General features: G+C 38.0%; 1 long non-coding RNA gene across 1 annotated transcript; it reads left to right on the top strand.

Annotated features, from left to right (window-relative positions):
* The first annotated feature begins 21815 nt into the window (after positions 1-21815).
* Positions 21816-53066, top strand: LOC131382120 (uncharacterized). Its single transcript, XR_009211309.1, has 3 exons — positions 21816-22243; positions 48286-48408; positions 53038-53066. It is a non-coding gene; the product is annotated as an uncharacterized LOC131382120 (long non-coding RNA).
* The last annotated feature ends 19023 nt before the right edge of the window (positions 53067-72089 follow it).

Here is a 72089-nt window from a genome sequence, read left to right as displayed (position 1 = left end):
AGCCTAGATTGTAGTTTTCTATGACTGAGTGGGCCTGTATTCCACTTCTACTTTGAGGCCAACTGCCACTTAACTGTGATACAAATCTGTGATTCTGATATTGTTATAAGTGAGGCCCACAGCTTTTTGACAGTATGTTTTAATTTTTTTTTTTTTTTTTTTTTTGAGGCAGAGTATCACTCTGTTACCCAGGCTGGAGTGCAGTGGTGCAATCTCGGCTCACTGCAACCTCAGCCTCCCAGGTTCGAGCAATTCTTCTGCCTCAGCCTCCCAAGCAGCTGGGACTACAGGCACACACCGCCACACTCGGCTAAATTTTTTGTATTTCAGTAGAGACGGGGTTTCACCATGTTGCCCAGGCTGGTCGCAAACTCCTGAGCTCAGGCAATCCGCCCGCCTTGGCCTCCCAAAGTGCTGGGATAACAGGCATGAGCCACGGCGCCTGGCCTGTTTTAAATTTTTTAAGTAAGCAAGACAGAGAGGAAGAGAGAGAACCTTACTGTATTATCCAAGGGCAGTGATGATCATGTGGTTATGAAGTGATCTCAGTGTGCTTGTCCTTGCATCTAGCAAATACTATACATGCTCTATTTCTCCACTAAACTCATGACTAAATGGGGACTGTCAAATAAGTGAGGATATTGGGACAGTACCTGTCACCTACCACAGGACACACTCAGGTCAAAAACTGCATTCGAAGAAACATGTCCAGCCTCTAGCCATTTATTTCAGTCTTTTTGTTCTAATTGATATTTTCTTATATACCATATAAGAAATCAATTTCAAAAGGAAGAAAGAGATCAATAAGAAACATGTATTCTCAAAAGCTTACCTAAATTTTCATTTACTAGCTGATTTACACCAGAACACTTCAAGTATTCCACCAACTTGAACACCAAGTTCTATCAAGTTTAGTAAAAGTATTTGAAGGATTATTTTTGAAGGCTATTCATTTAGCTGCACTATTCACAAAAGAAACAAACATAATTATTACAACAAGCAACTTTTATATATTCCAAACCAGCTTAGTTTGGTTTACTATAAGCCAACATCTTTGACTTGTTATTGCTTTTATATTTCATTCCAATAGTTTAAAAAATACATAAAATAATCATTTACATTTTAACATGCCAAAAGTTTATATTCTGAAAGTACTTGGCCAGGCACAGTGGCTCATGCCTGTAATCCCAGCAGTTTGGAAGGCCAATGTGGAAGGCCAGATCCCTGGTGCTTGAGCCCAGGAGTTCAAGACCAGCCTGGGTAACGTGGCAAAACTCCATCTCTACCCCAAAAAACAAAACAAAACAAAACAAACAAAAAAAACAGAAATTAGCCAGGTGTGGTGGTGCTTGCCTGTAGTTCCAGCTACTTGGGAGGCTGAAGTGGGAGGACCACTTGAGCCTGGGAGGTTGAGGTTGCAGTGAGCAAACATGGCACCACTGCGCCTGGGCAATAGAGTAGACCTTATCTCAAAAAAAAAAAAAAAAAAAAGAAAACTAAAGAAATTTGAAAAATGCATTTGAATATTAATCTATCGTTTTGTGCATAGTTATGTGAATTACATTCACTTACGTAAATTAAGTATATAGATTCATTGCCTTTAATCACACACAGGAAAATATTAACATGTATAGAGTAGCTTTTACAGAGCAGTGGAAGTATGACAGATTAATCATATCAGAAAAATTAATCACTGGAGAAATTAAAGAGTTTTTTTTTCTCTTTTCCTTCCTCTTCTGGACCTAAAGAATATCCATTTCTATATCTCCTTTGTTCTGCCCCCATCCTGTGGCCACAGTCCTCTTATAAACCCAGAACTTCTTGGCATCTTCCTCCCCATGTGAAAAAGGATTCTATGGGCTGGTAATGATCCCAAAGTGATTTTGCAAAGACGAAGTTGGGCTCAGTAGTGGTAGATCCTGGATCAGCACCTCACATTCCTCTCAGTAGTGTATGCCCTGACTTAGATGGGGTAATACTACAATTAATAAAACCTTTGGTCCTTTTGCATTTTCTATCCCTTTGTATCAAATCAGATAAAAAAATAAGAAATATATAATACAATCAAGAACACTTAAGAACATTTTCAAGCTATACGTATAACAGATCTTAATGGCCCCATTGGTTAGTGATCAGTCACTTTGATGTAAGCAAAGGAAAAGAAGGAAAAGAGAAAACAATCTGTAATTGTGAACGTATAGATAAAAATAAGTCTGAGTCTCACTTTTACCATTTTCTCTCCCCTTTAATGACTCCATCATTTTTGCATTAAAATATATATAACATAAAATTTAATATTTTAACTATTTTTAAATGTACACTTCAGTGGCATTAAGTACATTCACATTGTTGTGCAACCATCCTACCATTCATCTCTAGAACTTTTTTATCTTGCAAAACATGAACTCTGTACCCCTTAAACAATAACTCCATCTTTTTGTTTTAATTTTCTTAATGGCCAACATGTGTCAGTCAGCCAAACTTTTTAGCATTTGCTGTCTACTTATCTAGTAAGGAGGGAAATTGGAGATGATGTGTCTGCCCCCAGGGAGTTGACATGTTACAACGGAAAGTTGGACAAAAACACTATCTCATAAAGCCAGTCATTGAGCACACACCTGACACTTAGGCAGGTGCTACATTAAGTGAGTTTCAAAGTAGAATAGCTGATAGTTTAGTTTCAAATTTCCCAGTCGCAATTCAAAATACATAGCCCTAATTCAGAGGAATATGCTGTTTTTAAAAACGATGAATCCTTTCAATAAGAAGGAACGGTGCTGCTATTTTAACCACACTTCTCAGTATGTTATTTTTGAGGGTTAATTGGTCTTTATTTTACAAATCCTCTGGGGTAGTTTTAGGTCAACTGAGACAGGCATTGACAATTCCTGAAAATCCCAAAGCATCTCCACATGTTTCTTAAACTATTGTTGGCTGCTGTGAGCAGAAGCGAGGCTAAGTGGGAATCCCTGTATTCTTGGGCCGATATATAGGCCACAAGTCATTCTGATTTCTAAATCTGTCATATCAGAATGTGACAAATAGCACTTCAAAATTTCCAGGCCCAGCCTAAGAGGTTAAAATACAATTTGCCCTTATTAATAAACATTGCATTTTGTCTGGAAATTGTCTGTACCACTCAAAAACAAACAAACACCTCTTATTCACCTTTCTGTCTCAGGAGGTCAGCATTGAAAAGCTACCGTTTAATTTCTCTTTTTTAAATGGGAACCAGGTGTTGTATGCGTGTGTGTGTGTGTTTTTTTTAAATTACTGTTATTACATGGCACCAAACAGAAATGGACATGCTGATATATTCCAAGTTGACTATTTGTGTTCTCTTTGCTAGTGATCATTAATTTCATTTGGACAGTTATTCATGTAAGCAATTTGCCACTATGATGACTGAGAAAAAATACTGAAGCAATAGGTTTTTAAAATGTTAATACGTGGAAAGAGAGATAAATCTCTTGCAAAACATATTTCTTCAAGTTTTATATTTAGTCTCTGGTGATATAAACCATAAAATTGTGCTAGCTAGTCCAAACTGTTTTTATTGAACTCTTGGTTTGGGAAAACAAGGATTGAATCTCTTAAAAGCTCATTTGGAATATAAATATTTGAGCTCTAGCTATAGTACATCTATAAAGATATCTAGAATTCAGGAAGATGACACCAATGGAAAAGCAAATTTCTTTGGTTCAATTTTCTCATGGAAAATGACATACGTGCTGCTTTAAATAGCTGCTGCTGCTTCATGAAATTCTTCAGGAAAGGATCTATTTGAAAGGTTTTTGTTCAGCACGCTGTACTTCTGCTGGTGTCTCGAGACTGTTACTGAATTTATATGGAAATGAAAGATGGAGACAGCAATGCAAACCTAGTGTTTTACAAACTCACCTTTGTCTGGCCTCACATAAAGCTGTGCAATTGACCTCATTAGATCTGTCACTTGCTGGTTTATTTCCGGGCCTCTCTCTAGCTTAAAATAACATCAGAACTATCCCCAGACACATTTCTAATAGAAAATATATCACTGGAACAGGATAATCTGGACCCCATGGCATAAAGCAATAGTGCAGAGGAGTTATGGTCACCTAAGAGGACCAAAGGGACATCTTCTGATTGGGTTGAACTTACTTAGACATTGCTACCTTTCAACTTCTTCATCTAGTCTAGCTCTCAGGATTTTTGTTAACTGCAATTATCCTGCCTTTGAAAAAATTATGTGTCTCTGCTGGACAAAACATACTGTATTCTTAATGTTGAGAAATGGCTTGGAAAAGAGATCCAGTCCAACATCTTATATTATAAATGAAGAAACTGAGACCTAACATGTTTAATGACATATGAGCCAAAAACTAGCCCTAGTATGCTGATTATCTGTCTATTGTCTTTTCTTATAAGTCATTTACACAATTATGGCATTTATTTGGTATGTCTCCATGGAAAAGTAATTCTTCTAAAATATAATAGGGACTAGAAAATCTTTCTATACATAAGGGTATAAACTATATCCCGAAAGGGTTCTTGTTTTCTTTAATTATTTTAAACTATCTTTTACTATCTGTAAACATTAACTTCTCCTCAACAAGCAAATCTAGAAAAATAAATTTTCCTATCACATTTTGTCAAACTGAATCATACATTAATTGAAAGCTTAAAGAATTATTGTAATCACTTCCTATTTTCCTTTAATGATTTTCAAATTTTGAGACGGAGCCAAATACCTTTCTGAGTAAAAAAAAAAAAAAATAGAGCAATTTACACAAGTGATATATATTTGGCAAGATTTGCAGGTAAAATGGGTTTTCAAAATGTACGTGTTTGAGTAGATTCTCTTATGGGATATATTTAAAGACATCACACTTAAAAGGAAGCTTGAAGCAATATCATGTTCATAAAATCTAACTGCTCTCTTACCTAATGTACAAGACCTGAATTCATGTTTAAAATGCTTCTCTCATAGCTGCTTTCAGAGTTGGCTAAAATTTTACAATAAATTTTTGTAATGATACAATCATAAGATTTAAAGAATCATCAAAGGGCCTAATTTTTTCTTCTTTATATAATTTCTGTACTCCAAAGGTAGTTTTTCACTTAAAAGATAGCACTATCTATAAAAGCAAGCTATGGCCCTGGTATGATTAATTCTTTTCATTTATCCAGTCATTTTAGAGTCAGTGATTCAGTAGGGAGGAGATGACACACTCAGCAGGTGTAATTCAGAAGAGTGCAATAAAGGGACTATTCACTAAGATGCAGGCAGAGTTAAGGGTAACTAGCAAGGAATGGTGCCTTCCATTGGCCAAACTCAAGCAGAAGCAATGGAGAGCAAGAGAAGCCTGCTGTGAAGTCCATAGAAGTCTGCTTCGGTTTACAAGTGCACAAAGCAAGGCAGAGGGGTGCAGAAGGGGAGGATGAAGAGTGGATCTGAAAGAGGCAAAGCGTGAATATCCAGCACATTGTTCCATTTGGAGTCATTAATTTCTGTGCATTCCCTTAGCACTTTATATATCTGCATAGCATTTATCACATCTTACAATATTTCATTATTTACATACTTATGTCTCTCAGTCATCTATGAGCATCTCACCCTGAAACTAAGGAGAAAGTTACATGCAATTTTAACAATTTCAAGGCTGTCATTTGGGCAAAGAAGGAAAAAACACAGCCTACCCAAACCTGACTGCTGGCATCAAAGGAGAAAAATAAAGAGAGGGAGATGGAGTTGCTTTTCTTCCTTTCTTGGGATCAGGGTATGGTTTGCTGGTATAATTCCCACAACAAGAACAGTAAGATAAGAGGAGACAAGGTATGGGGTGTGGAGAGGCAAGCTCACCTCCTTGCATCAGAGCTTAGATAAAGGTTTCCTACCTCATGGCCACTTCCCTGGGAGGCTCATTTGACAGAGATTGTGTGGTCACACCACAGTAGCACAAATCCATTCTCTTACATCTGTTGGCTCAGGTCTATGTTTAACAGATTGTTCTTTTTTTCACAGGTTTATTTATTCACAAACTTATTCCACAGAATTTTCTTTTTCCACTGAGTCTTTCATAGTATGGGTGTCCCATAGAGCAGAGGAAACAGTGACAAAAGAAATGAGTCTAAATGCTTTCTTGAAAACTTGAAAGTATTTTAAAATCACTTCAGGCTCCTTAACTGCTAAGTAGATGCAAAGATCTGTTACACATTGGAGAAATTACAGTCTCGGCTTCCTCTTGAAAAAGCATCATTTGTCTTGTACAGCAGAACTCCAGGGACATAGTGATATGGTATTTGTTCGTTAACTACTGTCCAAGTCCTCCTAACTAGGTTGTAGCAGATGACCTTCTCATCACGTAAGCTGACCAGACCTTCTACATGAATGAAATCTGATTGCTGAATAGTAATCAAAGCTTTCTAAAGGAATTAAACACATTTAATTTTATCAAACATGTAACATTTGCTATCACAATATATTGCTTGATTGGAAAGTTAAAGGTAAGCATTAATATACATTAGTTTGCACAATTTTTCCTCCTCCCTCTCATACATTTAACACAACTCTGGCTTTAATGTTTATTTAGATTTCATATTGGAATTTTCTTGGATCTTTCTTTGTCCCTTCTAGGGTAATTTTATGGAGCTATATTCTTTTTCTCATTGTACTCAGAACCCTAAAGTGAATAAACAGGAATGTTGATTCAATTTTTTTTATTCTTCGTTTTATAATTATAGTTATGAAACATCACGGTTATCTGGAAGTTTAACACTTGAAACCCAACTCAAATGTAAGCTAAAATAAACAACACCATGATCAACAATAACAAAAAATTTTCTGTATGTCTCTGCAATAGCCTGATATAAAGCAAATAAACAAAAAGCTTACATGCCTAACTCCATAAGTCTTCAAAGGGAGCTATGAATAGTATTTCTGAATTTCTCTAACAAATAGGCTATCTGATTTCTTAGCACACAATATATTTATGAAAACAGTATAATGTAGCCATCAAGAATTGAGACTCTAGAGTCAGACCCACCTTTCATGTAATTCAGCTAAAAGTTACTTTTCTCTGTGTATTTTTCAATCACTAAGCCGTGGGGTAATTTTTTATACAGCAATAGATCACTAATACAGATTTTGGTAATGAAAGTGTGGTGCTGTTTTAAAAGACACCTAAAATGTAAAAGTGGCTTTGGAACCAGACAGTGAGTGGGCTTCGGGTAAAGTATTAGTTAACACTTAACATGCCTTGAACATATCGTGGAGAATTTTGTACTTTGAGGATACAGCAGGTGTGGGCTTGTAGGAAAGCAACAAAAGTCTTACTGGAAACTGATTAGAAAGCAATAAATGATAAATACAGCCATCTATGACACAGAGATTCTCTGAAGATTAAATGACTTAATGCATGAAAACATGCAGCATAATGCCTAGTACATAGTAATCCGCTCAATAAATAATGTAAAATATGGTGCCTCCCGCATGTTCTCATTCATAGGCGGGAATTGAACAATAAGAACACTTGGACACAGGGTGGGGAACATCACACACCAGGGCCTGTCATGGGGTGGGGGGATGGGGGAAGGATAGCATTAGGAGAAATACCTAATGTAAATGACATGTTAATGGGTGCAGCAAACCAACTTGGCACACGTATACATATGTAACAAACCTGCACATTGTGCACATGTACTCTAGAGCTTAAAGTATTAAAAAAAAATGGTGCCTCATGCCTGTAGTCTCAGCACTTTTGGAGGCCGAAGTAGGGGGATTGCTTGAGCCCAGGAGTTTGAGACCAGCCTGGGCAACATAGTGAGACTTTTTTTCTACAAAAAACCAAAACCATTACCCAGGCATGGTGATGTGCCCCTGTAACCCCAGCTACTCAGGAGGCTAAGACCGGAGGACTGCTTGAGCCTGGGAGTTTGAGGTTGCAGTGGGCCATGATCACGACACTGTACTCTACCCTGGGCAACAGAGCAAGACCCTGTCTCAAAAATAAATAAATAAAATTTTTAAAAATATTGAATATAAAAAAAATTCATTGATAGAATCTGGCAATAGAAAAAATAGCTGACAATATTGAATAGTTGCACTAAGATTATAAAACTAGACATGAAAACAAAAAACAAGGTATTTGAGGTGCGTTTAGTTAGAAGAAAACATCTCAGCAGCCCATACATGAATACAGTCATCCTAGGAATCAGTAGGGGATTGGTTCCAGGAACCTCATAGATATCAAATCCTCATATGTTCAAGTCCTGCAGCCAGCCCTGTGGAACCTGTGGATACAAAATGTCAGCCCTCCTTATCTGTGGGTTTCACATCCTATGGATACTATATTTTCAATCTGTAGTTAAATTTGAGAATGCAGAATCTGCCGATATAGAGGGCTGACGGTAATTGTATTTCTGCTCTGTACAATAATGACTTTTTATAATTACTCTTATAATCTAACACATAAAAAACAGAATTTCATCAACATTTTCTGAAAATTAATAACTTACGATTTTTCTGTTTCTCTTAACATACCTCTACTTCTCTGGTTACCTAAAAACTTCAGTCTTCTCTTTTCCTTGCCTTCCAACCTCTAACCTAATTAAATACCATATCTTGTTGGTTCTTCCAAATGTCTGCTCTACATACCACTTCATTCATATATATATATATATATATGAATATGTGTATACACATTTTAAGCACCTCTGTCCAGGCTCTGGTCACACTGTGCATAGCCTACTTTAATAGTCACACAACTCACACCCTGCATATAACTGAAATCCCTCTGTCTGTGATTGCCAGCACCAGCCCCTGTACACCCAGACAACAGGACTGGAAGCTGAGAACCCTTCTTGAGTTCTCATCTTCACTTCTCACATTTAACTGGCAATATAGTTCTGCTCAAGGCTGCAAGTTAGGATGAAAAAAAGACGAGAGTCAAAGTACACTTCATGAGAGTACTAACACTTAGAAAATGGACAATTAACACAAAGCATTATAGAAGTTCTAAAGTAAACACGCAGCCCCAAAAGGCAAGAAAACAGAGTTTCAAGGAGGCAATGCTAAATAATGGTGAGTGCAAAAATAAAAAGTTTAGGTGGACAAACGCTAGCAGAAATTAAGCATCTTATTTTTATTTATTTATTTATTTATTTATTTATTTATTTTGAGATGGAGTCTTGCCCTGTCACCCAGGCTGGAGTGCATTGGCACGATCTCGGTTCACTGCAACCTCTGCCTCCTGGATTTAAGCAATTCTCCTGCCTCAGCCTCCTGAGTAGCTGGGATTACAGGCACACACCACCATGCCCGGCTAACTTTTTCTATCTTTAGTAGATACAGGGTTTCACCATGCTGGCCAGGCTGGTCTCGAACTCTTGACCTTGTAATCTGCCTGTCTTGGCTTCCCAAAGTGCTGAGATTATGGGAGTGAGTCACTGTGCCCTGCCTGAAACTGAGCATCTTCTATATGTAAGGTGCTATGTTAGCTAATTCATTTATTCAACAGATGGTACTGAGGACTATGTCCACAGTACTGTGTGAGGTACTGGCTATGTCACAGGACATATGACAGTGAAAAATAAATATGCTGCCCCACTCACAGATTTACAATCTAAAATGATCTTATTTGATTTTCATAAAAGCCCTAGGGTTGGTATTATACGCTTATATTTCAGATGAAAACATGGAGGTTCCGCTGTGTAATGTAGTTTATCAAAGATGACACAGCTATAAAATTATGGGGTGGGTATTAGAGCCCAGGTTAGATTGACTGTAAAGTCATGTTCTTTCTACAATATGATCCTACCTTCATAAGATGAACATTTAAAAATGGTCATTGGAATTGGCATCCAGACATAAAAACCTTCCATTTCTATAGGGTGGTAGAAGCAGACTACTATACTTCATTCCCCTAAAAGGCCTGGTAATTCAGACATTGGAAAGAGTCTCATATGCATGGGCCAAAAATTTTCCCCAGGCTTGAAAAAAAAAGATAATACCATCGTCTGTTGTAATAAAGAGTTTAAGAGCCAAGATGGCTGAATAGGAACAGCTCCAGTCTACAGCTCCCAGCATGAGCGATGCAGAAGATGAATGATTTCTGCATTTCCAACTGAGGTACCGGGTGCATCTCACTGGGGATTGTTGGACACTGGGTGCAGGACAGTGGGTGCAGTGCACCAAGAGTGAGCCACAGCAGGGCGAGGCATCGCCTCACCCAGGAAGCTCAAGGGGTTGGGGAATTCCTTTCCAAGCTACGGAAATGGGTGACAGACGGCACCTGGAAAATTGGGTCACTCCCACCCTAATACTGTGCTTTTCCAACGGTCTTAGCAAACGGCACACCAGGAAATTATATCCCGCACCTGGCTCTGAGGGTCCTATGCCCACAGAGCCTCACTCATTGCTAGCACAGCAGTTGGAGATCGAACTGCAAGGTGGCAGCGAGGCTGGGGGAGGGGCGCCCGTCATTGCTGAGGCTTCAGTAGGTAAACAAAGTGGCCCGGAAGCTCGAACTGGGTGGAGCCCACTGCAGCTCAAGGGGGCCTGCCTGCCTCTGTAGACTTGACCTCCGGGGGCAGGGCATAGCCAAACAAAAGGGAGCAGAAACCTCTGAAGACTTAAATGTCCCTGTCTGACAGCTTTGAAGAGAGTAGTGGTTCTCCCAGCATGCAGCTGGAGATCTGAGAATGGACAGACTGCCTCCTCAAGTGGGTCCCTGACCCCCGAGTAGCCTAACTGGGAGGCACCCCCCAGTAGGGGCAGACTGACAGATCACACAGCCGGGTACTCCTCTGAGACAAAACTTCCAGAGGAATGATCAGGCAGCAACATTTGCTGTTCACCAATATCCACTGTTCTGCAGCCTCTGCTGCTGATATCCAGGCAAACAGGGTCTGGAGTGGACCTCCGGCAAGCTCCAACAGACCTGCAGCTGAGGGTCTTGACTGTTAGAAGGAAAACTAACAAACAGGACATCCACACCAAAACCCCATCAGTACGTCACCATCATCAAAGACCAAAGGTAGGTAAAACCACAAAGATGGGGCAAAAACAGAGCAGAAAAACTGAAAATTCTAAAAATCAGTGTGCCTGTCCTCCTCCAAAGGAATGCAGCTCCTCACCAGCCACGGAACAAAGCTGGATGGAGAATGACTTTGACGAGTTGAGAGAAGAAGGCTTCAGACGATCAAACTACTCCAAGCTAAAGGAGGAAGTTAGAACCCATTGCAAAGAAGTTAAAAACCTTGAAAAAAGATTAGATGAATGGCTAACTAGAATAGCCAGTGCAGAGAAGTCCTTAAAGGACCTGATGGAGCTGAAAACCACGGCAAGAGAACTATGTGACGAATGCAAAAGCCTCAGTAGCCGATGCGATCAACTGGAAGAAAGGGTATCAGTGATGGAAGATCAAATGAATGAAATGAAGTGAGAAGAGAAGTTTAGAGAAAAAAGAATAAAAAGAAACGAACAAAGCCTCCAAGAAATATGGGACTATGTGAAAAGACCAAATCTACCTCTGATAGGTGTACCTGAAAGTGACGGGGAGAATGGAACCAAGTTGGAAAACACTCTGCAAGATATTATCCAGGACAACTTCCCCAATCTAGCAAGGCAGGCCAACATTCAAATTCAGGAAATACAGAGAACGTCACAAAGATACTCCTCGAGAAGAGCAACTCCAAGGCACATAATTGTCAGATTCACCAAAGTTGAAATGAAGGAAAAAATGTTAACGGCGGCCAGAGAGAAATGCTGGGTTACCCACAAAGGGAAGCCCATCAGACTAACAGCTGATCTCTCGGCAGAAACTCTACAAGCCAGAAGAGAGTGGGGGCCAATACTCAACATTCTTAAAGAAAAGAATTTTCAACCCAGAATTTCATATCCAGCCAAACTAAGCTTCATAGGTGAAGGAGAAATAAAATCCTTTACAGACAAGCAAATGCCGAGAGATTTTGTCACCGCCAGGCCTGCCCTACAAGAGCTCCTGAAGGAAGCACTAACCATGGAAAGGAAAAACCCATACCAGCCACTGCAAAAACATGCCAAAATGTAAAGACCATCAAGGCTAGGAAGAAACTGCATCAGCTAACGAGCAAAATAAACAGCTAACATCATAATGACAAGATCAAATTCACACATAACAATATTAACCTTAAATGTAAATGGGCTAAATGCTCCAATTAAAAGACACAGACTGGCAAATTGGATAAAGATTCAGGACTCATCAGTGTGCTGTATTCAGGAAATGCATCTTATGTGCAGAGACACACATAGGCTCAAAATAAAGGGATGGAGGAAGATCTACCAAGCAAATGGATAACAAAAAAAGGCAGGGGCTGCAATCCTAGTCTCTGATAAAACAGAATTTAAACCAACAAAGATCAAAGAGACAAAGAAGGTCATTACATAATGGTAAAGGGATCAATTCAACAAGAAGAGCTAACTATCCTGAATATATATGCACCCAATAGAGGAGCACCCAGATTCACAAAGCAAGGCCTTAGAGACGTACAAAGAGACTTAGACTCCCACACAATAATAATGGGAGACTTTAACACCCCTCTGTCCACATTAAAGACAGATCAACGAGACAGAAAGTTAAGAAGGATATCCAGGAATTGAACTCGGCTCTGCACCAAGCAGACCTAATAGATATCTACAGAAGTCTCCACCCCAAATCAACAGAATATACATTCTTTTCAGCACCACAGCACACCTATTCCAAAATTGACCACATAGTTGGAAGTAAGGCACTCCTCAACAAATGTAAAAGAATAGAAATTATAACAAACTGTCTCTCAGACCACAGTGCAATCAAACTAGAACTCAGGATTAAGAAACTCACTCAAAAACTGCTCAACTACATGGAAACTAAACAACCTGCTCCTGAATGACTACTGGGTACATAATAAAATGAAGGCAGAAATAAAGATGTTCTTTGAAACCAACGAGAACAAAGATACAACATACCAGAATCTCTGGGACATATTAAAAGCAGTGTATAGAGGGTAATTTATAGCACTAAATGCCCACAAGAGAAAGCAGGAAAGATCTAAAATTGACACCTTAACATCACAATTAAAAGAACTGGAGAAGCAAGTGCAAACACATTCAAAAGCTAGCAGAAGGCAAGAAATAACTAAGATCAGAGCAGAACTGAAGGAGATAGAGACACAAAAAACCCTTCAAAAAATCAATGAATCCAGGCACTGGTTTTTTGAAAATATCAACAAAATTGATAGACTGCTAGCAAGACTAATAAAGAAGAAAAGAGAGAAGAATCAAATAGACGCAATAAAAAATAATAATGGGGATATCACTACTGATCCCACAGAAATACAAACTACCATCAGAGAATACTATAAACATCTCTACACAAATAAAGTAGAAAATCTGGAAGCAATGGATAAATTCCATGACACATACACTCTCCCAAGACTAAACCAGGAAGAAGTTGAATCTCTGAATAGACCAATAACAGACTCTGAAATTGAGGCAATAATTAATAGCTTCCAACCAAAAAAAGTCCAGGACCAGCTGGATTCACAGCCGAATTCTACCAGAGGTACAAGGAGGAGCTGGTACGATTCCTTCTGAAACTATTCCAATCAATAGAAAAAGAAGGATTCTTCCCTAACTGATTTTATGAGGCCAGCATCATCCTGATACCAAAGCCTGTCAGAGACACAACAAAAAAAGAGAATTTTAGACCAATATCCCTGATGAACATCGATGCAAAAATCCTCAATAAAATATTGGCAAACCGAATCCAGCAGCACATCAAAAAGCTTATCCACCATGATCAAGTGGGCTTCATCCCTGGGATGCAAGGCTGGTTCAACATATGCAAATCAATGAACATAATCCAGCATATAAACAGAACCAATGACAAAAACCACATGATTATCTCAATAGATGCAGAAAAGGCCTTTGACAAAATTCAACAGCACTTCATGCTAACAACTCTCAATAAATTAGGTATTGATGGGACTTATCTCAAAATAACAAGAGCTATCTATGACAAACCCACAACCAATATCATACTGAATGGGCAAAATCTGGAAGCATTCCCTTTGAAAACTGGCACAAGACCGGGATGCCCTCTCTCACCACTCCTATTCAACATAGTGTTGTAAGTTCTGGCCAGGGCAATCAGGCAGGAGAAGGAAAGAAAGGGTATTCAACTAGGAAAAGAAGAAGTCAAATTGTCCCTGTTTGCAGATGACATGATTGTATATCTAGAAAACCTCATTGTCTCAGCCCAAAATCTCCTTAAACTGATTGGCAACTTCAGCAAAGTCTCAGGATACAAAATCAATGTGCAAAAATCACAAGCATTCTTATACACAAATAACAAAAAATAGAGAGCCAAATCATGAGTGAACTCCCATTCACAATTGCTTCAAAGAGAATAACATTCCTAGGAATCCAACTTATAAGGGATATGAAGGAGCTCTTCAAGGAGAACTACAAACCACTGCTCAATGACATAAAAGAGGATACAAACAAATGGAAGAACATTCCATGCTCATGGGTAGGAAGAATCAATATTGTGAAAATGGCCATACTGCCCAAGGTAATTTATAGATTCAATGCCATCCCCATCAAGCTACAAATGACTTTCTTCACAGAATTGGAAAAAACTACTTTAAAGTTCATATGGAACCAAAAAAAGAGCCCACATGGCCAAGTCAATCCTAAGCCAAAAGAACAAAGCTGGAGGCATCACTCTACCTGACTTCAAACTGTACTACAAGGCTACAGTAACCAAAACAGCATGGTACTGGTACCAAAATGGAGACATAGACCAAAGGAACAGAACAGAGCCCTCAGAAATAATGCCACACATCTACAACTGTCTGATCTTTGACAAACCTGACAAAAACAAGAAATGGGGAAAGGATTCCCTATTTAATAAATGGTGCTGGGGAAAATGGCTAGCCATATGTAGAAAGCTGAAACTGGATCCCTTCCTTACACCTTATACTAAAATTAATTCAAGATGGATTAAAGATTTAAATATTAGACCTAAAACCATAAAAACCCTAGAAGAAAACCTAGGCAATACCATTCAGGACATAGGCATGGGCAAGGACTTCATGTCTAAAACACCAAAAGCAATGGCAACAAAAGCCAAAATTGACAAATGGGATCTAATTAAACTAAAGAGCTTCTGCATAGCAAAAGAAACTACCATCAGGGTGAACAGGCAACCTACAGAACGGGAGAAAATTTTTGCAATCTACCCATCTGACAAAGGGCTAATATCCAGAATCTACAAAGAACATAAACAAATTTACAAGAAAAAAACAAACAACCCCATCAACAAGTGGGCGAAGGATACGAACAGACACTTCTCAAAAGAAGACATTTATGCAGCCGAAAGACACATGAAAAAATGCTCATCATCACTGGCCGTCAGAAAAATGCAAATGAAAACCACAATGAGATACCATCTCACAACAGTTAGAATGGCCATCATTAAAAAGTCAGGAAACAACAGGTGCTGGAAGGATGTGGAGAAATAGGAACACTTTTACACTGTTGGTGGTACCATAAACTAATTCAACCATTGTGGAAGTCAGTGTGGCGATTCCTCAGGGATCTAGAACTAAAAATACCATCTGACCCAGCCATCCCATTACTGGGTATATACCCAAAGGATTATAAATCATGCTGCTATAAAGACACATGCACACGTATGTTTATAGAGGCAATATTCACAATAGCAAAGACTTGGAACCAACCCAAATATCCAACCATGATAGACTGGATTAAGAAAATGTGGCACATATACACCATGGAATACTATGCAGCCATAAAAAATGATGAGTTCATGTCCTTTGTAGGGACATGGATGAAGCTGGAAACCATCATTCTCAGCAAACTATCGCAAGGACCAAAAACCAAACAACCGCATGTTCTCACTCATAGGTGGGAATTGAACAATGAGAACACATGGACACAGGAAGGGGAACATCACACACAGGGGCCTGTTGTGGGGTGGGGGGAGGGGGGAGGGATAGCATTAGGAGATATACCTAATGTTAAATGACGAGTTAATGGGTGCAGCACACCAACGTGGCACATGGATACATATGTAACAAACCTGAACATTGTGCACATGTACCCTAAAACTTAAAGTATAATAAAAAAAAATAAGAAATCCTGAAAGTGCCAAGAAGACAGTGGAAAGTGTCTGGCTCATGTTAATTAAAGAATCAACAGAGAAAAAAAATTAAAACATATAAAGAATTTAAGCTCAGAGTCAGACAGATCCGATTTGAATTCCAGCTCTGCCGCAAAATAACTGTGCATCCCTGGGCAGGTTACTTAACCTCCTCAAGTCTTAACTTCCTCGTCAGTAAACCGGAGAGAATAGTAACTATTTAACTGAGTTGTGCGGATTAAACGACGTAAAGCATGTGAAATGGTACTCCTGCCATTTGTGATGCATCCTCTGAATGTTAGTTTATTAGAAGTTCCGTGGAATGAAATATTAACTGAGGCTTTCCTACCAAGAGCTTTCGTTCTAAAAGGGAGAATGAGGCATGCAAAAATTAAACAATACATATAATGAAGTAGCATGAAATAAATAAATTTTATGCAAAATGTTTTTGGAGAATAGAGGAAGGAGCAATAAATTCTGTCATGAGGAAACATTTCAGTGATTATATGATTTTGGGAAGACTTATTTCAGTTAGTTTGTTAAAACAATAAGTCGTTTTAGAAAACTTACTTTAGAAGTAGTTCTAGCTGTGGGATTAATTTTATTTAAAAAAAAAAAGAAACTCCAGGAAAATCCCTGATAGAATTTTCAAAAAGAACAATCCAAAACTTTCCCTTCCTTAATTCTTCTCCAGTGCTTTTTCACTCTCAAGAGAAAAGGTGAAAATTACCTTCCAGGTGCCAGAACAAATGAGCCAACATCTCTCTGAAAGAAGGCAGCATGTGCCTCAGTGAATGAGGCTCAGATGCCCACTTGGAATTCTCAGTCTTGCCTGCCCTGATTTCAAATGGAGCTACCCTGCTGACATGTTCTTATTTTGTCCCGGAAATGTAAATATGCATGGAGGAGAATGAGATTCCATTATATAACCTCTACGTGACCTTCTGATTTCTGTTATTGTTTTCCTAGGGTAAAAAGATGATAAACAAATAATGCTAAATAAAGTTATCTACAATGTTCATGCATTCTACCTGCTATTACAGAATGAACCTGTTGCTTTGTCATGGTGTTATGAAATTAAAAAGGAATAGCTACTTGACTTTGAGGAGACAAATTACTTCTTTAAAACCTCAAAGTAAATATTCCTACAATGAAAGGGAAAAAATATGTATTCCTTGTTGATTAACAATTGAGTCAATACACTGATACTGATTTTGATTTAATTAGATGTATGTTTTTCTTCTTACTCTAGAACGTATATCAATTGAAAATATCCATCTTTGTTAACAAGTAATTACAAGCTAAAGAAACCTTACAGTATTTTAAAAAATGTAACAGATAAGAAAACCTTATATAATGCCCAGCACTCAGTGCTGGTGAGGTTAAGCTGAATTTGGAATTCTCATTTTCTTTTGGTGGCATGATGCCACAGTTTTGGTAAAGAAAATAGCCAAATATAGGTAGTGAGATAAAGATTATCATCTCCCTTAGTTCTGTAAACTCTCTCTCAAGAATTTACACTCTGGAAAAGTTTCAACATAATCAAAATGTTTTAAGAGTGAGCATAGCAGAATATTTATAATAGCACAAAGGAATTGGAAACAATATGAAAGTTCATGATAGGAAAATAATATGACAAAATTTTGAACTATTGTGATATCAAAAAGTCATTAAAAAGATATTCAAACTATGTGGACACGTGAAAAATGTATTAAGTGAAAAAACAAACAATAAAGTGGTATGCACACATTAGTTACAATTACATAAAATACACATATATGTAGTCAAGGGCTAACAAATCATATGGGAAAATGAAAATAAATGTTATGATTATGAGATCATAGACATTTTTTCTTTTTTGAATTTTTTAGTGCTACAACATAATTTTTCAACAGTAAGTGATCCATGTATGAACCAAGAAAAAACTTTACTCTTAAATGTCTTCTAACATATTCTTATGGGAACTTTATTCTAATTAACTTACCCATTTCTTATTTTTATTGATTATGTTTACCTTATTTTTATTCTCCCCATTTTAGATGTTTGAGAAAATGAGTAGTTGATTAAACATGCAAGAATTTGATTAAGGAAAATACATGTGCAAAAGGAAATGGGGAAAGAGTTGGAAAGGGTCGGGGAAATCATCAGAACTTGAGGGGAGGAACACCAGAGATGGCTGGTGGAAGCAATGTAGACCCTCCTCCCCACGGTCTCAGAAAGATTGGCCAAACCCTGGGCAAGTGGTTCAGGCAGTTATTTGACAAAGAAATCCCAATGTCTTCCTGAAAACTTAGCATCCTGCAGCACACAGTCTTTGGCAAGGAGCAGCCTGTGCAAGGTGAGGCCTCACAGCACACATGGCACAGAAATTTAAAATTCAGCTTCAGCAGCCATTGGTCAATTACCACCTTCTATTAGGAGGTCTGACAGTTATATTCTCCAAGCTGCCATGGTACCCAAATATGATAGAAAGAAAGTCACCCGTACAACAATACTTGAATATCAGTCTGTCTGTCCTGAATGTTTCATAATAACTAAAGTGACAATAAACAGCTAGAAGAAAAAATTTAAAAGCATTTAACATCAGGAGATGATAGTACAAATTAAAAACTATTTGGGACCATTTAAAGGGCCATCCTTCTTTTCCTTGACCTTAATGAGCCACAGCTATGTTAATACTGGCAAGCAGATGCTGCGTGGCCCATACTAAGTTATTAGTTAAATCAAATATCTGCCTGTATGTTCTAACTGAAATGTTGTACAAATCAGTGAGCCATAATATTTAAACGATGGGTTACACATTCCTTCCATAAGGTTTACCCAAAGACCTTGGACACTGGTCCCAAGTAGTCCATGACTCAGCTTCTGGTTCTAAAACTTACTTGTTGAATGGTTTTAGAGGAGGAATATGAGTCGTTCGGCCTCAACATTTACATAAAAACTGGAATGATTATACTTCCTTCATATTCATCATTATGGTAATTAATGAGATAACATATGTGAAACACTTATGTATTCATCTATTTTGCATTGTTATAACGGAACACTTGAGACTGGGTAATTTATAAAGAAAAAATATTTATTTTGGCTCACAGTTCTGCAGACTGTATAAGAGGTATAGTGCTGGTATCTGCTTCTGGTGAGGGCCCCAGGAAGCTTACAATCCGAGTGGAGGGTGAAGGGGGAGCAAATGTGTCACATGAGGAGAGAGGGAGTAATAGAGAGGAGAGGATGTGCCAGGCTCTTTTAAACAACCAGCTCTCTAAATAATGAGAACACATGGTCAGAAAGAGGGGAACAATTGACACCTGGGTCTACTTGAAGGTGAGTGGGAAGGAGAGGTTCAGAAAAAGAAAACTCAGATACTATGCTTAGTACCTGGATGATAAAATAATTTATATACCACCCCGCTGAGTCACGAGTTCACCCATATAACAAACTGTGCATGTGCCCCTGACCCTAAAATAAAAGATAAACTATTTTTTAAACAAAAAATTGAATAAACAACCAGCTCTTGTGTGAATTAATAGAGCCAGAACTCACTCATTACCCCTGGGAAGGCACCAAGGCATTCATGAGGGATCTGCCCCCAATACTCAAACACCTCCCACCAGGCTCCATCTCCAACACTGGGGATCACATTTCAACATGAGATTTGGAGGGGACAAACATCCAAACAATATCAACTTAGAACCATACTTAACATATATTGGTAATCAACAAATTTTAATTCTCTTCCCCTACACACACACACACACACACACACACAGAGAGAGAGAGAGAGAGAGAGAGAGAGAGAGAGACAGGCTTTTATCAGGGCAAGTGGCTCTTTGGTTTATCATGTTTTCCAGGACAAATCCAGCCTTCTCAGATTTTTTTCTATGGTCATACATCTTCAAAAACCACTTTTCTCCAATTTTACCCAGCCCGACTTTCCTGTCCAATCAAACTGGTCCACCCAGGATCTCCCAAACATACCATGTTTAGTCTCAACAGCAAATATTGCAACTTCTGACCCTCTTCTCCCTTCCTCTCTACTTTTTAAACTTGTATTCACATCTTACCTTTTCACAGACCCACTCATCTCCCATTTCAGTGAGCTTCTACAGTACTTATTAACATATTGTTCATCTTGGGAGTAAAACATATATGCTTATCTTACCACCTTCTACCATTCTTTATCCTCCCAGGTAACTAGGAAGATATACATTAGACCCATAGTAAATTCTGAATTAATTTTTGTTTAATAAATAGATACTCCCCATATGTCAGCTGACTATTGACATAGAGCTTTATGCTGTGATATATTTGTAAATCTATACACATTACAATGATTTAAATGTAAGAAAAAAAATAATTTGTACTTTATATAATCAGCTTACCTGGTTCAGAAGCACATGTACGAACAGTGACAATCAGAAGTGATCTCCAAAATAATAGTATTATTAGCTACAGTATGACTACAATGTCATTGTAAATTTAGAAATTAATACAACACTTATAAATGCTCAAATGAATAAATATGCTTCCACATGTGTTCAGTGGGACATAAGAAATACAGATCTGATGACCACTGATCTAAGGCATCTCATACTAGAGCTTTATCCTAGAACCCAGTAAGGGTCCATTTAACCTTTAGACACTTTAAAAATAATATCTGAAAATCATCAAACATTACTTTAGCACACACTCATATCCAATTAGGACCCATCAAGATCCCACATAAAAACACATAGTCTAGACCCAGCACCAGTTTATATGTTTCTAAGTTCAAATGGACACTATCTAAAAGTCTTGTACATTTAGAATAACATAATTCCCAGGAGAATCTATATTAATGTACAGAGAATAAATAATACAGCAGGAGAAAAAGTCCACTGGCAAAATTTGTATCCATCAATAAATATGTGTTGAAATGGAGACATGATGAGACACGATGTGGCATGACATGGCAGAACATTTTGTTTCAGGTGTCCATTGCAAGGGTCCTATAGCTGAGGGAGAATGTGGAACAAGAGGCAAACCCCAGAGAGAAGAGACTTTACCTTTTTAACTTAGGATTTACACTATGTGTCTTACATAACCAGGTATGATAAAGGAAAATGTGTTTCCATCAATCAGAGAAGGCAGCCATGAAGAAGAAAGAGGAGGTGAATAATTGGCAAGCTGGGGTGTAATGATGGCACTGGAAAGCTAGGAAGTCAGGAATGGAGTACGTCTGCCTAAGACAAGTACCTCTGGGGGAAGGGGGAATCATGTGTCCTAGGAAAAGAGCTGCACACGAGAGCTTGGAGCTACATTTTGGAAAATCTTCAAACTGCTAGTAAAAAGAATATTACATTTACCAGTGGGGACTTTATAAACATGAAACGTAGTGTTTGTATAACGCTTTAAATTCCTTAGGGGAAGGTGTTATGTAGACACAAGTAGGCAAACTATGAAATCAAAATCCAATATTTCTGAGGGAGTTGTCTTTGTGGAAGCAGAAATACTTTCCCCGCCCCACTAGTTTTCTTTCAGAATCAATTTCACTTGCCCTAAAATTTCAAAAAGAGAACAGCCCACGATATTGAACGCCCCTGCAGGTCAGCCGTGTTTTCTCCAACAGTCATATCTGGCAAAGTGAAGGAGAAGTGGGAAACGCAGGAGCTGTTTTTTAAGGATGAGTTTTTAGCAGTACAGCGTGGAGGATCAGCAGAGGAAAATCTCTCCTTTGGCCATTCTGTTTCACTTTCCGCAGGGGAACTATTTTCTTCATCATCTATCCCAACTGACAAGTACAAGCACTTTGGGCCCTAACTGAATGTGAACATTGTCAAAAGGAATTGGGCTAACGGGAGGCATCTGCAGCTCCATCCCCACTGCATTCTGGTGGGGGCCAGGTCTGCCGACGTGGCATAGAGGCTGGTGGGTAGACACCCCCGCAGATGGATCCTCACATACTGTATGCATCATGACCAGCCATAAAAACAGTCACAATGAATCAGCTGTGCTGCGGAGAGGCTCCTTGGAACCTTCACATTCAATTTCCATCCGACTGACATCCGCAGGTTGTAGTCAGAGGCTCGATTAAACAGGTTTGAAACTAACCCACAAGTCCCTGACTGGTGGTGACTCACTCGCTGACTGGGCCACTGGTTTGAAAGCTTTTGCTGGTTTGAGAGAACTCACGGTAGACTTGACTGTGTTTGCAAATGGCTAAGGGTTTCATTTTTTGAAAATACACATCTGTCAGTGAAAGCTTCCTGACCTCTTGAACGAATAGTTGCTAGAAGGGGCCTAAGAGCTTCAAGAGGAGAAAAATTCATTCAATCAGGAATTCCAATACAAATACCAATTTAGAAAATGAGCTAATCCACCTTGACAAAATGTTGTCACTGCAAAGTTGCAAAAAGGAATTACGCATAAATACGACTTTAAAAATTAGAGGCCCCATAATTTAACAGCTTAAGTTTGCTTCAAAGGACTGCAGGGAAGCAGCAGTAGGTTTCAGGTGACAGCTTGGAATTCACTGGTTCCCTACTCGGCTCAGGTACAAGTCTGACAGTAACACGAGCTTTCCAACTTGTTTCAAACTGAAGTATTATGAAAAGGTAAATTATGTTTTGTATTCATGACTGAAAGCATTTTACTTTAAAGCCAGTGCGGCTGACGCTGTCAAGGTAGAGATTCAAGTTTTATGTACAATGCCTCCAGCCCAGCCGATGTGAGTGAGGCAACATGACAGCTTGTAATAAGTAATTTTTATACAGTTACATTTATCACTCAAGTAGGCTTGGCAATATTAAACACAGACCTTAAAATACTACAGAAGAGGAGGACAGGGGCTGGAGGCCATGGAGGCATTTCCCCCGTCTCAGTGCAAATGTGGGTTTGTGCATTTTTTTTTCCGCCATGTATTCCTGTTAATAAGGCACTTTTTAAGATATGCGTCCAAATGCTTTCCGACTGTTAATATATCACTAAGAGGTTAAGAATGGAATGACCCCATTTGGCCCAAAGGATGTTATTTCAGGATTTAATGAATTAGATATTGCTACCACTTTCAGGTGAAAATCAATTGCTTCAATTAACAAATTTCTACCAATCCAAATATTTACAAAATGGAAGGCCTCGAGTCTTCAATTTCTGCTGCATTATACCTTTGTTTCCCCTACAGCTGTTCCCTTTGCATCCTTCATTAGCATCTCATTTTTGCTAAAGCCACAAGGCCAGCTATGTCTCTGCAATGACATGAGGCTTTCCTGCCTTCAAAAGCTGACAATTTGGATATTCTTTTCCTAAGAATTTCAATAGAGTGGAGTTTTGCTTTTTTATCATTTATTCAAATATGTTTAAAGTTGGGGAAGTATAAGAATTAATCTAGGCTGGGTGCAGCGGCTCAAGCCTGTAATCCCAGCTCTTTGGGAGGCTGAGGCAGGTGAATCACTTGAGGTCAGGAGTTCAAGAGCAGCCTGACCAACATGATGAAACCCCGTCTCTACTAAAAATACAAAAAATATTAGCCGCCTAAAAATTAGCATAGTGGTGCACGCCTGTAATCCCAGCTACTAGGGATGCTGAGGCAGGAGAATCGCTTGAACCCAGGAGGTGAGGTTGCAGTGAGCTGAGATTGCGCCACTGAACTCCAGCCTGGATGACAGAACAAGACTCCTACTAAAAAAAAAAAAAAAAAAAAGAAAAAGGAATCTAATTTTTTTTAACTGAAATGAATATAGACAGAGAAATATAGATATATAGAGATCCCCATCTAAAAAACAAAGTCCTATCTAACATGGCATACCCTTTAAGAGTTTTAAGCAACTTACTCATTTATCCATGTAATCCCATTAATGTCTTTATGAGGTGGGTACCATTTTTAAACTTCTGTATCTATTAGATAAGAAAATTAAAGTACAGCAAGGTTAAGCAATTTTTGAAAGGTCACACATCCAATAAATAGTGTAATATGAACTTGATCAGTCCGACTATAGAGTCTGCTCTCTTAACCACTATGCTAACCTGCCTTTTAAAGCAAACTGGAGGGGAAAAGAGACTCTAATGAAAGAAAGTGTTCATTCCTTTCAGCTGGAGTAGATATAGAAACCTTGGTTCATGAGAAGAAAGCTGTGGTCACACCAATTTGCACTTATTCATTAGATGTCAAGTGCTTTTGTGAGCATTTAGTTGGACTTCCCACATCTTTCTTTTGGGTTGCCTGTAAATAAAGCAAATCAAAAAAAGCAGGCAGAGTACTTTTCCCCCAAACTCTAGCTAAAACAAGTAAAATTGAGTTAACTTGGATTCATTTGAACTATGAAGTCAAAATCCATTTAATCTGTGCACCCAGAATTTAATTCCAGTTTTCCAGTGTAGCCCCCAATCATTTATTTATTCTATAAACATGCATTGAGTGCCCATTATGTGCCAGGCAAATGCTAAGTCCTGTGGAAACAATGGTGAACTAGATATAGTTCCTTTCTCATGGAGTATATAGTCTAGTGATTTTGGCCCCATATGTTCCAGCTGCTGTACTAGATAATGAAGACAAACATAAAATATTAAGAAATTGATATCTATAAGTGAGAGGTAGCTATATAAATAAATAAGCACCATTAGGGTTAAAATTGCTGTCAGGTGTATATATGGTGGGCTGTGTGATTAAAGAAGCTTACAAATAGATTATTAGGACCAAGTGTCCTTTGTCCCCCAACTATAAAATAATCTATCATTCAAAATAGCAAACCTATGTTTAAGAGATAGATATAAATGATTATATTTTTCTTTGAACCCATTCAGACATGATGATGGAAGCCACTATAGTTGGAATATTTGTGTACCCCTAAAATTCATATGTTGAAATGCTAACCCCCAAGGTGATGGTATTAGAAGGTGGCGCCTTTGAGGAGGTGATTAGGTAATAAGGTTAGTGCCCTCATGAATGGGATTAATGCCCTTATAAAAGGGCTTCAGAGAGCTTACTTGTCTCTTCCACTATGCGAGGCCACAGTGAGAAGGCCCTATACTATGAAGCAGAAAGTGGGTCCTTACTGGATACCAAATCTGCTGGTGTCTTGATCTTGGACTTTCCAGACTCTAGAACTATGAGAAACAAATTTCTGTTGTTTATAAGCTTTCAATCTATGATATTTTGTCATAGCAACCAGACCAAGACAGAAGCTAAAGAATAGGTTACTTCTAATTCTTATCAATACCAAAATGAATTTCACTGTCATTCCAGGAAATTACATTTACTGTCTTGAGGTCACCAACCTCATTTGTTGGAAAGAAACTAGACCTGGACTCTGGAGACTGCTGAATAAAAGCTAGAACTACTGCTGTTAAAAACAATGGATCAGAGAAGTCAAACCTCTGTTCTGATTCCACCAAACCAGAGAGAAATTTGGGGAAAGAAGCTAATGTGTGAACCAGTTTCCTTCTGACATTTGTGTAGAGACAGGGAAGAAATTCATCCAGATGATTGCATTTTAACATTGCCAGTGAGCTCACCCACATTTGGATACTTAATATAATTTCAATTTCTCTACATCAGTGGTTCTCAAACAGGAGTGATTTTTGTCCCCGAGGTGATCTTCAGCAATGTCTGGAGACATTTATGGTTGTCAAAACATTACTGGCATCTAGTGGGTAGAGGCCAAGGAGGCTGCTAGACATCCTACACTGCACGGGACAGTCCCACAACAAAGAACTTTCTGGTCCAAAATATCAGTATTGCCAAGGCTGAGAAACCCTGCTCTACAGACAGCACAAATCTGGAAATAATTTGGATTCATACCATCTCCAAACACCACACATAGGCAAGTTCTACTGACCACCAAGGACTTCAGCTCAAATGAAATCACGTGACATCTCTTGGACCTCCAGGGAGTGCTGATAGAAAGTGGTCAGAGAGCAGGAAATGGCTTCTAATTAGTAGTGTCCTCACAGGATACAACTGCAGAAGATAATTTCCTGTCCCCTTATTTGATGGGAAGATTAATCTGTTACTAAATTCCAGATGAGGAAGATTTTCAAAAGTTTCAAATAGCAAGATTGTAGCCATACAGAAGGCAATTATGTGCAATTTGTACAGTGTTCGACAATCAAAATGTAAATACGATGAGTTGGTTGCAGTAAATGCATACGGCATGTTTACCTTAAAGAACATCAAGCTGAAGAAATTCTAGTGGGGTCTGACAGTTGGGAAGAATTATCTTTTCAAATTGCAATTTTTATCTGTGAGATAAAAAGGAAAAATAAGATATTTACTCCTGGGGAACTATTATCTCTGTCTCTCTCTGTGTGTGTGTGTGTGTGTGTGTGTTTCCCCTGATAAGGAGCAATATAGGTATGGGGCTTTGAAGAGATGGAGATTTGATAACTTCAGTGTTCTGGCAAGATTTATCTGCACAGAGACAATTAATTTTGTTGCATTCACAGTGTTCTATACAACATCTAAAACACGATCAGCTTCTCAATAATATTCTCTTCCTGTCATATAATAATGTATACACCTAGTGTAGTGTTCAATTTTGGTCCTCATTTCCTGATTCTGAAAGCCTACTAAGAACTTTGGCAGCAAAAAGAGTTTGCTAATTCCAGGGGGAAACAAAACCTAGCTTCCATTTTTGCTTACATGTAAAGCAGCCAGTTCAGTTTGGCAGAAAGTAGACATACAACAAATAGTATTCTCTCTGCATCCCTTCCCTTTTTCTATTTGCCACAAAAGATTTTTCTTCTCTATTGCTAAAACTTACAGAGGCAGGAAAGAAAAAGACTGGGATATTTACACACATAATGGGATAGCCCATGACAAATATATTTTTATTCAGATATCAACCTACTGAAAATGTTAGGTGGTTGAAGTTTTGCAATAAGATGGCAAAATATAAAATTTAGAGTACCAAAAAATACTGGACTTTTTGCTGCCTTCTCTCCAAAACCATAATGCATACCCACACAGACTTCAAACCAGAACACACAGCAAGATCCAGCCTACTCCTAATATTAGGAAGCCTCCTCCTGCATTTGCCAACTAGATGCCTTTTAGCATCCTTACTGGAGAGCCCACCACAGTGCATGTGCAACAGACGGGCTCTTCATGGCTGGCTGACAGTGCCTGCCTGTCAAAACACTAGGCTGGGAGCACCTGACATGGATCGCATCATAGTCATGTAGCTATTTACCTGACGAAGCTTAGTCCAGCTGCTAACCATGCCGTAAGCCTCTAGCACACACCACAGCTGCAGTGAAATGTGATGCTTGAGAGCTGTTCAAACCAACCAGCAGCCAAAGTCTACTCTAGGTAGCACCTAAGTTTCATTTCATTTCAGCAAAGTAACTAACAGTAGTTACCATTCTTAGGCAACTTGTTGTGGGTGAAACAGATATTGAAAGGTTTTGCTTTACTTTTGAATATTGGAAAAGCTCACAGAATTGGGGTAATGTTAAACATGAAGTACACAGTATTGATAACTGTAGGAAATATAAAAGCGTATTATTTTTGTTTTGCTTTGTTTTGTTTTTTTGAGATGGAGTCTCGCTCTGTCACCCAGGCTGGAATGCAGTGGTGCAATCTCAGCTCACTGCAACTTCTACCCTCTAGGTTCAAACCATTCTCCTGCCTCAGCTTCCTGAGAAGCTGGGATTACTGGTGCTTGCCACCACGCCCAGCTAATTTTTGTATTTTTAGCAGAGACGAGGTTTCACCACGTAGATCAGGCTGGTCTCAAACTCCTGACCTCGTGATCCGCCCGCGTTGGCCTCCCAAAAAAGCTTATTATTTTAAAAAGCTTTTGGAGGAAGAAACCCTATAAACGATTACACTCTACTCTTTCTCATTATGGATGGGGTTAATGAGGCCCAGAGTGCTACAGTAACCTAGCCCGCTTCCCTGATTTGAAATCCCTTGTGCTTGCCAACATGCCATCTCCTCTCATAAGCATTAATCAACATTTATAAACAGAAAATCAAAGTTTATCCATAGAATTTATTATATCGATACAAGTGCTGTGCAGTACAATTTGGCAATATCTATCAATTACAAATATAAATACTGTTTCTTACAGCAACTTAATTTTTAGTCATGTATCTTATGGCAACACTTACTCACATACAAAATGACATTTGTACAGGGTTATTTCTTTGCAGAATTGGAAACAACCCCGATGCTCATAAATGGGGAAGTGATGGATTAAACTATAGTATATCGCACAATGTAATTGAATACTATGCAGCTGTATAAAAGGAAAGACCACTTTCTGTGTTGATATGAAAAGATCTCCAAACATCCAGGGTATATTGTTAGGAGAAAAAAGCAAGGTATTAATGAAATATCTCTTGTATGCTACCTTTGTGTAAAAAGGGGGCTTATAAGAATAGATATTCATGTTTGCTTTTATGTATTAGAAGTATAAAGGAGAATTTAAAGTGATTATCTAGAGGAAGCAGTGGGAACAAGAACTGTTCTGTGAGCAAACCTTCTCCATGCATAATTGATTGTAACACTTTTTCTGCTTAGACCACGTAAGTGTATTACTCACTTAGAAATAATACAACATTTTGAAGAATTAAAGATACAAAACTAAACTCCATGAAGAAAATAGACTTGTCATTTGCTTTTGAAAAGTCCTGTTACCCATAAAAATTATTCATACTGATGTCCAGAGATTGCTTAAGTGCATACTATTATCAGACTGTATTTATGATTTAAAAGGAAACTTCTGCCTTAATCTCTGCTTCACAATTGCTCAGCCATGCGCACGCACACATGCATGTGATCCTTCCTAATAATATAATTTCAGCCATGTTGGTAAATTGGTTCTGGGTTTGTCAGATGGCTTACCCACTCCATCTCTTTACAGGCTTAGCTCTCATAGGCAGCCATGGAAAATAATGGGGAAATCATTTGGGAAACATGGAACTTGCAGAGAGTCAGATTATATATAAATATTGGTTTTGGGTCTGTACCCTATAAACTCACTTTTTATTTTCCTCTCTTGTGCGGTCTCTCTTTTTTTTTTTTTTTTGCTTTACTTTAACATACATGAAAGCTATTGGCCGGGCGTGGTGGCTCACGCCTGTAATCCCAGCATTTTGGGAGGCCGAGGTGGGCGGATCACGAGGTCAGGAGACCGAGACCATCCTGGCTAATACGGTGAAACCCCATCTCTACTAAAAATACAAAAAAATTAGCCAGGCGTGGTGGCGGGCGCCTGTAATCCCAGCTACTCGGGAGGCTGAGGCAGGAGAATGGCGTGAACACAGGAGGCAGAGCTTGCAGTGAGCGGAGATCGTGCCACTGCACTCCAGCCTGGGCGACAGAACGAGACTCCGTCTCAAAAAAAAAAAAAAAAAAGAAAGCTATTAGGCATAAAATATAGCTAGGTTTGCAATCCAGTGTGTGACTTTGACATGGGATATAAACCTGATTCTCTCTATGGTTTGAGAACAGTCTCCTAGTCTATAAAATGGGAATAATAACAGTGTCTCCTTCACAGGAAGCTATGAGGACTAAATGAGATAATGCAGGCTAAGGTTAGTGTAGTACTTCACACATCATAAGCACCGGATCAATGTTAAATTGACCAGCTCTCTCCTCCTTTTCATTTCTTCTCCCATGAATGCTTAGTTAAGAAGATACCAAAATTAGGACCTATCGAAATATATTGCTGTTTTTTCGATTTCTAAACAATCATTGTATATAAACTCCCATGTGTCCTGTGATCTACCTGATGCCTTTCAAATCAGATCACATTGGTTCCCAGTCTTCCACTGTCCACCACTGTTAGGTATATTCATCCCTTCTCCCCCTTAAAGCACTGGACTTCTAGCATATCCCCATTAAATCCACTTGGGATCAAACACGAAACGCAGCTTGGGGTTACCTAAGAGTCTTAATTTAAAAAAAAAACACACACACACACAGAGAGTACATGTGTTAAATGCTTCCATAGAGCTAGGGATTAATAGTTAAGGTCAGAGGCTCTAAAACTCTACCACTGTAGCTCATGATCATCTATTGAAAGGAAGGCTAAAAGTTAGTTTTACCATGTCTACAAGGAGGAAGCAGAATCATGCAATCTTTTATGTTTCCTACACCGTCCCAAGAAATTTTGAACCCTCGCCTTAGCGTCTAAGGCAAATCATTTTCAAGACTGCCTCAGTCCTTTTCCCACATTCCTATCGTCTGTCCCAGCTCTTCTGAATGTCCTGGGATCTCTCAGAGTCACTGTAGCCCTCAAGAAGCAGATAAGGTTATGTAATTATAAAACAGCCACTAAGTGCTCGAACCAGAATAAGAAATAACTTGAGGACGTTTTCTGTTGTCAGACAGAAAGTGGCACTAAGTTTCTCCTAAGCTAAAACAATTCAGTCAGAGACATACCCAAAGTAACTGCAGCTACCATCTTAATTCATTTACTTCAATCAAACAATCAAATCATCTCCATTGTGGTAAAATCTAATTGATGTTATGACAATTAAGCCTTAAACACCCTTCTCAATCAGTCATAGAAACTGGGACTTGGTATTCCCCTCGGTGGTTAAACTTTTAAAACCTGATTGTTTGCTTTAAACCACACCAGAATAAGAGACTGGTGATAAATTGTATCTCATTTCTGGTTTAGCACCAACTACATGCCTAACCAGGTAAATTGCTTGGCACCAGTCTTCCTAACTCAAAAAAAAAAAAAAAAAGTTGTTAAAACATTAAGGACAGAGTAATTATGATAACTGAGATAATAGCAATGAACCTGACTCCCCCTTTGCTTTGAGGAATAGCTATACATCAATCCCTACTTTCCCACCCCTGGAGGCAATGGGTAACTTGTAAACTTGGACACACTGGCTTCAGTTATCAGACCTCAATTTCTGCTTTAAGAATAGACAAAAATCAAGTCCAATAATAAGTACAAGTGTTATGGAAGAAATCAATGTTTGCTAATGCTTTCAGATCTTGATTGAAAACTGCCTGGGGGAGAACATTTTTTAATAATTATGTTTGCATTCTGTTCACATAAATACACTCCATTTTCAGTGTGGTCGAGGTGCAGCTCGCCCTAGAGTTTTTCTATTAAGTTCTACCTTGAGAAAATCTTGTGGAAGCTTCTGTAAGATGTTGTTATTATTACTTTTTTTTTTTTTTTTTTTTTTTGCAAAGTAGGTTGTGAGAGATTTCTTTTTCCTAGAAGATAAAAATGTGCAACTGAACAGTAGTTGACAGCATCTTGTTCAGGCTAAATTCTTTGTCTCCAGACAAGGTAGATTTAGGCAACTACAATTGACATCCCTGAAAACAGGAATAGACTAAATAATGGAAGCACAGATAGATGTGGGGAAGGACTGTTATAATAAACTCAGCCAACTGTTCAATTAATAATTTTTTAAAGAACTAAGTCTTACTAAATGCCCATGAAGCTTTCATTCCAAATCATTTGTTTAATTTCATGTGTAAATTATGGAAACGCACCAATTTTCCAACTATTGAAACAGATTTTGGAGCTATGTTGTTTGAAGTGACTGTAGTTCAGAAACATCTCTTTTCAATTAGCTCTGAAACCTCTTTCAACAGCCTTTCATAAATAGGCCAACATCAATGGCATGCTCAGATCTAGTGTGGGTCTCTAATGGAAATGCACAATGGGCCTCGCGCCATGCCTGCAGGGGCAAACATCTTCCATTTCAGACAGATCCAATGAGAAGTGGTGCCAGCTATTCTGGGTCTCCCACTTTTTGGTCTCAGGTTTAGCTCATTGCTAATCAATGCTTGTGTTGTTTAATTACATTGTACAGTCAGTAATGGTTTGTCACTCGTTGAACCTGGGCGGTCTTCTGAGCCATCACCAATGTAAACTGCAAAGGCAAGGTAACCTTAATTGCCAGGACTCCACATTGGAAAACAGAAACATCTTCCTGATAAAAGGAAATGCCGAGTTTGGGGGGAAAAAGAAAAGGAAGATAATGTTCTTATATTTAAATTGTACAAAATACTAGAGGCCTGTCCCTTCCCTATCCAGAATTCTGGACCAGAAACGTCTCCCCACCAAAGGGTTTATACAACTCTTATCTATTCAATAGCACTTACTGACCTGAATGATACTGGAAACTCAGTAGACATTGATTGATATATTGACTAAGAACAAGTTTAGCATATATATATCCACATATATATGTATATCACACACACATATAGAGAGAGAGAAAGACAGAGAAAGAGAGATATATATTCCTCTAGTACATCGAAATTCTGAAATTGATTTCATGTTCCATTAACTAGGAATGTGATGTTGCATGGCACTAGAGAATGAAAATATTTTTTAAATAAAGGATTAATTATCTTACAATAGCCAAAATGTTTATGGTCATATAAATATATTTATTAGTGATATAGTATAGTCAACAATCAATAAGAAGAAATATTTAACCAATCAGAATGGACACAGACTTGTCTGCCATTATATCTTAAACTTAATCATAAAGTGTTAAGTTTAAGAAATTAAGTTTATGTAAATTAACAAAAGCTTAAATTCCAACACATTCATAGCCAGAATGGTGTGTTTTGTCAGCATAGGTAGACAACCAGACTTCTGTCAAAATGTACTGCAACATGGATGGTGGAGTACAGCTAGAAAAGTAAGTAACTGGGAAATTAAAGTGCTGTGTTCAGTTTCAATGCTGTACCTCAAATAGATTTAATCCCAGTGCTCCTGTTGTTAGCAATAAGAAGATATTCTAGTTATATATTGATAGAACTGGTTTAAAAAAAAGCAGATATTGGTATGTTTTTCCTAAAGTAAACAATAAATATAGGGATGATTTGTTTTATAAGAAATAAATTAATTGATAATTATTCCATTTGCAAAATCAAATCAAGTATGCTCTTAGAATCTCTTTGAATGGGAAAAATCTGTTGCCTTTAAAATACGTTTTTTCAATTAAACATTACAAGCACTTTTATTAAAAGTAGGAAGAAAGACAAAATAATCTACTAGTTCCGCTCATCTGAAAGTTCCAGCCAATAGAATAAGTAAAAGAAAGAAATACACAATTAAGAAAGGCGATATCAATGCATCAATATTTGAATATGATATAATTGTCTATGAAAGACAACTTAAAATCTAATAAAAGGTCATACTATGTGTTAGAATGTAAATATTAATTGATCCCCCACATATAGGAAATTAACTTTTTAGAAAATTTATTTGAAAATGTACAGCATACATCGAAAATTCACAATGCCGAAAAATATGCAAGTATCTAGAAATAAATAAACTTAAATATATGCAAGTTTCAAATGAAGAAAACTGAACAATTAAAAAACTTCAAATTCATGAAGAAGTGTATCATGATTAGGTAAAGAAAGACATAATATTGTAAAGATATCAATTCTTCCTTAATTTAGCTTGTAAACTTAGTTCTGTTCCAAATCACAATGTGGTTTTCATAATAAAGAAAACAAATCTAAAACTCATTCAAAAGAAAGACTTGAGGAAAAATATAAAGAATTTTAATGAAGAAGAATAAAGAGGTCATATAATTTAATTTTTTAATTTAATATTTAATATATAATATATTAAATTATATAATAAAACTACAATATTTTAAATACTTTGGGAGTGGCATAAGAATTAAATAACAGAAAAATTGAGCCTTAGAAAGCTAAGAAACAGACTGTCCCCTGCACATCAACTTAGTTATGTTAGAGTATTTCAACTCGAATTCAATGAAAAGAATCCTTCCAATAAATATACAAAATTTGTTAACTATTTGGAGGGAAAGTTAGATCTCTATTGCAAACCATACACCAAAATAAATACCAAATTGACTAAAGAGTTAATTGTAAAAACTGAAATCATAAAAGAATTAGGTAAAACAAAGGATAAATCCAAAAGAACAATTAATAACTCTACACAACAACATTGATGCATCCATCTTAAGTGCATGTTGCTAAGTGAAAGAAGACAGTCCAAGAAGCCTACATACTGTATTATTCCACTTATGTGACATTCTGGAAAAGGTAAAACTATAGAGATGGCAAAGCCTGTGGTTGCCAGGGGTTTGGAGATGAGGGAGGGTTAAAAAGGTGAAGCACTGGGGATTTTTGATGGCTATAAATCATTCCATGTACATTCCTGAGGAACCTGGTGCTAAACCATTCTTGGACAACCTGCTTCTGGGTCAGGGTTTTGTACATAGCAGAGTGGCTCTCTCACTGTGATTATTGAGTCAGCCCTTGACATAAGGGTGTGTAAGATATAATAAAGAGAAAATACCAACAATAATTTTAACAAGCAAAAAATATAAAAATAAATAAAATTATTTTATATGGTACTACAGTGGTGGATACATGACTCTGCATTTGTCAAAATCCATATAGCACCTTAAAAATACCAACCAGGAGGGGAGGGGATGCCCGAATAAGATGGAACTGTGAGAAAACAATCTAGCTGTGTTACAAATGTTTGATATAACTTGTGTAAAGTACAACAATGTAGGGGCAAGGAAAAAGACTTACTGACCTAAGTAACTCTGGAAATGACTGGAACCATAAAACTAAAAACAAATAAAACTGTATATAGCACTGAACTCAACCTGGAAATTTGTTTTCTGTGGGGTCTTGGGTGACCAACTCTGAAACCAGTACACATGTAGGCTGAGATTGGAAAAATAAGTAAAAGGATGATAGTTGCTGGAGCCAGGATTGTTACCTGAGGAGTGAGAATTTACAGATAAGCAAAAGGCTAAGAATGAAGCATGTGTTTGTAGATTAGAGTGAGAGACATGAGTAGGACCTCATGTTTAGCTTAATAAAGATGTTAATGGATATATATAATCATTGATGTTATAATCAACATATATAATCATTGATATGGATATATACACAGATTATACATATACTTTCTTGCTCTGTCAGCTGAGAGGATCTAGAAACAAGGATTCTCCAGTAGCAATGTGCAAACCCAGGACTCAAATTTTCATTTCTAATAACACCCTACAATAAAAGGAACTAAGGCTCCTTGGAGAAATTACTGATTACAGAGTTGGGAAAGGAATATACAAGATTAGCCTGGAGCTCCTTGTAGTGTCAGGAAGTAAGGAGGTGCTCCAAAACCAAATGATTGGGGAATGTCAACCCTTTGACAAAAGCCAACTGAAAGAGCTCCCACCTGGGCTACAGGACGAAACCCCGTCTCTACTAAAAATACAACAATTATCCAGGAATGGTGGCATGTGCCTATAGTCCCAGCTACTCAGGAGGCTGAGGCACAAGAATCACTTGAACCCAGGAGGCGGAGGTTGCAGAGCCGAAATCATGACACTGCACTCCAGCCTGGGTGACAGAGCGAGACACTTTCTCACAAAAAAAAAAAAAAAAAAAAAAGAAAGAAAAAAAGAGAAAGCTCTCAACAGCCAAAACTGGAACAATTTGAGTAATGACATTGATAACATTGTATTGGATTAAATACATGGATTAAAGCATGAAAAAAATCTCCATGAGTTTATACGGATATAAATAAATCATTGAAAAAGTAAATAGGAGAGAAGAGACGAATCTCCTGTAATGAATTCCAAACAACTTGTGTAGATACTCCACTGTCAAGGAGTTTCAAGCATTAACTCCCTACAATTTAAATTTGTGCCATGCATATGGGAAAATAGGTGAGAAGACAGACGACTAACTTTACAGTGGAAACCTGATGAGCACTATCTTTCTCCGATGATCAAGGTTAATATAAATGTGGCTTATCACTGATGGTGTGTATTTTTGATATGATATAATGACGTAGAACTTTACCTCTATGTTGTGTCTTCCAAAAACCCATAATCCCAATCCAATAATGAGAACAATATTAGACAAATCCTACCTGAGAGACTTTCTACAAATATTTGGCCAGTACACCTCAAAATGCAAAGGTTATCAAGAACAAGAACGGTCTGAAAAACTGTCACACTCACAGGAGCCTGCAGAGGCATGATGATCAAATGCAATGTGGTGGTATCCTGGATGAGATCTCAGAACAGAAAAAGGACATTAGGTAAAAACAAAGGAAATCTGAATAAAATATGGCCTTCAGTTGATAATAATGTATCAATAGTGGTGTATTAGTTGTGACAATGCATTGTACCATTTGTGAAACGAGCACTATACTAATGTAAGGTGTTTATAATGAGTGAAACTGAGTGCAGAGTATATGAGAAATCTCTGTACTATCTTTGCAAGTTTTCTGTAAAACTATTCTAAAATAAAAAGTTAATTTTTTTTAAATGGAAGAATTGTTTTTGATCTCTGAGTTGAAAAGACCTTTCTAAGCATAATGCCAAAAGGTGAAATCTCTATAAACTAAAAGATTAACAGATTTGACCTCATAAAAATTAATGATTCCTGAATGGTATTGCCTAGGTTTTCTTCTAGGGTTTTATGGTTTTATGTCTTACATTTAAGTCTTTAATCCATCTTGATGTAATTTTTGTATAAGGTGTAAGGAAGGGGTCTAGTTTCAGTTTTCTGCATATGACTAGCCAGTTTTCCCAACACCGTTTAGTAAATAGGGAATCCTTTCCCCATTGCTTGTTTTTGTCAGGTTTATCAAAGATCAGATGGTTGTAGATGTATGATGTGATTTCTGAGGTCTCTGTTCTGTTCCATTGGTCTATGTATTTGTTTTGGTACCAGTACCATGATGTTTTGGTTACTGTAGCCTTCTAGTATACTTTGAAGTAAGGCAGCATAATGCCTCCAGCTTTGTTCTTTTTGCTTAAGACTGTCTTGCCTATGCGGGCTCTTTTTTGGTTCCATATGAAATTTAAAGTATTTTTTTTAATTCTGTGAAGAAAGTCAGTGGTAGCTTGATGGGGATAGCATTGAATCTATAAATTACTTTGGGCAGTATGGCCATTTTCACAATATTGATTCTTCTCACTCATGAGCATGGAATGTTTTTCCATTTGTTTGTGTCCTCTCTTATTTCCTTGAGCAGTGGGTTGTACTCCTTGAAAAGGTCCTTCACATCCCTTGTAATTTGTATTCCTAGGTATTTTATTCTCTTTGTAGCAATTGTGAATGGGAGTTCACTCATGATTTGGCTCCCTGTTTGTCTATTATTAGTGTATAGGAATACTTGTGATTTTTGCACATTGATTTTGTATCCTGAGACTTTGCTGAAGTTGCTAATCAGCTTAAGGAGATTTTGGGCTGAGATGATGGAACCTTCTAAATATATAATCATGTTATCTGCAAACAGAAACAATTTGACTTCCTATCTTCCTAATTGAATACCCTTTATTTCTTTCTGTTGCCTGATTGCCCTGGCCAGAACTTCCAATACTATGTTGAATAGGAGTGATGAGAGAGGGCATCCTCGTCTTGTCAAAGGGAATGCTTGTCAAAGGGAATGCTTCCAGCTTTTGCCCATTCAGTATGATATTGGCTGTGGGTTTGTTATAAATTGTTGTTATTATTTTGAGAAATGTTCCATCAATACCTAGTTTATTGAGAGTTTTTATGGGCAAAGTCTTCATGACTAAAACACCAAAAGCAATGGAAACAAAATCCAAAATTGAAAAATGGGATCTAATTAAACTAAAATGCTTCTGCATAGCAAAAGAAACTATCATCAGAGTGAACAGGCAACCTACAGAATGGGAGAAAACTTTTGCAATCTATCCATCTGACAAAGGGCTAATATGCAGAATCTAAAAGGAACTTAAACAAATTTACAAGAAAAAATAAACAACCCTATCAAAATGTGGGCAAAGGATATGAACAGACTCTTCTCAAAAGAAGACATTTATATGGCCAACAAACATATGGAAAAAAGCTCATCATCACTGGTCTTTAGAGAAATGCAAATCAAAACCACAATGATGGTGATCATTAAAAAGCAAGGAAACAACAGATGCTGGAGAGGATGTGGAGAAACAGGAATGCTTTTACACTGTTGGTGGGAGTGTAAATTAGTTCAACCATTGTGGAAGACAGTGTGGTGATTCCTCAAGTATTTAGAACCAGAAATGCCATTTGATCCAGCAATCCCATTATTGGGTATATAACCAAAGGATTATAAATCATTCTACTATAAAGACACATGCACACATATGTGTATTGCCTCTCTACTCACAATAACAAAGACTTGGAACTGATCCAGATACCCATCAATGATAGACTGAATAAAGAAAATGTGGCACGTATGCCCCATGGACTATTATACAGCCATAAAAATGGATGAGTTCATGTCCTTTGCAGGGATGACATGGATGAAGCTGGAAGCTATCATTCTCAGCAAACTAACCCAGGAATAGAAAATGAAACACTGCATGTTCTCACTCATAAGTGGGAGTTGGACAATGAGAACACATGGACACAGGGAGGGGAAGATCACACACTGGGGCCTGTCGGGGGTTGGGGGTAGGGGAGGGATAACATTAGGAGAAATATCTAATGTAGATGACACGTTGATAGGTGCAACAAACCACCATGGCACATCTATACCTATACCTATGTAACAAACCTGCACATTCTGCACATGTATCCCAGAACTTAAAGTATAATTTTAAAAAGTAATAACTCATAACATAGTGTAAAGGTGTATTAATTGAGGAGAAATTTTTGCAACATATACTTTAGCAAAAAAAGATATATTTAACCTGTAAATAATGCTTTTTATAAACCAATAGTATCAAATTTTAAAGCCAACCTCATGAACTAGCAATTCTCAAAAGAAACGCATAAGTTCAATAAATATAGGAAAAGTATTCAACCTTGCTAAGTAAAGATATGAAAATACAATCAAATAAGCTAGTACTGAGCAAAATTATTTTAAATTATAATGTCCCCTATAGCGTGAAAAGAAACAGGAACAGTGGAAGGTACAATTCTAGGTGAGAATGAAATTTTGGTGTGTTTCCAGAAACAAAGTTTGTCCAAACATATGCACACAAAACACACACACACACACACACACACACATTCATACACATAAAGGCATTAATATAGAAAGTCCACTTCTAAGGATTCATCATAAGGAAGCAATGGACATACAAAAGAATGCTCCAGTAAAGATCTCCAATGGCAGGAATTTAGTAAAAATGAATTATAATGATATATGAAACATAAAACCTGGCAACTAATGAAAATCACTTATTGATGACTCTTTAATGTGGTAATATTTATAATGTATGAGAAATAAAAACAGTTAACTTTTATTTTTTAAAATATGCACACAAAGCAAAAGACTGAAAACAGACACAGAAAATAGTGGTTTCTCTGTGAGAGGTAGGATTGGACATAGGAGAGGATAGAAAAACTGCTATTTTTTGTAATTTAAAACATATATTATTTGTGTTTTTATAGCATCCATGTGTTGTTTTATAAGTTAAAAACTAATGAAGATGTTATTTTTACAGTCTTCTTCCAAAAAATTACTGCCTAAAAATTTCAGTTTATATTTTAGTTGTATAGATATGCAGAAAAAGCTGGGAAAATATGTACCAAAATGTTAATAATATTTGCTACTGGTCATAAGATTACTGGGTGTTTTTGTTTGTTTGCTTTGTGCTTTTCTGAATTTTCTCTTTTTTTAATTCAAGGTTTATTCTTTTTTATTTTCCTTCCAGCTTTTAACTTAGGTTCAGGGAGTACGTGTGCAGACTTGTTACATGAGTAAATTGTGTGTCACTGGGGTTTGATGTACAAATTATTTTGTCACCCAGGTAGTGAGCACAGTACCCAACAGGTAGTTTAATTCTCACCCTCCTCCCATCCTTCACCCTCATGTAGGCCCCAGGGTCCATTCTTACCCGCTTTGTGTCCAAGTGTACTATATGTTTAGCTCCCACTTATAAGTGAGAGCATGTGGTATTTGGTTTTCTGTTCCTGTGCTAATTTGCTTTGTATAATGGCCTTCAGCTGCATTCATGTTGCTGCAAAGGACATGATTTAATTCTTTTTATAGCCGCATAGTATTCTATGGTGTATACGTACCACATTTTCTTTATCCAATCCACTGTTGATGGGCATCTAGGTTGATTCCGTGTCCTTGCTATTGTGAAAAGTAATGCGCGATGAACATGTGTGTGCATGGGTCTTTATGCTGAAATTATTTATATTCCCTTATATATCCAGTAACAGCATGCTGGGTCGAATGGTTTAAATTATGTTTTAAGTTATTTGAGAAATCTCCAAATTGCTTTCCACAGTAGCTGAACAAATTTACATTCCTACCAGGTGTGTATAAGCATTCCCTTTTCTCCACAATGAATTTTCTAATTTAACAAAATCACTGCAATAATAATAGTCATTTGTAAGAAAAAAAAAACCCCAGAAAATATAAGATAATTTTAAAAGATTTTTTTAAATTCAGAAACAATGCATACACAGTTATGTTTTTACTTTAATTTCAATTTTTATTTTAGATATTGAGAGAACTCCAGAAAAGTGCATTTATAAATAGTTATTCACCTAGCTCCCAATGTCTTTCTTTTAGTCACTAAATACTAATTCTTTGAATGGTTACTTACTTTGTACCACAAACTAAGATGACTATTTTTCCACAACTCACCATCTTTCAAAAAAACTGTAGGATATAATCAATTTGCCTTCTTTAGAAAAGAAATTAGACATATTGTCAAAATATTGTATAACTGGATTTGAATTGCTACAATTATAAAACTTACAGAAATTCTAAGACAATTAAATATGACATTTGGGCAAAATGGCCATCAGGCCAAAATAGCTGGGGGAAGGAGGTATGGGCAGAGAGGCACTTGCTGATACAGATGCCTCTGTAGGTTACAACCCTAATATATCTTGATATAAACGTATAAAACTTTTAAAGTGTATCCAAATTTATAGTGTAAAGGGATTTCTGAGGACAGTGGCTTCTCCTAAATTAGGAAACCCAGAAGTGTATAAGGATCCTTAATTAAGTTAAATAATGCCTAAAGAGTGTCTAATGTGATTGTTTTCAAAGGAAAATGCCGATGTGTTCATAAAACAGGTATCAGTGAAAGTGATTTGGAGTTAACTGCTGTACCCAAGTTTAACTTGAAGAAATTTTCTAATTAAACATCACCTATTCCTTTAATCAAATCAAAATTTAGGTCCTGTAGGTCAGCTGAGATCAAAACCTAAGGTTTGTCTAATCAGCATATCAGTATTAGCTAAAATTATGCCTCTGAATGATGGCAGCTAATAGGTGCACATGGCAGTTTCCTCCCAAAGGATATTTTAAAATATGTTCTGCCATTGTTGGCTTTTATTGAGCTTCTTGCTCTCTGCATCTTTCAAAGAAAGTTATAAAATGAACTGATTTCCACACACAATTTGGTTTCCTTATCATCACATTCTCCCATTAGGGCCTTGGAGGCATTGCTTCAGGAGCTCTGGACTTCAGTCCTCACTCGAGAATGAATTAGTTATACAAGCTTGAGCACACCTGAACATCCATTTCCTTATCTGCAAAATGAAAGCTGCAAACTGAATGATCTCTAATATTCCATCCAGTTTTATAATTTTAAATCTCTTAAGTCACAAAATGAGTTAGTGCTCAGTACATTTAACTGATGGAAATCAGTTTCTTAAATAATCTCATTAAACAAGGTGCATAACTTCCTAGATGTGTAGGAGTGTTAACTGCTTTAGAAATGTGTACTAGTCCACTATTGCCTTTCAAATGCTGCATAACACACCTAACCAAAAATCACTGGCTTACACAATTACTTACCCTCCTGCTCACAGGAGGGTAAGTAATTGTGTAAGCCTCCTGCAGTTGTCTTGGACTGCTCTGTCTCAGCCTCCAAAATGTAGGATGGCTAGAGCAACTCTGCTCCATGTGTCTCATTCAGTGGTCCAAGGTGGAGGGGCAGCAGATACCTAGAGGCTGTTTTATTAATGAAGGAGTTTGGAAGCTCCAAAAGGGGCCAGTGGAAAAATCAATGCTTCCTAATACCTTGGTTCAAACTGGCAGATTATCACTTCCACCTACGCCCATTAGCCAAAGCCAATCTTATCACCAAGCCTAACATGAATGAGCCAGGGAAACAGACCCTTCCACTGAGGTAGGGAGTGGACAAGGGAGTAAGTACTTCTGAAAAAAATTCCAGTCTATCACATTGACAGACAGCCCAAAGAGCAGAGCTCATGAATGCAATTTTCTTTTTTTCTTTTTCTTTGCTAAGATAGGATTTTGCTCTTGTTGCCCAGGCTGGAATGCAATGGCGTGAAGACTCACTACAACCTCTGCCTCCTGGGTTCAAGCAATTCTCCTGCCTCAGCCTCCTGAGTAGCTGGAATTACATGTGCCTGCCACCACACCTGGCTAATTTTTGTATTTTTAGTAGAGACGGGATTTCACTATGTTGGCCAGGCTGGTCTCAAACTCCTGACCTCAGGTGATCCACCCACCTCGGCCTCTCAAAGTGCTAGGATTACAGGCATGAGCCACTGTGCCCGGCAAATGTATGCAATTTTCTAAATGACTTAATTGAGTGGATAATTAGCTATCATTCATTGAACCAACACATGTTTTGAAGAACCTTCTAAGTGTCAGGCAGTGTTCTAGGAGCTGACAGGGCTTGCTGGCAAAATAAGATATGCAGGGTGAGAGAAAAAAAGATAAAGATGATGACTCCTAGGTTTTAGGCTTGTAGAAGCTGGATGATGGTACCATTTACTGAAACAGGGAAGAGCAGGAGAAGTAGGTTTGGGTGGGAAGTTAAGGAATTTGCTTTAGACTTTCACCATGTGCACTGGTCTTTACATTTTATAAAGTGCTTTCACTCACATTATGTCCTGTTACTTTTCATCTGACAAGGAAAGGTGGTGAATAGCCTGTTTTTGTTTTCCATTGCTGCCTTTAAAAAAAAAAAAGGCACAGATTTGGCAACTCAAACAATACACATTTATTATCTCATGATTGCCTTGGGAAAGGACTTCAGGTAGGAATTGACTGGGTCTTCAGCTCAGGTCTCACAGGCTGAAATCAAGCCAACTGTACTTTCTCACCTGAGTTTCTAGGTGAGCTGTTTTAAGCTCACTGGTTGTTGGCAAAATTCTCTTCTTTGCAAGTGTGGGACTGAGATCTTTATTTTCTTTCTCCCATTGGTCAGGGTTGGTCTCAGCTTTTAGAGGCTCCTTGCCCCCATAGGAAGATCACAACATAGGTGTTTTCTTACTATAGGTTAGCAGGAACCTCTCTGACTTATTCTGACACCAGCTGAAGAAAACTTTCTTTTTTTTAATGGACTGGTAATTAGATTAGGATCGCCCAGATATTTTGGGACTTTAATTCCATCTGCAAAATCCTTTCACAGAAGTACCTAGATTTGTGTTTGACTGAATAAATAAGGGCTAGGAATGTTAGGAGGGGACCATCTTTGGAATTCTACCTACCACAGAAGCCCGCTTTGCAGATGACTCAACTGAACCTTGGTTAAATTGACTACCATCAGAAAGCACATCTAGTGGTGAGGCTTATATCTGATCTTCATCTTATGATTCAGTCTAGAGCTCCTTCCACCATGCCATGCCTCCTCTTTTTCTCCAGGCACACTTCCTACAATACAGTGACCACTTTCCCACTTCTTTCTTATGAGCCCTGAACTGTAAACAATGCAGCACCCTACAAAATTATAATTGCATTATTATTTACATATTCATGTGTCAAATCTCACATAGCACTTTATAAGCACCGTAGGAATTAACCAAAGCAGGGAGTTTCTAGTTGTACATTTAGAGAATCATGGCTATGCACATTTGATGTTAGCATTTCTTTTGAAACATTTTCACAGCCATAAAAGTAACCAGGATGCTATTAACCAACATGTTAAAGTGGTGCTAATACTATTAACAATATCTTTTTTTTTTTTTTTTTTTTTGGGGGGATGGAGTCTCCCTCTGTCACCCAGGCTGGAATGCACTGGTGCGATCTCAGCTCACTGCAACCTCCGCCTCCTGAGTACAAGTGATTCTCCTGCCTCAGCCTCCTGAGTAGCTGGGATTACAGGTGCCCGCCACCACACCTGGTTACTTTTTTTGCATTTTAGTAAAGACAGGGTTTCACCATATTGGCCAGGCTGGTTTCGAACTCCTGACCTCAAGTGATCTGCCCACCTCGGGCTCCTAGTGTGCTAGGATTACAGATGTAAGCCACAGCGCCCAGCCCAATATCATTTTTAAAAGTACTGTTTTCAAGTATTTATCAGAAACAATAAGTTAAACAAAATTAATCTGGCAATATAGGGCCTTTTAAAGCTTGTAATATGCTAATATGTGCTATAGAGCAACAAGAGGGAGATATAACATATGAAACTTCATGTAAAGCCTTTTTTCTATCAAGCATTTCAAAGTGCTAGCTTGCCACAAGACACTTTAGTTTTACGTAAGACCAAGTCCCTTTCACTCATCACTGTCAAGGAGTATCCCTTACCTCTGTAGCTTTCGAGGCCATGGGTAGTGGTAGGATGGATAAGCCCATTCTACCTTAAGAAACTCTGTGTCCTCAAAGTGACCAGTGGAAAGGTGTTGTCAGTCTGTTGCTATTCAGTGACAAGTGTACCTTAAAGAATGGAAATAAAAACACATCAAAACTGGAACTTTTTTTTAGGCCTTATAAAATATATTCCAGAAATGAACCTGGAGAAAACAGAAGGTCTAAGGAAATACTATATTGGGGAAAAGAGAGGGGGAAAAAGGCATCTAGCACAGACATAAATTTTTATGTCAGCGGACCTAAGATGGATATCAAAGTGCATATTAAATTTACCTAGGATAACTAATCTAAATGACCTAAAAACCAAATCTGCTATTAATCCCAAACTTGGTGATAAATCTATGGCTGGACATTAAAAAAAAGATGACATGCATAACTTATACTATGTACATCAGGTTCCAAAGCACATAAAGAAAACTTGGGAATGTATTACATGTGACCTCAACTGTACACTAAATTCTGAGCAGTTCTTGCTTTAGATTTTTAGTTAAGAGAAATATTCATAGCATCATTTTTTCTTGATCAGCATAGATGAACTGTACATAAAAAAGACATTTTATTCTTTCAATCAGTACTATTTCTTCAAGTATGTTCATCTTTTTCCAGTGCTCTTTCAGCTTCTCTTTCTCATCATCAGGAGACATTATGGGTGGCCTATTGCTAAGCTTTGCAGAGAAGAAACCCAGCAAACCTACATAAGGCTTATTGGAGCTCATAGCAAGAGCTCAACTGAGAAATAATTGGAAAATGATCGCTAAATGACCAAGTCACTGCTGCTGCCAGTGGACAGAGCAGCATATCCTGTTTACATGCCCATCCTGAGAGCTTCAATAAGACCAGCTCAGAGATTGTAAACTTCTTAATTACTTAAACCTAACCTCTGAGGACTTCATAGTTGGGTGGAGTAGGGTTCTAAGTTTTCTTGGACCAGCCCACTTTCTTTTCCAGATGCTCTTTCTCCACTCTTCAGTGCCTGCTCCAAGGGATCATCATCTTTTTCCTGGGAACTAAGCTGTTTCATTGCTCAGGGGACACTTTGACACCAACAGCTTAAACAAACACCTTTTACGTTCTTACCACTCTTTTTTTTTTTTTTTTTTTTTTTTTTGAGACGGAGTCTCGCTCTGTCGCCCAGGCTGGAGTGCAGTGGCGCAATCTCGGCTCACTGCAAGCTCCGCCTCCCGGGTGCACGCCATTCTCCTGCCTCAGCCTCTCCGAGTAGCTGGGACTGCAGGCGCCCGCCACCACGCCCGGCTAATTTTTTTTTTTTTGTATTTTTAGTAGAGACGGGGTTTCACCGTGGTCTCGATCTCCTGACCTCGTGATCCGCCCGCCTCGGCCTCCCAAAGTGCTGAGATTACAAGCGTGAGCCACCATGCCTGGCTCTTGCCACTCTTTTTACCAAACACCCTGCTATCAACCTAGAAATAGTGGCTTGAAAATATCAGCTGTAGTAATAGGCAAAGAAAAATTGTCTCCTCATATTTTCTACGAGTGTGGTCAAGGAAATAGCATATTAATATTCAGAAAGATAACCATATTCTCATATAAGCTTAGTAGTAGAGCTTTTCTCATAAGAAGCTCTGTATTCTCTAGTTTGTGCAATTATTTATCTATTTATTCGATTAAAAATTTATCAAGTTTTCAACGTGTGCCAACACTGTCTTAGAAGGTGGAAATGCAGTGATAAAGACCAGCATCCCCAGTGAAAAAAAAAAGTACAGTTTAGTGGAAAAGTAGACAAATATTTGCAATGCAGTGTGATTGAAGTTACAATAGCCATTATCTTGAGGTGAGATTGGATCGTAGAGGCCAGAGAGTTAGCCAAACCTGGAAGAAGGAAGCATGGTACAAGAGAGCAAAGGAGGGCATATTTAGGCTGGATTTGAAATGATAAATAGTGGATTATTTATTTGTTTACTTACTTTCTTATAGTTAGGGAGTTGATTAGTTACTACCCACATTGTTCCAGAAAAATGTAAGGAAACTTTCAAAAATGTCTATAATATCAAAAGGTAACAGAAATGCAAAATAAGGTTTTTGTTTAAAGTGGAGAAGCAGGGACAAAGGAAAAATAGTGGGGAAAACCAGTTGACCTAAGAGTGAAATTCAATGCATGCTAGTAAATGTCTATGTGTTTGTAAGATGAGAACCACAAATTTGGTTTCAAGCCTTGCAGCAGCCATCATAAAAAAAGGAATTATGAATTAGTCCTCAGAGAGATGAATTCAAAATAAGAGCTGATATTCATTCAGTTAAGCATTTGCAAAACAGAGATAAAGAGAAAAATCAGTAACCTACGAAGTTTTCATGTAGTAACATAGTCCACGAGTGAGAAATGAGGATGGGTGAAGCTACAGAGGTAAGGGGTCACATTAAACGGAGCTATCAGAGGATTTTAAGAGCGAGTTGACACTGTCAAACTTTTTATTTTAGGAGTCTGAGTGGGGCAGTTACCCAGTTAAGAGCTGATGAGGACTTGCAGGTTATGGCAGTGGAACTGTAGAAAGTAGAATGAATTCAAAGGATATTAAGGAGTTGGAATTGACAGGACTATAGATAGAGAGAGGAGCAGGTGCCATACAGGCGAATTGTACTTCAAAGCCTTTGGGTTTTGCGTGTTTAATCTTTATGATAGAAATTCAGTCTAACCAGACCGTCTACAAAAGATACAAAAGGAAAGTCTAATGTGAACTAATTTATCTGATTACTTTTCTCCAATAAAACAAGACGGGAGAAAAAATTTTAGAACAATTGCATTTCTTGGGGTAAAACACTGTCCTGGTTTGGGGAGGATTCACAGCTATGGGCAGCTGGGAAGGCAAGCTGAGCAGCCCTGCAATAGAATTGGGTGGAAAGATTGGGGAGGGGATGCAGAAAAAGAGAGAAGGATGAATCCCAAGATGTATTTTACATGGTTAAGAATTTTGCCTAACACTTGCTCAGTGGAGGTGAGATGACAGTGACATGTATCAGATTTAAGAATTCAGTAGCATACACTTTGACCAAAACTAATTTTATTAATATGGTGATTTGCTTTGAGAATAATATATCTGGTTACTGGTTTCTTCGTTTTTTTGTTGTTGTTGTTGTTGTTTGTTTTTTTTGGTTTTTTTGACTCACTAATTTTGGTTCATTTTTCAGCCCTTTCTTTTTACCATTTTTATATCTTTTTAGGGCTATTTCTCTGTTTATTTGAATTAATTTTTAATAAATGATTCTATAACCTCAAACTCAAAGAATAAATAAGTTAAATAAATTAGGGGTAATTGGGTATAACAATAATGATGATAATGGCTATTTATGGAGTACTTATTATGTGCCAGAGATTCTTAGAAGAGTTTTTACATTACTAATTTAACATTTACAATAACTCTGTGATGTAGTTACTATTAATATCACCATTTTACAATAACATATAGCAAAATAAAATGGCTTGTCCTAGGACCAACCCTCTTCACTTTTTAACCCAAATCATATCTATACTGGAGGAATTTCACCAGAAGAATCAGTGTGCTGGTACTCTAAATATTAATGTTGACTGAATGAATGTCACTAATATTTGACCCTCTAGAATAACATCTTACCCTTATTAATAACAAATGATCATCTTAATAATATATTCCATTTGCTTTCTTATTCTGCCCTCACAGGATCCCTGTGAGGTAAACGGGCAGAGGACATTGAAGAGCCATAGAAGAGACAAAAAGAGAACAAAACAGCCCGCTTACTCCTGTTCTGTATTCTTCTGAATGTGTAAATCATTTTTCCTAAAGGTATAAACTTCTACTTCTGGTGTCTTACTAATTTATTCTAATACCTTAGTAGCTACAAGTGGCCCCTATCAACATAACTGCTTGTTATTTCCTGTTGATGGTATAGAATGTTCGACAAGGTTCTCAAACTTCCAATAGTAATATTAACTTCCTGGACTGTTCACAAAACCTCAGTGAAAAGTCTCCAGGGAAAGTAACCATGAAAATAAACAAAGATCAGACACTTTATTGAAGTCCAAGCCACTAGAGAAGAGCTTAGTGATATTATATCTATTCTATATTTTTATGATGGGAAACTATGTTGCCATTATACTTGATGCTATTGCTGCCATACATGCCTTGAAGTAGAAATTGGTGCATTCTCTAAGGAGGGAAATTTAACAGTATGTATTAAAATCACAACACTCATACCAATCGATCCAGCAATGCTACATCTGGGGTTTGTTCATAAAGATATACTCTCACATGGGTGTAAAAATATTTAGTTATGGATCAGCCCTGCTTTGAGTAGAAAATGTTAGAAACAAACTGATAATAGAGAATTGGTTAGATTAATTATAATACACTAAACAATTTAATACTATACAGTACCCCCCATCCATATTTGCACTTTTAGTGGTTTCAGTTACCCTCAGTCAACTACAGTCTGAAAATACTACAAACAATAAGATATTTTAAGGGCAGGGGTGGGGATGGGGAGAGAGATCACATTTATACAACTTGTATTACAATGTGTTGCTATAATTGTTCTATTTTATTATTGGTTATTGTTGTTAGCCTCTTTCTGTGTCTGACTTATAAGTCAAACTTCATCATATATATATTTATATACGAAAAATATTGTGTATATATAGGGTTTGGTGCTATTTGTGGTTTCAAGCACCTACTGAGGGTCTTGGAACATCTTCCTTATGGATAAAGTGGGTGGGGGAGACTACAGTAAAGACAAAATTTAAAAAAGGAATAAGGTAATTCTACATATACTACTGATAAAGTAAGACTGCCCCAAAGATATATTAAATAAAAAAGCAACATGCAGGACAATTTGCATTGTATGGTATCATTCTTGTTAAGAAAGAGAAGAAAGAAGAGAAGATGAAGAAATATTAAGAGGAAAAGGAAAGGAAACAGAAGGAGAAATATATGAAATGCTTCCATATGAATGAAGACTCTAGAAGGATATATAAAGCAATAGCGGGAATTGCCTTTGAGGAAGGGTATTGAGAGGCTAAGAAGCAGGAGTGGGAGGGAGACTTATACACGTGTATCTATTTGGATCCTCCAGGGAGATGCTGCCAAAATGAAATTATAAGTACAAGAGATCTATTGGGGAAAACATTTGTAAGATAAAAGGGAGGGGAATTAGGAGTAGGCAAGGAGAGTCTTCCAACTGCAATGTGGGTTTGACACTTGAGAAAGGAGAGAAGAAAGGAAGAAAGATAGGACAGGAGGAGCCTCAGAGTGCAGTGCAGCTCTGAGGGAAGTTCCAGCCAGGCCATTGGAGAACCAAACATCCAGTGAGTGCCCAATAGAGGAGTCCCACATCAGGCAGAAGTGCCCTGGTGCCAAAACCCTCTTCATGTTCAGTGCCAATACATTGCAGCCTCAGCATAAACACTCTGGCAGATCCTGAAGTGTGGCAGCTGGAGGCTGTCAGCTAACAGATACTGCTGTATGTTGAATAATTTTATAGGGATGGTGTTGAATAATGCTTAATGACTTAATGAATAATAATTAATGATGAATTTTACATGTAATATTGTTAAGCGGAAGAAAGATTTAAAACATAATTTAGATAGCATAATCCCAGTCTTTTTAAAAAGAATACATGACAGGTAGAGAGAGAGAGAGAGAGATGATAGCCAGATTGATCGATCTATCTCATGGTACATACCAATGCATAGTCACAAAAAGATTGGGAGTACATGTAAAAAATATTAACAATGATATAGCTAAATATTGAGAATAAAAGTTATAGTTATCTTTCTCATTGTGCTTTCCAATTTTTTTAAATTTACATTGAAGATGTAGCACTTTTTTTTTTTCAAGGAAACTCCACCAAATAGGAGTTGAACAATAAGAACACATGGACACACATCTAGGCCTGTAGGGGGGTTGGGGGGCTAGGGGAGGGAGGGCATTAGGACAAATACCTAATACATGTGAGGCTTAAAACCTAGATGACAGGCTGATGGGTGCAGCAAACCACCATGGCACATGTATACCTATGTAACAAACCTGCACATTCTGCACATGTATTCCAGGACTTAAAGTATATTAAAAAAAAAAAGTCTAAGATCCGAAAGCTGGTAAGTGACCGAGCTGAGAAAACAAATCTCAGACTATTTATTTATATCTCTCTGTATAAAAAAAAATCTGATTAAATTTCAAAAGCGTTTTTTCCACTCTCATTTTTTAGTGATTTATGGAACTCTGAAAATATGAGCCAATTGTATTCTAAGGACACGCTCTGTGTTCACTCCCTTCATAGTTGACAATGATTAGATATGTGAATCAATCAGATGAGACTATGTTGTCTGGAGCTACAGATCCTATTCAGGTTGTTCAGTGTCTAGCAGATCTCTTAAAACTGATATGCTTCATAATACAAGATCAGCATGCATGTGTTTCCAAAGGAACGGTGGAAACATGGAAATGCAACACAGGATTGCAGACCTGCCTCCCTAAAACCAAATAAGAAGAGCCCTCAACACCCTTGTCAATGTCTACAGACATAGTTTTTGTGTAATATTAGTCCCAGTGGAATTTATATTCTATAATGAAATAACTGTTTGCATACAAGTCTTATCCTGCTGGTTAGTGTGTAACTTCTTTTAAGGCTAAGGAATTGGCTTTATCCATATTTTCAATCTCTGGAGTTTGCAGTTCTTTGTAATAATATAAATGTTGACACTTACGGAGTACTTGAAATTACGAGGCACTATACTATGCTAGAAACCTACATGTAAAATTTTATTTAATCTTCACAACAACCCAGGAAATATGAACTAGATTATCCCATTTACAGATACCAGAGGCCCAGAGAAGTTAATTAATTTGCCCAAGATCAGATGAGTGGGAGGTGGTGAAGTTGGGATTCCAGCCCATATTCTAAGCTATATTGGTCAGAATTTAGTTGATATTTGCAGTTAAGTACCCAAGTACATATTATAGATCAAGGTCTGGCAGACTATAGCCTGTAGGCCAAATACAATGCACTGCCTATACTTGTCTGGCCCACAAGCTAAGAATAGTTCTAACAAGTTTAAATAGATAAGGGAAAAAATAATATCTTGTGACACATAAGAATTTTATGTAATTCAAATTTCAGTGTATTTTATGAGAACCCAGCTCACTCAGTCATTTACACATTGTCTATGACAGTTTTCCCACCATAGTGGCAAAGTAGTTGCAGTAGGGACTGTATGGCATACAAGGTGTGAAATATTTACTGAAGGAAACAAAACAAAAAAATCTTGCAGACTGCTGCTACAGATGAAAGCATTATCCTTGTATTTCCTTGGAATCAGCCAGAGAGCTTTTTATAAAACAGGCTCTAGACCTACTAAGTTAGACTTCCCAAAAGGGAGGTCCAATAATCTATGTTTTTAAAAATTCCCCCAGGTAATTCAGACAATAAACCAAATTTGAGAGCCACAGCCAAGAAGCACTTTGGCCTTGGGCAGTTACTCCTTGGGGACCCTTTTATTTCTAAATAAACAACACGTAGTTGGGACAGCTAAAACCCCTCCATGCTCCAGAACAAACCACCTACCAATCCCTGACATGACAGAAACTGGGAAAAATGAAAGCATTCAAAAATGAAGAGGATTAAGGAGAGACAGGTTCTTTTCACTGTTTGCACATAGTTCATTAGAAATGACACTTCTGAAGAGCGGGAAATGACTTTGTGAAAGGATCTACTTATCAAATTCAAGAGTCATGTTTGCAACCAGCTTGTCTCTTTCTGCAGAAGAGCTGCTTCCGCTTAGGACAGGGCAGCTGACAGACAGCCCTGGCACTCAATCGTCTCCTACCATTAAAAGCACAAGTTTGAGAAGGCACATGAGCCTGCTTCAAGCCCAGCGTCTTGAATGAATATTCAGTCCTAGGTTCTAATGCCCATCCCTCAGAGCTTGCTAACTGGCTTTTACTTCTATTCTCACTCTGAATTTAAACCCACAAATCTCACCAACTGGGATCCCAATGCCATGTCTCACTTTACAAGAAGGGGAATGTTTAAACACAGAACTCCAAGAATGGAATGAATAACCTGAGTTAAACATGCCCTTATGGGAGTTGGAACCTTTCCCAAAAAGGAACAGCAGCAGCCCAAAATGATAAATTATTCTCATATTGCAATTTTACCTAGGGCCTTTGTGGCAGAAACCATCCATGTGCCTCTGAGGATTGGGGCTAGTCCAGGAAGCAAGGAGTTAGGAGACTAGAACCCAGTCTCATGGGTAACCCAGTGTATCTCCAATGCTATATCTGGGAACTATGCTAAAGATGTTCTTTCTATTTCTTCCTTCCCATAGCCATCTTCTGTACAAGATTTGCTGTGACTAGTTTTTTCAACAGAGATGATGATTAGTTTTGCTAATTGGTTACCTACCTTCTCTTGCCTAGGCCTCACTCAGCCAAAGAACACAAGGGAGAATTTTGTGTCAGGTACTGTGCCTTGTGCTTACTCATCTTCTGGGCTTATTAACTCCATCTGTGACTTCCCAGTAAAACAAATACCTTGTCTGCACACAGAGATGAAACCTACAATCAACTTCAGGAACACTTACCAAACAGAAACTAATCAAACTCACTCATCTTGGAAAATTGCCCTGGGTATCACTCCCACCCACCCTTCCTCCTTCCCTACCCCTAGGTTTTTCTTCTTCTGTGGCCCCACAAATAAATAACTTGACTTATACTTAAGCACCTGTGGTGACTGGGTGAACTGTTAATTATAAAATTCGGATATACCATCTGGGTTAACATTTGGCTGAAGACAGCTGAAGCTCTCAGTGCTTCTGAGAAAAACTATGAATAATCTTTTCTATTAATTATTATACTATTTTCCCCAGCTGGTGTTTCCTTGTTTCTCCTCTCTGCCTATCCAAATCCTAGCACTCCTCCAAGGTTCCGCCAAGTCCCTCCTTCTCCAGTATGCTTGCTCTGAATTCCCAGCCCACATGATAAATCCTAGTTGTACTTATAGTCAGTATCCAAAAGTTGATTCCTTAATTATCTTCTAATTGTTTCACATGTATTAACTGAAACTCCTGAATGTAGGGGCCTTACACTCTTTTGCATCTCTCAACGTGCACAGCACCCCATATAAATATTTAGTTAGCACTGAATTTCATGTACATTTCAGGACATGAATAACATTGAATTATCAATCTGAAGGGCAGGAATCCAGGGCTTCTTACTCTTTGCAAGTGTCCCACAACCAACCACATTATTGGATGCTCTAGAAGCACTCAAACTTCTGAAGATTAGAAAACCGTACATATAAATACTCTGAAGGCCCAGAATACATAACCTTATAACTGGAAGGATCTTTGAAATAATCTAATTGAAGCTTTTCTTTTTACAGAAAACTGAGATCTAAGGAGGCCAGGTGATTCTCCAAGAACAAGCAGCCTGTGAGTGGTAAAAACAAGGTCTTGCTTTTCTCTCTTCTGTACTTTCGTGGGAACAAGTACCCAAGATTTAGTTCTGTTGTTACACTTGGACATGTCATTCTTGGCTTCCTGATCCTGAAGTACACTCGCCTGACCGGCTAATCACAATTACACGCATAGGCCTAACCACAGGTCATCAGATCCTTTTGAGTGCCCTCTCATGATTATGATTTTCCTCTAGAATCTATAGCCAGAATGTCTCCCCAAGACCCAAGGGCATCCTTTCAAAAATTATCCCAGACGAGCTTGGTTGTATATTTGTTTCCTCCAAACTGTAATTGTTCCTTTGGTCTTTGATTTTCTCAGACATCATTATGCAGTTACCATTACACTGCTAGCCTGAAGAGCTGGCCACACAACTCTCCTCAGAACAGCTGCCAAATTTGCCAGTGGTGCTATTTCCTAGGCTGAGGCAAGCAGGGTAGCATTTCTCGCTTTTAGGAACTAGAATTGCTCCTTTGTTTTTTAAGCTTGAGGTAAAAGGCTTTCCTCACATTTACATGAGTACTAAAACCAAATCCCTCCAGCCAGAATGCTATCACATTTGCAAGACCTGCCATTTCCCTGGCAGTTCCATTTATCAGAATCAGGGAGGTAAACCGGAAGCTGTCTGTGTGGGTGCCCAGTGAGGTCACTGACACGCCAAACATTGGATGAGGTCACAATTTGACCTCTTGCTTTTTGATGCTCCGTCGAGCTTTGGCCTACAAATTGTGCCTGAACTGTTCTCAAAGAGTATTGTTTGTTTTACTTTGAGTCTTTCATCAACTCTGAATGAACTACAGATAGTAATGATTGGAGGAGCTCCCAAGAAACAGGCAACAATGGTAAAGCCTTCCCAAACATTTCTAATGATCTGTGCCCTCTGACAATACTGGTACTGGGCAAAATTGCAATGTTCACCTCCGTATGATAGGTATTCCCCTACTATTGGGGCTGCCTCCATCTAGGCATCCAGACCAGTGACCCCACGGATGGCCGTGATTTCTCACTGTGCTATTTGTTTTCATGCTTTCCACTAAGAAGCACCTGGAAAATGAAACTTGTCTGTCCCTTCCTCACTCCATAAATCAAGTCTCATCTGTATTAGCCCATGGGGGCCCTGATTTCTGATAAAACTAGCTACACAAGCTATGTAAATTTGAGGCGTTTCTTTAACTTCTCTCTATTAAGTTTTATCATTTTTAAAAAGAAGAGGTGGGCCAAATGCTTCAAGCTGCTTTGTGGTTTAACACTGAGTCTGTCAGTAAACTCCAGTAGGAGTTGGCAGGGGGATTAATATAACTTCCTCGCTGTACTTACTCTGTGTTGCACATTACATTTTAATAGACAACCTCTAAAAATTACGTCTTTCAGTGACTTCAGTAAAGGCAATTTCAGGCCCTGTGGCAGATCAGTGACAGAAATATTTCTGACCAGGAAGACTTTTCTGCATCATTTTCACAGACACTGTTGGATGATAGAAAAAGATCTGATTTGATATCACAAAAGCCTAGATTTGAATGTAACTCAACCACTTATTGGCTAAAAGACCTTGGGCAAATTACTGCAGTTCATTCCAAGTCAATTTTGTCAACTATAAAATATCTTAATAATACTTTTCTCAAAGTCGTATTGTTGTTTTTGTAATGAAAAATAAAATAGGAAAATATATTAAAGCACCTAAACAATACCTGGCACATAAAACATGTTCAGTGTTAAGACCTTTTTGATTTCTATCTAAATTTATCCTGCATATGTAAAAATTCAAAATTACTTATTTTGAGTAATCCATAAGGTGAATCTTTTCATTTTCTATGTGTGAGATATGAATTATTAATGTAGTAAAAAAAAAAACCCTGACAGATGAGAGAAAGCAAACTGAAAGTGACTTGTAAGAGACATATAACTCAATCATGTCATAGCTATTTGTTGTATATTATTTCAGAGGTCTGGCTGCACATTTCCACTGCTTCAGGAGGCCAAATTAGCTAGCCTGACCCAGGAATGAGCTCAATTTGCAGCTACCTAAACACATGAAACTCAAAAATGTCCTTTTCTTTAATTCTAATAGAAAAATAAAAAAAAGAAACTAAAGCTAGGTTTTTTTGAACAGGGATACAGAGTCTGCCTCCCCTAGCTCCCTCAGCTAGCATCAAACTGAGGCCTAGAAGATAAATATTGCCTCACATTTTCAGGAAAAAGTCCAAAAACCACCCCTAAAGTCCTTCCCCTGTAGGCATTTCCTTTTCTCATTACCTTTCTTACAGGGAAATTGTAATACACAGTCCAGTGAGTCATCGCTTGTTCAAATATGGCTCCAGCCGTGAGGACGCTGTGGAGAGAATTCTCAGCATGGACATAGTTGGACCACATTGGCCTAAGAGGCTGAGATACCTCAGGAATTAGGGTTACAGGCCCTCCAACCAGAGGGTTAACTTGGGGGAAATGAGTATTTTGCTCTTTTATCACTAAAAGATAGAGATGTCCCAAACTAGTGATGTGGACAGCAGCATTCTATAGCTCTCAGAGGTCCGTGGCTTGCATAATGGGACACTGCCTTGGGAGGAGGCCACACTGTTTTTGCACCCTCTCCCTCAGTCCTATCCACCTCCTGCCTGTCCCTGCTTGCCCCAGAGCTTCCTTTCTCACCTCCCCCTCCATTCACCTCCAAATCTCATTTCCTCAACAGGCCTAAAGTAGATGGAAGGAAAAAATCTTGGAGATTTAAACCAATTTAAGTATGAATAACTAATCCTATTAATCCAAGTAGTGGCATTTAAGACAATGGGCAAAGTAAAGATTTAGTGACAGGTGAGGTCTCCTGAGAAAATTGTCTCTTCCCTTCATGGTCTTGGGTAACCTATGTCAGTAGCCAGGTTCACCTGCATATTCTCAAATCCAAAATTTCCTGAAAAAAGAAGATGAGGGATGGATGAGTTTTAGCTAGAGGAACTCTGGTCTCAAATGGTAGTATGGTCAGCCTGAAAAACTACATCAGGGATGTCCAATCTTCTGGCTTCCCTGGGCCACATTGGAAGAAGAAGAAGAATTGTCTTGGATCACACATAAAATACGCTAACACTAACAATAGCTGATGAGCTAAAAAAAAAAAAAAAAACTGCAAAAAAAATTCCATAATGTTTTAAGGACGTTTATGAAATTGTGTTGGGTCACTTTCAAAACCATCCTGGGCCACATGTGGCCCATGGGCTGTGGGTTGGACAAGCTTGAACAGTATGATAAAATCAATTTTAGAAGGGTTATTTTTTCCTCAGGGTACCATGAAGTCTGTTAAAACAAAACAAACAAACAAAAACTGAGTGGTCACAACTTTGTCAGAAAAGAAGTTTAAACATTTCTTTTTTTATTGGGTTTTTGTTTGTTTGCTTGTTTGTTTGTTTGTTTTTGAGGCAGGGTCTCATTCTATCACCCAGGCTGGATAGCTCACTGCAGCCTTCAACTCCAGGGCTCAAAGTGATCCCCCTTCTTCAGCCTCCCCAGTACCTAAGACTACAAGTACACTCCACCCCACACCCAGCTAATATCTTCTCTTTGTTTCTAGAGACAGGGTCTTCTTATGTTGCCCAGGCTAGCTTTGAATTCCTGGCCCCAAGTGATCCTCCCACCTCAGCCTTCCAAGTCACTAGGATTACAGGCGTGAGCCACTGCACCTGACCCGGGAGGAGTCTGAACATTTCTAAGAGTCAAAGATTCAGAGAGGGTGGAGCCAAGATGGCCGAATAGGAACAGCTCCGGTCTACAGCTCCCAGCCTGAGGGACACAGAAGACGGGTGATTTCTGCATTTCTGTTTGAGCCACCGCTGCTGACACCCAGCCAAACAGGGTCTGGAGTGGACCTCTAGCAAACTCCAACAGACCTGCAGCTGAGGGTCCTGTCTGGTAGAAGGAAAACTAACAAACAGAAAGGACATCCACACCAAAAACCCATCTGTACATCACCATCATCAAAGACCAAAAGTAGATAAAACCACAAAGATGGGGAAAAAAAAGAGCAGAAAAACTGGAAACTCTAAAAAGCAGAGCACCTCTCCCCCTCCAAAGGAACACAGTTCCTCACCAGCAATGGAACAAAGCTGGGCGGAGGATGACTTTGATAAGTTGAGAGAAGAAGGCTTCAGATGATCAAACTACTCCGAGCTACGGGAGGAAATTCAAAACAATAGCAAAGAAGTTAAAAACTTTGAAAAAAAATTAGACGAATGGATAACTACAATAACCAATGGAGAGAAGGGCTTAAAGGAGCTGACGGAGCTGAAAGCCAAGTATCGAGAACTACACGAAGATTGCAGAAGCCTCGGTAGCAGATGCGATCAACTGGAAGAAAGGGTATCACTGATGGAAGATGAAATGAATGAAATGAAGCAAGAAGGGAAGTTTAGAGAAAAAAGAATAAAAAGAAATGAACAAAGCCTCCAAGAAAATCGGGACTATGTGAAAAGACCAAACCTACGTCTGATTGGTGTACCTGAAAATAACAGGGAGAATGGAACCAAGTTGGAAAACACTCTGCAAGATATTATCCAGGAGAACTTCCCCAATCTAGCAAGGCAGGCCAACATTCAGGTTCAGGAAACACAGCGAACGCCACAAAGATACTCCTTGAGAAGAGCAACTCCAAGACACCTAATTGTCAGATTCAGTAAAGTTGAAATGAAGGAAAAAATGTTAAGGCAGCCAGAGAGAAAGGTTGGGCTACCCACAAAGGGAAGCCCATCAGACTAACAGCTGATCTCTTGGCAGAAACTCTACAAGCAAGAAGAGAGTGGGGGCTGATATTCAACATTCTTAAAGAAAAGAATTTTCAACCCAGAATTTCATATCCAGCCAAACTAAGCTTCATAAGTGAAGGAGAAATAAAATACTTTACAGACAAGCAAACGCTGAGTGATTTTGTCACCACCAGGCCTGCCCTAAAAGAGCTCCTGAAAGAAGCACTAAACGTGGAAAGGAACAACCGGTACCAGCCCCTGCCAAAACATGCCAAATTGTAAAGACCATTGAAGCTAGGAAGAAACTGCATCAACTAAAGAGCAAAATAACCAACGAACATCATAATGACAGGATCAGATTCACACATAACAATATTAACTTTAAATGTAAATGGGCTAAATGCTCCAATTAAAAGACACAGACTGGCAAACTGGATAAGGAGTCAGGACCCATCAGTGTGCTGTATTCACGAAACCCATCTCACGTGCAGAGACACACATAGACTCAAAATAAAGGGATGGAGGAAGATCTATCAAGCAAATGGAAAACAAAAAAAGGCAGGGGTTGCAATCCTAGTCTCTGATAAAACAGACTTTAAACCAACAAAGATCAAAAGAGACAAAGAAGGCCATTACATAATGGTAAAGGGATCAATTCAACAAGAAGAGTTAACTATCCTAAATATATATGCACCCAACACAGGGGCACCCAGATTCATAAAGCAAGTCCTGAGTGACCTACAAAGGGACTTAAACTCCCACACAATAATAATGGGAGATTTTAACACCCCACTGTCAACATTAGACAGATCAACGAGAAAGAAAGTTAACAAGGATATCCAGGAATTGAACTCAGCTCTGCACCAAGTGGACCTAATAGACATCTACAGAACTCTCCACCCCAAATCAACAGAATATACATTTTTTTCAGCACCACACCATACCTGTTCCAAAACTGACCACATAATTGGAAGTAAAGCTCTCCTCAGCAAATGTAAAAGAACAGAAATTATAACAAACTGTCTCTCAGACCACAGTGCAATCAAATTAGAACTCAGGATTAAGAAACTCATTCAAATCCGCTCAACTACGTGGAAACTGAACAACCTGCTCCTGAATGACTATTGGGTACATAATGAAATGAAGGCAGAAATAAAGATGTTCTTTGAAACCAACGAGAACAAAGACACAACATATCAGAATCTATGGGACACATTCAAAGCAGTGTGTAGAGGGAAATTTATAGCACTAAATGCCCACAAGAGAAAGCAGGAAAGATCCAAAATTGACACCCTAACATCACAATTAAAAGAACTAGAAAAGCAAGAGCAAACACATTCAAAAGCTAGCAGAAGGCTAGAAATAACTAAAATCAGAGCAGAACTAAAGGAAATAGAGACACAAAAAACCCTTCAAAAAATTAATGAATCCAGGAGCTGGCTTTTTGAAAAGATCAACAAAATTGATAGACTGCTAGCAAGACTAATAAAGAAGAAAAGAGAGAAGAATCAAATAGATGCAATAAAAAATGAAAAAGGGGATATCACCACCGATCCCACAGAAATACAGTCTACCATCAGAGAATACTACAAACACCTCTATGCAAATAAACTAGAAAATCTAGAAGAAATGGATAAATTCCTCGACAAATACACCCTCCCAAGACTAAACCAGGAAGAAGTTGAATCTCTGAATAGACCAATAACAGGCTCTGAAATTGTGGCAATAATCAATAGCTTACCAACCAAAAAGAGTCAGGACCTGATGGATTCACAGCTGAATTCTACCAGAGGTACAATGAGGAACTGGTACCATTCCTTCTGAAACTATTCCAATCGATAGAAAAAGAGGGAATCCTCCTCAACACATTTTATGAAGCCAGCATCATCCTGATACCAAAGCCTGGCAGACACATAACCAAAAAAGAGAATTTCAGACCAATATCCTTGATGAACATTGATGCAAAAATCCTCAATAAAATAATGGCAAACCGAATCCAGCAGCACATCAAAAAGCTTATCCACCATGATCAAGTGGGCTTCATCCCTGGGATGCAAGGCTGGTTCAACATACGCAAATCAATAAATGTAATCCAGCATATAAACAGAACCAAAGACAAAAACCACATGATTATCTCAATAGATGCAGAAAAGGCCTTTGACAAAATTCAACAACACTTCATGCTAAAAACTCTCAATAAATTAGGTATTGATGGGACGTATCTCAAAATAACAAGAGCTATCTATGACAAACCCATAGCCAATATCATACTGAATGGGCAAAAACTGGAAGCATTCCCTTTGAAAACTGGCACAAGACAGGGATGCCCTCTCTCACCGCTCCTATTCAACATAGTGCTGGAAGTTCTGGCCAGAGCAATCAGGCAGGAGAAGGAAATAAAGGGTATTCAATTAGGAAAAGAGGAAGTCAAATTGTCCCTGTTTGCAGATGACATGATTGTATATCTAGAAAACCCCATTGTCTCAGCCCAAAATCTCCTTAAGCTGATTAGCAACTTCAGCAAAGTCTCAGGATATAAAATCAATGCACAAAAATCACAAGCATTCTTGTACACCAATCACAGACAAACAGAGAGCCAAATCATGAGTGAACTCCCATTCACAATTGCTTCAAAGAGAATAAAATACCTAGGAATCCAACTTACAAGGGATGTGAAGGACCTCTTCAAGGAGAACTACAAACCACTGCTCAATGAAATCAAAGAGGATATAAACAAATGGAAGAACATTCCATGCTCATGGGTTGGAAGAATCAATATCATGAAAATGGCCATACTGCCCAAGGTAATTTATAGATTCAATGCCATCCCCATCAAGCTACCAATGACTTTCTACACAGAATTGGATAAAACTACTTTAAAGTTCATATGGAACCAAAAAAGAGCCCGCATAGCCAAGTCAATCCTAAGCCAAAAGAACAAAGCTGGAGGCATCACGCTACCTGACTTCAAACTATACTACAAGGCTACAGTAACCAAAACAGCATGGTACTTGTACCACAACAGAGACATAGATCAATGGAACAGAACAGAGTCCTCAGAAATGATGCCGCATATCTACAGCTATCTGATCTTTGACAAACCTGACAAAAACAAGAAATGGGGAAAGGATTCCCTATTTAATAAATGGTGCTGGGAAAACTGGCTAGCCATATGTAGAAAGCTGAAACTGGATCCCTTCCTTACACCTTATACAAAAATTAATTCAAGATGGATTAAAGACTTAAATGTTAGACCTAAAACCATTAAAATCCTACAAGAAAACCTAGGCAATACCATTCAGGACATAGGCATGGGCAAGGGCTTCATGTCCAAAACACCAAAAGCAATGGCAACAAAAGCCAAAATTGACAAATGGGATCTAATTAAACTAAAGAGCTTCTGCACAGCAAAAGAAACTACCATTAGAGTGAACAGGCAACCTACAGAATGGGAGAAAATTTTCACAACCTACTCAACTGACAAAGGGCTAATATCCAGAATCTACATTGAACTCAAACAAATTTACAAGAAAAAAAAAAACAACCCCATCAAAAAGTGAGCAAAGGACATGAACAGACACTTCTCAAAAGAAGACATTTATGCAGCCAAAAAACACATGCAAAAATGCTCATCATCACTGGCCATCAGAGAAATGCAAATCAAAACCACAGTGAGATACCATCTCACACCAGTTAGAATGGCCATCATTAAAAAGTCAGGAAACAACAGGTGCTGGAGAGGATGTGGAGAAATAGGAACACTTTTACACTGTTGGTGGGACTGTCAACTAGTTCAACCATTGTGGAAGTCAGTGTGGCTATTCCTCAGGGATCTAGAACTAGAAATACCATTTGACCCAGCCATCCCATTACTGGGTATATACCCAAAGCACTATAAATCATGCTGCTATAAAGACACATGCACACGTATGTTTATTGCGGCACTATTCACAATAGCAAAGACTTGGAACCAACCCAAATGTCCAACAACGATAGACTGGATTAAGAAAATGTGGCACATATACACCATGGAATACTATGCAGCCATAAAAAATGATGAGTTCATGTCCTTTGTAGGGACATGGATGAAACTGGAAAACATCATTCTCAGTAAACTATCGCAAGGACAAAAAACCAAACACCGCATGTTCTCACTCATAGGTGGGAATTGAACAATGAGAAATCATGGACACAGGAAGGGGAACATCACACTCCAGGGACTGTTGTGGGTTGGGGAGACGGGGGAGGGACAGCATTAGGAGATATACCTAATGCTAAATGACGAGGTAATGGGTGCAGCAAAACAACATGGCACATGGATACATATGTAACAAACTTGCACTTTGTGCACATGTACCCTAAAACCTAAAGTATAATAATAAAATAAATAAATAAATAAATAAATAAATAAATAAATAAATAAATAAAAGATTCAGAAAGACTGGTTGCCTCAAAAGTCACATGGGTATGTGCCCTAAATTCTACCCATGAGTAGCAACCCCAAGACTTACAGTAACCAAATACCCAGACATCCTATTTTAAGATTTAGGAGAAAAGGAAGTATGTCTGATATAAAACTAGTTGAGGCTCAAACTTTAATATATAGGTTTATATATGTATATATGTGCTTATATATGTTTAATATATCAGTAAATATGTGTGTAAATATGTGTTTATATGTGTGTAATATGTGTATATACATGGCATATATATCTCTGTATATCTATTTACACACACACACACACGTATATATGACACTACTACCAAAAAAAAAAAATCAAAGGCAACTTGTACACAGGATTTCCAACACTGTCATAATTCTCCCTGGGTTAGGATTAAACACCAGTTATAACCACTGTCAGCTTTTCAGTTCCAAAGAAACTGTTATCCATTTCCTAGTTCACATAAAGAGGTATTATTAAAGCCTTGTTTATATGCCCTTGAAAAGCTCTGATTTACTGTTCTCTCAAGCTGTTCAGAATAAGTTGGTTATCGGAATGCATGTGATAAGGTTAGCTGCCTCTTTCACTCTTACCCCAAAGGTATTTGTACTTTTAACAGGTGAAGGCCAAGTTTCTTTTAATTGATTCATAGTGGTTGTACATATATGTGGGGTACATGTGATATTTTGATACATGCATACAATGTGTAAGGATAAAATCAGGGTAATTGGGATATCCATCACCTCAAATAATTATTTTTTTGTGTTGGGAATATTGCAGGGCTTCTCTTCTAGCTATTTTGAAATACACAATAAACTATTGTTAGCTATAGTCTCTCTACTGTGCTATCATACACTAGAACTTATTTCTTCTTCTTTTTTTTTTTTTTTTTTTGAGATGGAGTTTCATTCTTGTTGCCCAGGTTGGATTGCAATGGCACAGTCTCAACTCAATGCAACCTCTGGTTCCCAGGCTCAAGCAATTCTCCTGCCTCAGCCTCCCAAGTAGCTGGGATTAAATTACAGGCACCCATCACCATGCCCAGCTAATTTTTTTGTATTTTTAGTAAAGATGGGGTTTCATCATTTTGGCCAGGCTGGTCTTGATCTCCTGACCTTAGGTGATCCACCCACCTCAGCCTCCCAAAGTGCTGGGTTTACAGGCGTGAGCCACCAGAACTTATTTCTTCTATCTAATTGTATTTTAGTACCCATTAACCAACTTCTCTTCATCTTCTACTCCAAGCCTTCCCCACTTCTAGCAACTGTTATTCTACTCTTTCACCTCAATGAGATACATTTTTTTTTAGCTTCTACATATGGACAAGTTCTGTGCCTGGCTTTCTTCACTTAACATAATGTCCTCCAGTTCCATCCATGTTGCTGCAAATGACAGAATTTCATTCTTTTTTGTGTCTGAGTATTCGTGTGTGCACGTGTGTGTGTGTGTGTGTGTGTGTGTGTGTGTGTGTGTGTAACATTTTCTTTATTCATTCATCCATTGATAAACATTTAGGTTGATTCCATACCTTGGGTATTGTAAATAGTATCAATGAACATGGGAGTACAGGTATCTCTTTGACATACTGATTTTCTTTCTTTTGGATATGTAGTCCACAGTGGGATTGCTGGATAGTATGGTAGTTCTAGTTTTAGTTTTGTAAGACATCTTTTTTTCTTTTTTTTTTCATAGTAGCTATACTAATTTACATCCCCCCCAGCAACATATGAGTATTCCCCTTTCTCCACATCCTGGTCAGCGTTTGCATTTCCCTGATGATTAGCAATGTTGAACATTTTTTATATACATGTGGACCATTAGTATATCTTCTTTCGAGAAATGTCTATTCAGATCTTTTGTTCATTTTAAAATTTAATTATTTGGGGTTTTGCTATTTTTTTATATCAAGAAGGTGGATTGAGCACAAATAGAATGTAGAAGTGTGTCTTGTCTCCCTTCATAAATCCAACAAAATTGATAATAAAATTTTCTCTTAAAGGGACTAAACCCCTAACTGTGAAGAAAGGAAGATCATTTGGTTTTTAAAAAAGAGAGAGAGAGAGAACGCTACAAATTCCTTGAAGATGGACGGTATATGGAAACATTTTTGCAGAAAAACAAATAAGAGGAAGCCTAAAATAAATGCAGAAAGGTACAGTGGGTTGGTTTCTTAAATGTTTTAGGGAAAAGTTATTTTGAACCTATTATTCTACATTTTAAATACAGTGAGAAAATAAAGAAATCATTTATACAAACTGCTTAGAAAGTTTACCTCCTGCATAGCCTTTTTAAGTAAGTAACTTAAAGATATGCTCTAAAAAAGTAAGTGTCAAATTCAAGAAGGAAAGATCCTTGAGCTATTAATAATCTCTGGAAATAACTCAAAAATTCAATAAAAATAAATCAGAGGTTGACAGAGGTGTAGACAACCCATAAAGCAATTGCTCCAAACAAGAACAGAAACTTAGTGGGCTCCATGACTAACTTTTCAGGCAGGAGAAAGGAATTGATCCCATTCACCAGATGGGATGAGCCAGAAGTTACAAGGTCATAATAATATGGTGCAGAAGGCTCTGTTTCTTCTCCTAGTAATTAGAAACCCCAGGAAAACAAAAGCTGTTCAAACAAGTTATAAAGTAAGAAACAAACTAAACTGTAACATGATTAGAGTATTTGAAAGACTTTAAATAAATGAAATTCTATTGACCTAACACTGGAACCCCGATTGCTCAAGGGTCATAAGGGGTTTGAGGATGTAACATTTATTTTATATATAGTGAGCAATATTTACATAAGCATAATAATGTAAATGCTTTTCACTGGACTTCAGCTATGAAAACATACACATAGACAAAGTAGAGGTCTCCGGGAAAAATCTCTTTGTGTAGAATAAGCCTTCAAAGCAACTGTCATTCAATAAACAGCTATTTTTTCCTTCATCAGTAGACTTTCCCTGAAATTAGTTGCTACCTTTACATCTTAAGTTATAAGCAAGAAGAAGCAACTTAAGTATAGTTTGAATTCAGGCATAAATTATGACTTAGGCATACATTTATGCTTGTCTTTTGGGTTATTACTTGAAAAAATGAGAAAGTTATTTGTGAATAGGCACCTTCAATGGTGAAAGACTGGTAACTCCTGTAAAACCCCCAAATGTTCACAGAGAACCTGATGTCTTTTATTCTCCTTTTAGGAGGCCATGATAACATTGCAGGCCATTGCAGATATACCTCCTGGATCCTGCTAACAGAATTGCAGTCACATTCTTTGTGGTCCCAATAGCTACTGGAACATGACTCAGGCAGTCCCTCTCCCTCCCCAGAATGTGTCATGCTCTTCCAGGAGTAACAATGAATGAAACCTCTTCTTACCTCTCCCTGGCTCTGAGTACGACAGTGGTGGCATATTGAATGAGTCTGATATATTTCTGCCATATCAGTCTATTTATTTTTTAAAAAGGAGAACCTAATTTCACTTCTGGGATTTAAAGTGAACTTTTATTTGACTAACAAAGCTCAGAAGAATTAAGGAAAATTACTCAAGAGAATGTAAATGCTATCACTCTCAGCAATGTATATTTAAACAAGAGTTAACAGAGGTTTGCAGAGGTGAAGACATGAGTGAGCGAGCAATCAGGTGGACGATAGAGTAGAACCACTAATACTCTTGTGATTGATGGAGAATCCAGAGAGGCTACCTGGCCTGTAAATGGAGGGACTGTTTGCCAATACACACTTGGAGGACAACACCTACAAATATGAGCACCATAGGGTTCCATAGTTGGAGGGAGGTCAGGAGGAAGAGCAGCCTGGTGTGGTGGAAACAGAACCCGAGTTACCCTCAGAGGTGACTCAGTTCAGTTCTGACTCTAGCATTTACTGGATGAGTGACTCCAGAAGTCACTTATGCTTTTTGAGCCTCATTTTCCTTTTTGATAAAATAGGAATAATGACATCTATACCTCAAGAGATAATGCAAAGTTCCTGGCATTTAAAGTTCTCTCATATATAGTTGCTTTCCTTCTCTACAAAGGCTTTATGTGTTACACCTTTTCCTCAAAACCCACTCTGGAGATGTCAATTCTTTATAAATCCTCTTACTAGTACTGAGGAATAGCTTATGGAATATTAGGCCAGTTATTTCTTCTTTTCTTTCATCAATTATCTCACATTTTATTCCTCATTAAAAGAAAGTGTTTCTTGACTTCCAAGGTTTTTATGTAAATGCTCAAGGTAAAGTGGGTACATTATGCTGAATATTGTGTGGACAAGCAAGGCGTCAGTGAGGTGATTTTTTTTTTTTTTTTTGACATGGAGTCTCTCTTGGAATGCAGTGGCAGGATCTCGGCTCAGTGCAACCTCTGCCTCCCGGGTTCAAGCGATTCTGCTGCCTCAGTCTCCCAAGTAGCTGGGATTACAGGCACCCGCCACCACACCTAGCTGTTTGTATTTTTAGTAGAGACGGAGTTTCACCATGTTGGCCAGGCTGGTCTTGAACTCCTGACCTCAGATGATTCGCCCACCTCGGCCTCCCAAAATGCTGGGATTACAGGCATGAGCCACCATGCCCAGCCCAGGTGATATTTGGCCTGAGTCAGCTTTGCCTTTCTGCCAATTGGCTCATTGCCCCCCTCCTCTGGAGCTGATTGCAGCAGGGGTGAATTTCTATAAAGTGCTGGAACCACAGGTCCTTTAAGATACTGCCTTCTCTGTGGACTTAGAAATTCCACCGTTAAAACTACTCCTTAGAGTTTCCCATCATGTTTATTTTGTTATGATTGGGTTGAAAGGAAAAGACTTTTTACTAGGTAGCCTTATCCTCTTTGTGTATGCTTTCTGTTAAAAAAAAAATCTGAATTGTTTCCCTTTCCTGAAGGTCTCTTAAAAATCATTATTTTATTATTTTTTTCCTTTTTCTTTAAATGTCATGGCCAAGAATTATTTCCTCATGATTTATCATGGAGCACTCAGATTACCAGTCCATTTAATGTCATTTCACTTTACTATTTGTGCCAGTTAACAAGATTCAGGAAAAACTTAGTATGGCAGCGACTGCTAGGCCAGTTGGCTACGTGCTCTTTCACAGCCAGATAGCAAAGATTTACAGCAGCCATGCCCTTCCCATTAACAAAGAAGGGATTTTTAATCAAACCTCCAAAAAGAACAAACAGATCTCAACCATAAATCTAAGGTCTGAAAATAAACTAAACATATTTGTCTACATGGATAATCCAAGACTCCAAGGTCCTATGAAAATGGGCCCCACTAACACATCAAGTTTCTCAATTTTCACAAACATAGCCAGTTCCTCCACCACCTTTTTATATCCTCTCCTATCCTAGTATCTCAGGAAGCTCCCAGGGGTTTCCTGTTATACTCAGAGTTTCCTCAGACCAGCACTCTAATTTAAGCTATTGAGCTTTTCCAAGTCACCGTCCACAGCTGACTATCACTTGGGGCCAGCCCTCTGCCATACACTATCATGGCTACTCCATCTCAGACTACTGATGTTGCCTTGAGATGCTGCTCTCCCTACTGATCCAATTGATGTTTACTCTTGGCAGAGGAACGAAGTACAGCCGTAAAGTACATGCACACTGTAGTCTATGTGAAAGACAACCTCTGAAATTGTGCAGTGTACAACTTGCACAACCATGCATAGCCCTGGCGCTGATCAAAATTCTCAGTGCTTACCTGTCACTACTTGGAAAGAAAACAGCTTTCTGCTCACCAAACCCTACTTTGAAACTACAGTCAGAAATAGTTTGTAGACCCCCAGTTATGATAGTTATTTTAATTTTTATACACAGAGCATTTAAACAAAGGGGACATTCATGATGTCAGAGTGGCTGAGCCAAGGTACAATAAGATCACAGTAATATACTATACTCAGATCGGCTTCTCTCTCTCATCTTACTCTTCTTCATATTCTGTACTGAATCTAGCTTGACATATTGTGTTTTGCCTTCCACTGCATCCTCCCAAGGCTTTCTGGGATATCTGTATATTTCTAGACTGCCATCATGGATCCTGTTCATGATCTTTTCTCAGGATATTTCTCAACCCCATTAGTCTGACAAAACAAATGAATCCCAGTTGAAGATAAGGTCACCAACCTCCCAGAGCCTATCTTCCACTTGGGACTCAGCTGGGTCTTCCTGTCGTATGCGTGTAGAGACTCTAACCAGAGTTGTGTAAGTTTTCTTTTATATCAAGTCAAGCCAGTTAGATACCTCAGTCCCAAAACAGAACTTTGATCTTAAGCAGCATAAAGCAAGAACATAGGAAGACAGTCCATGTTCATCTCTCCCGCTTCAGTTCCCAGACAAGACTGTCCAGTGCTTCCTGCCAGAACTGCCCTGATTTTTGTCTTTTTTCCAGGCTTACTTCTCCAACCTTTTAGCAACTTTCTGAGCTGACAATTTTCTTTGAATTAAAATTCCTTTTTTGTTTAAATTAGCTAATCGCAGTTTCTGTTGCTAACACCTGACAAATCCTGATACAATATGAGTGAATAAAACAAAACATTGCTGGGAAAAACACACACACCAAAACAAAACAAAGAAAACCTTGAAATATTGGAAAGCCATACTTTGTCTCTTGGTTCAGTAGAATCAGTAACATAAAAATGTCATTTATCCTTGAATTTATTTTTAAATTCAAAATGATCCATATTAGAAATCCAAAAGAGGATTATTTTTGAGCCTGGACAAAATAATTCAAAATTTCACCTGGAAAAATAAACATGTTATAACATATAATAAAATTTTGGAAAAGAAAAGTAGTGAAGAGGTACTTGTCCTGGCAGATGTGCAATTATAAAATCTATTATAATTAAAACCATGTGCTGATGGTACAGGAATAGAAGAAAGGTAATGGAATGAAGAGAAATTCAGAAACAAAGACAAGCGTATTTAGAATTTGATACATTTTAAAGATTAGCATTTCAAATTTGTGAATGAGAGAGAACTAGGGATTATTCAATAAGTAGTGTTTACAAAATTGATTAGCATTTATATTTAATAAAATATAAAATTGGAGCCCTACCTCACTTCTTATTCCAAAATCAACTCCAAATGGTCCACATAAAATATGGGTGAATATTTTATAATAAGCCATAAGATTATGGAATATCATTTGTATACTTAAAATTTAACATGTAAAGTTTAAAAAGTAAAACATAAAAGTACTAGAATAAAACACAAGTGAATAGAAATGTAACAAATAAAGAAAAATTAGAGTAGTATTAGAGTAAAATGTAAATATTTTTATAATTTAAAGTGGGAATGATCTATCTAGAAAATACCATACTATATTATTATAAAATACTAGAAATAATATACCATTTAAGTTATGTGTATGCCTGTAACAGGGGAGAAAAAAAACTAGAAACAGACTCAGTACCTTCTACTAAATATTTAGTTAACTATATTATGGTATCTCCATTCAATGGAATACCATATAGCCATTAAAATAGATAACATAGAGCTACATAGTGCTCATGTTCATGCTCTGTTTTAAGTTTGGGGCTTCTCCTAGTCACTCACTACCAGGTGGGAAGAGCTCTGGAAGGGTCAAGGGCTAAATTGTGTTCTCAGAAGCACTTTTGCATGGAGAGAAGCGGGGGATAGATGGATCTGGATCAGGACAAATGATCACTTTCACTCTATGTTCCATGACTCCATTCACAGTATGAGTGTAAGAAGCAGAGAGCCAGGACAGGTGTGGGTTTGGGACAAAGGGCCAAGGAGCCCACTCCTCCAGTAAATGGTAGGCTTCAGGCTACAGTGATAAAAGGAGTTAGTCCTCAAGGCCACCTTTCCTTATAGGGTCAGAGAACAGATAGGCAATGGGGCCAAAGCCCTGACCAGTAATAAAGAGAGTATTAACTAGAGTGTCCTCTGGGTAGCATACACCTTTGTAATCAAGTATGATGGTTAGCAGGATAAGGACACTCAGCTTCTCCATCCTGGTTTTGATTCCTTTCATAGAGCCGTAACAAAAATGTCAGAGGGCCTGATTCATCTCTTCTCCTATAGGCTAGGCTTGATGGTAGTCAGCAAAGGTACAATCACCAACAATTAAATCTTTATATCAGATTTCTCATAGTCTTGAGGCAATGCTTCTTCATACATCTATCTCTAATCTTTGTTTTTTTTTTTTTTTTTTTAGATGGAGTCTCACTCTGTTGCCCAGGCTGGAGTGCAGTGGTAGGATCTCGGCTCACTGCAACTTCTGCCTCCCGGGTTCAAGTGATTCTCCTGCCTCAGCCTCCCGAGTGGCTGAGACTATAGGCACCTTCAACCACACCTGGCTAATTTTTTATATTTTTGGTAGAGACGGGGTTTCACCATGTTGACTAGGCTGGTTTTGAATTCCTGACCTCAAATGATCTGCCTGCCTCGGCCTCCCAAAGTTTTGGGATTACAGGCATGAGCCACCATGCCCGGCCAAGATTCTAATTATTTTAACGAGAGGATACCTCTGTCTTCTCTCTTTCCTCCCACCAACTTTCCCTTCTTTTTCTCCTCTACCCACTCTGCTGTTTCGCTCATAGATTTCTTAAGGCACTTAACATATTTATCTTGCAATGTAAATGAAGCCTGTTTAATTCTTCTAATATAACTCTTTGATGGGAATACTCATTTTATCCATCAATTACCAATTAAGTGGAAAAAGTACATTTCTCAAGTCTGTGCTCAAATGGTAATTACTCAGAGAGGTTTTCCTGAATCCTCAATTCAAAATCACAACTCCTCATCATAATTCTCCCATTCCTTGCTTTCTTGCTTTATTGTTTCTATAGCACTTAGAAAATACTATATTGTTTAAGGTATAAACAATATA

The sequence above is a fragment of the Hylobates moloch genome, unplaced genomic scaffold, assembly GCF_009828535.3.
Source record: "Hylobates moloch isolate HMO894 unplaced genomic scaffold, HMol_V3 SCAFFOLD_20, whole genome shotgun sequence".
Classification (NCBI taxonomy): domain Eukaryota; kingdom Metazoa; phylum Chordata; class Mammalia; order Primates; family Hylobatidae; genus Hylobates; species Hylobates moloch.
This window is presented reverse-complemented; position numbering and strand designations above follow the sequence as displayed.